At 42.0% G+C, this 60,948-nt stretch overlaps 2 protein-coding genes and 1 pseudogene across 4 annotated transcripts; all 3 read left to right on the top strand.

The window, feature by feature from the left end:
- The first annotated feature begins 1,295 nt into the window (after nt 1-1,295).
- Nucleotides 1,296-25,267, top strand: LOC132382553 (UDP-glucuronosyltransferase 2C1-like). Of its 3 annotated transcripts, XM_059952868.1 has the most exons (4): nt 1,296-1,424; nt 16,850-17,127; nt 20,502-20,699; nt 22,350-25,267. In XM_059952868.1, exon 4 carries the CDS (start codon nt 22,366-22,368, stop codon nt 23,983-23,985), a length of 1,620 nt encoding a protein of 539 aa, XP_059808851.1. In that variant the 5' UTR covers nt 1,296-1,424; nt 16,850-17,127; nt 20,502-20,699; nt 22,350-22,365; the 3' UTR covers nt 23,986-25,267. The 3 variants fall into 3 exon arrangements, with proteins under 3 accessions (XP_059808851.1, XP_059808852.1, XP_059808853.1); XM_059952869.1 differs by lacking the exon at nt 16,850-17,127 and having other exon boundaries at nt 1,297-1,424; XM_059952870.1 differs by lacking the exons at nt 1,296-1,424; nt 16,850-17,127 and adding an exon at nt 19,660-19,950.
- On the top strand, nt 1,300-6,024 carry LOC132382554 (UDP-glucuronosyltransferase 2C1-like). The gene is made up of 2 exons (XM_059952872.1): nt 1,300-1,424; nt 3,085-6,024. The coding sequence occupies exon 2, from the start codon at nt 3,101-3,103 to the stop codon at nt 4,718-4,720; it is 1,620 nt and encodes a 539-aa protein (XP_059808855.1). The 5' UTR covers nt 1,300-1,424; nt 3,085-3,100; the 3' UTR covers nt 4,721-6,024.
- Nucleotides 25,268-53,949: 28,682 nt separating the features above from the next.
- LOC132382556 (UDP-glucuronosyltransferase 1-2-like) lies at nt 53,950-59,266 on the top strand (annotated as a pseudogene).
- Nucleotides 59,267-60,948: the final 1,682 nt, after the last annotated feature.

Here is a 60,948-nt window from a genome sequence, read left to right as displayed (position 1 = left end):
TTGCTGATTCACTCGTGTTGAAATAGACAAGCAATATGGCTTACATCAGAAGTGAATAGAAAATTAATTAAAATTCAATTGGACACTGGTTTGGCTGTTTCAGTTGCGTATTTAATATTTTAATATTATACAAGTAACCTTGTGCATATTGTATATTGTTTCATTACGCATCCTTGTTCATTTAAATAATTCACTAAAGGCCATATGTATAAATACATGTATTTCTTATGTCATCACGCTACCATGTGATACATATACACCTCGCTTATAGTAAACTCGAAGTAAGTCCTGTGTTCTGATCTCCCATGTCTTCCTTTGAATTAATTTAATACTTCAAAGTTACAAAACTGAACTACTCCATTTTCAAGGTTGCAGATGCTACAACAGCTGGGATCCATATCTCAAGTAATGGTGTGTTAGAGTAGGGGAAGTAATACAGAGCTGGGTAACATGGTGTCATGATAACCTTTCCTTCGACGTCAGCAAAACAACAGAACTGGTGATTGGCATCAGAAAGGAGGGCTACACACTTACTCTTGCCTACATCGAAGATGTTGAGGCTGAGGGAGTTGAGAACTTCAAGTTCCTAGGAGTGAGTATCACCAATAACCTGTGCTGGTCCAGTCACACAAATGTCACAGGCAAGAAAGCACACCACCGCCTCTTCCTCCTCAGGTGAGTATCCTGATGAAGGATCTCGGTATGACATGTCGAGGTTTATTCTTCTCCCTCCATCAGGGGTTCCCAACACTTTTTATGCCAAAGACCAATACCATTAAGCAAGGGGACCATGAACGCCAGGTTGGGTAGCTCTGCTACAGAAGCTGTCCAGACTGCCCGGTGCCTCCAGCGTTTGTGTGTGACAATGTCAATAACAAGTGGTCATAGTTCAAATTCCTTCGCAGCAGTAATATAACTGAAATTTAGATAAATATAAGATATTAGAAGCTTCATGAATCAAAAATTCCTGGGAAACCCTGATTTTCATTAAACCAATATCAATAAGTCGCATGAAAGTTATTTTGAAAGCTTGTTCATATGCTTATATTCCTGGAAATGGGGAAATACAGAGCTGAGTTTAAATTTAGGTTGAATTTATGCTTCTTTGTGAATGTTGTTTGTAGAAGCCTACAATGCTGTTTGAAACTAAGTTTTTCATTGTACTTGTGCAAGCATGTACTTGTGCATTTGACAATAAACTGGACTTTGATTTTGTTTTGACTCAGCGGATTCAAGCCTAAGAAAGTTCTTCATACTGATTAAAACATTCGGCAGGACGGAACTGAAAGTGAACACGGGACACTATTATCCAATCCCCTGGACTTGTCCTCTGACTGCAGAAAATTTCAGGTCACTTTTGCTTTGCTGAAATCACAACAGCCTCAAACAAAAACTTTCTATTACTGGCAAGGTGTTCTTTATCGGTAAGTGTAAAATTGTAATTACGTCTCCATTCCAGGTTATTTTTGGATGTATTTTAAAAGCAGCTTGAGGCTGAGTGTGTTTTCATTGCAATTGTCAGAAACATGTTAAAGTTACCAACCCAGGGAATATGTTAGGGAAGGCAGTTCTGATTTCCAGTCCCGCTCAGCAGGAGTCCACAATGTACGCATCATGAAGGGAAGTACGAAGGGAATGGACAAGAGTGTCGCGTAGGGAGCGATCCCTGGGGAAAGCAGAAAGTGAGTGGTAGGAGGAGCCTCCGCGTCCACCACATAATTCTCCGGAACTTTCGCTACTCGCGTGTGTCCCAGCTAAGCCTGCCTGTCTGTCGGCTACGTGGAGCAGTCAATGTTCCAAGCCTACACTCGTGACTGTCCCGCACTTTTCCAACGCTACATCGACGATTGCACAGGTGCTGCTTCCTGCAGCCGTGCTGAACTCATCGATTTTACCCACTTTGCCTCCAACTTCCACCCTGCCCTCAAATTCACCTGGTCCATTTCCGACACTTCCCTTTCCTTTCGCTGTTTCTATCTCCAGAAATCGCTTATCCACCGATGTCTTATAAACCAATGGACTCTCACAGCTCCTTGGACTATACCTTATCTCACACTGCCGCTTGTAAAACCGCCATCTGTGTCCAGCACATAATTCTCCGCCACTTCCAAATGGATCCCACAACCCAAACACATCTTTCCCTCCCCCATTCCCCCCCCCCACTTCTTTCCGCAGCGATGCTGAAGGAAGTTCACCCATTCCTCCCTCCCCACTGATCACCCTCCCGGCACTTAGCCTTGCAAACAGCGCAAGTGCTACACCTGCCCCTACACCTCCTCCCTCGCTGTTATTCAGGGCCCCAAACAGTCCATCCAGGTGAGACAGCACTTCATCTGTAAGGCTGTTGGGGTGGTGTTCTGTGTTCGGTGCTCCCAGTGAGTGTGGTCTCTTGTAAATCGGTGAGACATGACACAGGTTGGGTGAGCGCTTCGCCGAGCATTTTTTCTCCGTCCGCCAGAGCAAGCGAGATCTCCCAGGAGCCAACTATTTTAATTCCACTTCCCATTCCCATTTTGATATGTCCACCCATGGCCTCCTCCGCTGTCGGGATAAGGCCAAGGTTAGGATAGAGGAACAACACCTTATATTCCATTAGGGTGGCCTTCAACCAAAGCATGAACATCGATGGCTCAAACTTCCAGTAATAGCTCCCCCGCGCCCATCATTTCCTATCCCCTTATCCCGCTTTCATGTTATCTCCCTGCTCCACCCTATCTCTTCCTTCTGGTACTGTATATTAAACCTGTAGCTCTCTATCCCCATTGGAACTTGCCAATGTTGCAACGTCAACCAAAATTGTGTACCAGAAAAGTGTTCTAGTTGTGCAGTTGAGTACTTCTTCCAGATCATATTTTATGTTGGATGTCCTTCAAATTCAAGTAGATATGAAAGTATACTCAGTGAACAGTTGATTTGGTTAAAACCTAGGTTCACAAGCTGCATTCTTCGCAAATTGTTCATTGTATTAAACAGGTTAGGAACACATGGGTTAAAGTGATAAGAAGAAATGACTCAACTGTACACAAAATGCTTTTGTTGTCAATTTATGATGCTTACCAATATCTGTTATCAATTCTACACTAGCATCAACGTGATCAAGATGAATAGTCCTGGATGGAAAAGCAGTTTGCAGATTGCGTGTGCTCTTACTATTATTTTCATCACACTGACTTGTCCAGTTACACAAGGAGCTAAAATATTGGTCGTACCTGTGGATGGAAGTCATTGGGTTAACATGAAAATTCTAGTAGAAGAACTGAAACTTCGTGGACACAATATCACAATGCTTTACTACTCTGAATCTTGGTATATGAAGGAAAATCCTGATATCTATCAATCCATTGTTGTTCATCTTGAAGAAAAAAAGAGCAAACATGTGAGGAGTGAAATGATTGAAAAACTTGTGGAGCTGTCATTGGAGAGCTCAGAGAATGGTTGGAACCTATGGGACCATGCTAAGTTCCAAAACGTAATGATGAATTTTTTATATCACTGTCATCAATTCATTCAAGATTTTACTATTGCAATTTTTGAAAACAAAACAGTGTTAGAACAAATTGAAAGTGCGAATTTTAACTTAGTACTTACAGATTCTGCTTTGGGTACGGGACCATTGCTTGCTCATTATCTAAAAGTTCCACAGGTGTATAATGCTCGATGGCAGATAAATGGGGAAGCCCATTTCCTCTCTGCCCCATCACCGCCTTCCTATGTCCCTATTCCAGGCTCACAATTGACAGATAATATGAATCTTCTCCAAAGAACAGGAAACTTCATGCAACATCTTCTTCAGCTAGTGTTTACAGAATTGTTTGTATACCCAATTTATAATGAAATCTGTCATCGTTATCTAGGACCAGAAGCAGATATCCAAACAATTCTCTTGAGTGCTGATGTGTTGCTGGTGAGAGTAGATTTTGTGTTTGAATTCCCGAGACCCACTATGCCAAATATTGTCTACATTGGAGGCTTCCAGTGTAAACCAGCCCAACCACTAGTAACAGAGTTTGAAGCGTTTGTTCAAAGCACAGGAGAACATGGACTTATTGTGATGTCATTAGGATCTCTTGTAGGTTCCTTGCCAAAGCAAATTACAATGGAAATAGCTGAGGCATTTGCTCAAGTACCCCAGAAGGTGATTTGGAGATATGATGGAGAAATCCCTCCCAATGTAGGTAATAATACATTCCTGACAAAATGGATCCCTCAGAACGACCTTCTGGGACACCCCAACACACGAGTCTTCATTTCTCATGGTGGTATCAACGGCATTTACGAGGCCATCTACCATGGGGTGCCAGTGATTGGCATGCCTCTAATTTTTGATCAGTTTGACAATTTACTTCGACTTGAATCCCGAAGTGCAGCAAAGGTGCTTAATGTTGCAACCATACACTCCACAAATCTATTACAGGCACTTCATGAGGTGATAAATGGCACATTTTACCGGGACAACATGAAGAAACTCTCTACCCTCCACCGGGACCAACCAGTGTCCCCAATGGAGCGAGCCGTTTTCTGGATTGAGTATGTTGCCCGACACAAAGGAGCAGGGCATTTGTGTTCTGAATCCTACCGACTGCCCTGGTATGCTTACTATTGTGTGGATGTGATGGTCTTACTGTTGTCCATGTTACTCGTGGTCGCAATGCTGGTGGTTGTAGCACTGAAGAAACTTTGTCACATTGCCCGGAGAAAAATAAAGCAAAAATATGAGTAAGGTTTCTCTATTTTATGTTTCTAAAAGGGTAATTTGAACTCTTTTAACATCATTAAATAAGGTTTCTTGAATTCAATACATGAAGCCTCCTTTGTGATGTGCCGAGTGCTTACTCTTGAAATCCTCCACCCATCACTTACATTAAGTTTGTATCTATACTCCACTGTAATGCCAAGATTCCATTGAAAACAGGACTATGCGATGTAAATTGCCCTACATTTTATCCTATCACACCGTAAATGTTGTATTCACTCCAGGATATGATGCCCCAAAGTGTGTCTGAAGGAGCTTCTGTTTTGTTTGTTTGACAGCTAATCTATTTTTATTGCTGAATTACTTTGTGCTTGTGTGCAATCACTGAAAAATTAGCAATTATATACATCCAGTAGCCATTTTATTAATGATGTCCAATAGCTAATAAAGTGGCCACTGGGTGTATGTTCATGGTCATCTGCTGCAGCAGTCCATCCTCTTCACGGTTCGATATGTTGTACATTCAGAGATGCCCTTCCGCATGCCACTGTTGTAAAATAAGGCTATTTGAGTTTCTGTCTCCCTCATGTTGGCTTGAACCAATGTGGCCATTCTCCACAAACCTGTCTCATTAACAAGTCATTTTCATCAGCTGACTGTTTTTCTTTGATTTTTTTCACACCATTATCTGTAAACTGTAGAGACTGTTGTGTGTGAAAATCCCAGGAGATGAACACTGTGTGAGGTACTCAAACCATCCCATCTGACACCAACAATCATTCCGCGGTTTATTCAGAGATACCGGCCACGTGACAGACGCACTGCCACCTGGCTGATCGGAGGAAACACCACATGCCAATCTACATTTGATCCCTCCCAACTAATCAATGCATAGCTAAATTTTTGGTCACCTTAGTTGGATTATCTCGCCCAGCCCCATGCTATAAAAGGTGAGACATGCGCCTGGCTCGGTCTCCCTTACAGACAACCTCATTGAATGTAAGTGCATTGATTTATGTTTGGGAAGGTCTATCGTTTGTCCTGGTAAGGGAGCCGCATCTATCCAAGGTCAGGGGGATAGTTGTCGTAGTGCTTCTCCCTTGTTCTTTGTATGTGTAACCGTACGCTGTCCCCACACCGCTTCCTGTGTATTGTAGTTGCTTGTGTTGACCCGACTTCCCCTTGTAAATAGATTCCTTATTATTAAAACTGTGTGTGTCCAGGCCTCTACTGTTGAGACTCAAAGAAACAGTTATTTTCCATCACAACACACAGGTAGAGTTATTTAGATTATATTTCTTCCCCATTCTGATGTTTGGTCTGAGCATCTTGACCACGTCAGCATGCCACATTATTATCTAATTGGAGATTTCCATATATTAGCAGGTGTTCAGGTGTAGCATATAAAGTTGCCACTGAGTGTTATGTCTAAAATATAGAAAAAAGATGCCATCTACCCTGGAGTGCAGTGTGAAACTAAAATTAAGTATGTGGTTTTGAGGTTCTCCTCAGAAAGAAGGAGGATGTATAGGTCTGGTTGAGGAAACTGGGATTAAGTGAATCCTGGAAGGAGTATGGGGGTGCTGGAGTATACTCAAGATGGGAATGAGGAATACTAAAAAGAGAGCATGAGATAGATGTGGCAGAGAAGATTAAGGAGAAAACAAATGTTTTATAAGGACATTAAGGGAAAAGAGTAACTGGGAAGAAAATAGGGCTCCTCAATGTCTGAAGTGGACATCTTTGTAGGAGTCACAATAGATGGGTGAGGTCCTCAGTAGTATTTCTCATCTGTTTTTAACCTGGAGGATGTGAAGAAGATTTTCGCTCTTGAAGTATTTACTGAGTAGGTCTTGGGGATCATCTAAGTGACAACAGATATTATCCTATGTAATACCCTGGTGAAGAGCGTGTTTTATTGTATTTCTACTGTTATGCTGTTATACTTTAGTCAGCTTTTCTTCACACACAGTGTGTTACGTTAAGCTTCATATACAAGTGTTTTGGCTGCGGCGGAGATAAGGAGCCATTTGCTCTGCCCAGGAATGTTGTGTCAGCCAGTTGGATTTGTCTTGGGAACGTTCTGTAATATTCTGTCCAGTGGGTTGCCACGGAACTTTCGAGAGAGCTGGGTGGGATCAGTTTTCTGGGGAACAGTGCCCTGCTTTGGGTCTTTGTTGGCAGGCGATGCGTAGCGAACTACAACAGAAGATGCTCACAGTATGCTGCATGAAGTGGGAACCCCATTTTAAGAAGTGCTTTGTGCAGGCAAGTAGACCCAAGGAGGAATTGCCAATACTTCTGAGTTCACCAGTTCATTTGAAATGGTCGTCGAGGGAATTTCGAAGTGTGGCTGGAGTTTTTCTTGCAGAACTTGCGTTCAGTGCATGAGTAATCAAAGTAGAACTCCCGACTACACCAGAAATGAGCTCCAATGTTTATGTGCACATTTAGAGTGGTTTAACTGGACTGGGCCCTTTTATTTTTCTTTTCTTTTTCTGTTAGCTCTTTAGTAAAGTTGAAAGATTGGTAAATAAGTTTCCTCTGTATATTTTATACCAGTGTATCATCTGTTATTTCCTGGTGAATGATAATTTTGCATGAGGCATTATTAACACAGCATTCACCACAATTAATATTCCTTAAACTTTTATTTTTCTTTAAGACTACTTTACACAGTACCTGTGAACTGTACAGCTGCTTCTATATCAATGTGATCCTTGAGCTTGTTTTTTTTAAGAAGAGTTTCTGGTTCAAGTTGTGACGGCAAAAGCCTTAAGTCCCCACACGTAACAATATCCAAGTAGTTTCTCTTTCTTGAATGTGCATTTTTTCACTCTATTGAAGACATTTTCAACAGGATAGGAGGATGGAAAGTAATGAAGAGTAGTTTGGCTCTTCTCCAAAGACCAGGAAACTTTGTATGACAGAATAACCACAAAAGCCAGCATTTTTGTAAAGGAGTTTTGCTTCTTCATCATTCGGAATTTTGATAATATCTTCTCGTAAGCTCTCTTCATGTTCTTCCACCTTGCAAAGAAATGGGTTAATTACCAGATCGTTCAAATCCTTGAATCAATTCAGAAAATCCTTCTTTAGTGACTGCAGGTATAAGCAGTACTCTTGCAAATCACTGTCTGTGAAAGAGAGTGTCATGCGTGCCATGCAGGGAAACTGAGACTGTTTCTCTCCCAATGTTACTGATATATTTCCAATTTTCTGATATAAGTGGACACTGCACTTTTTGCCTGAATTAAATTGAAATTTTCACTCTGCAGTTTCATATTTGGAATGTTTACTTTGTCGTATGGATCAGGTGGGTATGCCAAATCTCCATATGCAATTTCAATATTGCTTTCCAAGCTCTCTGAGCAAAAGTTCAACCACAATGCCAAAAAGATCAAAATTTGGGATACAATGGATGAGGCAACAACTTTTGACAGCCACCGCACTTCAGTGTGAAGAAGCAAGTAGTCAAATTCTTCATCATTATCAGAATACTTTTATCCTCAGTATAAAGCTCGTCGTACACTTGTTCTCAATTGATGATTGTTTTAGTTTTTATGAATTTCTTCAAAACCTTTTCCATTTTTGATAAACTGTACGTATGTCATTAGCAATGCCTCAGTCTCGCACATTTGATGCATCCAGTTGTATCCCAAATTCAGTTTTTTTGTAGCTGTGCATAGCTGATATTCAATGTCTTCACTCATTTCATCACTACAATGAGCTAGAGTTATTACTGAGAGGAATTGATTTTAAAATACTGGTATCCATTTTGTGCAGATTGACGAGCACTTTATCATTTTGAAAATGTTATAAGAAGCAACGAGATCACTATCAAAGTCATTTTTTGCTTCTTGGCAAATGATGGAGTGTGCAATGCTTTTCAGAGGTTTCAAAGGTACTTTTAATGTCAGAGAAATGTATACAATATACATCCTGAAATGCTTTTTCTTCACAAGTATCCACAAAAACAGAGGAGTGACCCAAAAGAATAAATGGCAGTTAAATGTTATAACCTCAAAATCTACCCCCACACCCTCACTCCCGTGCATAAGCAGCAGCAATCAATGATTCCCCCTCACACCACCAGAAAAAAAAACATCGGCACTCACCACCAAGCACTCCAGCATTCAGCAATCCAACAGCAAAGACACAGACTTGCAGTACCCCAAAGACTACTCGTTCACCCACAGGCTCTCCATCTCTCCACCCCCTCCCTAATATGGGAGAAAGAGACGTCTCCATTTCAGGGCGGGAGGGGACACATGACAAACAACTCGCTGGTTTATGATGTTAAAAGTCTGTTGTGTCATAATTTTCTGAGCTCAGTGCCCAAAAATCTCAGGTCTCTGGACACACAGCCACAGATCTTTTCACTCCCACGACGACACACTGATCTCCTGCCGTGACACCAACCTCCAGAGCCAGGATATCTTGGAACTCCATAGGTGAGGGAAGCTCTTAGGCTGTGCCCTTGGCATGTCGGATAATGGCCAGTCATGAAGCCCCGAGAGCAGGTCCCATTCCCACAAAGCACCGAGGTCCGCGCGTAACTCCAGGTCAGAGTCTTCAAAAGAACCATGAAAGGTAAAAAGAAGATATTAAAGATAGAAATAGAGCAGTTTCTGAAGATGCAAGTAAAGGAGTCACCATTAGGTGTCATTGACTCTCCTAAGCTTCTTTCATCTTCTGGAACAGAGTAACACCATAAGCAGCCTTTTCAGGGTGTCTTTTAGGAAGTATTCCTCCATTCTTGATGGTTTTATGGCTTCGTTAGACAGATGGCAAAATTACATTGACAATGATTCAGTTTGGAATCTGAATGCTAGTCGGGATAGAGTTTGTTTTCGACATGCTACCTTTATACTATTCCAGTCAGCGCGATTGACCAATCAGGCAAGATCTCATAATCCCCAAAGATGGTTCTTGACCACACATGAAGCTAAGGTTGCTTTGAACAATTCAAGAGGAATCCTTGGGGTTGGCAGGTTCACTGTTTGGTTCCGGTCAGCGCTGTAACATTGTGCAACCTGTTTTCCACAATCTGCAGAGAAATCTGGGAGAGCACACTTGATTTACTAACTGTTAAATTGTGTGAACTCGTTCTACACTGCGAATCAAGGGGAACCATTGGGCACCCTGGTTGCCAATTTATACAACCACAGTCATGTCTGCTTAGTTGGTAAAGCCAGGTTTTTGCCGAGGTTCACATGCGTCGTGACGACAGGTGCTCACCGCCTGCGAAGCTGTGGGTCTTCCTATGCTCGATCGAGCAGGTCTTGTGTTTCCAGTTAGACTCCTCATTACTGCACCCCACCCCACCCCTCGAGAAACATGAGTGGCCCCCAGTGACTTCTATTTGTCAAATGATCCCTTAGGACACATAACCGCCTCCGTTAGGAATCACTGGTGCAGTGTTTTGCCAGTGCTCGGTTCTCGTTCAGGGTCTATACTGTACGGTGTCTCGATCCTTACCTTGAATACCCCAAGCTCTCTCATCACACTTGTAGATATTGGGAGGTATGATGTTGTGGGCATCACTGACTCGTGGCTTAAAGAGGATCATAGTTGGGAGTTTAAAATCCAAGGGAACACATTGTACTGAAAAGTTTGACAGTCAGGCAGTGTGGGTGGGGTGACTCAGTTGACCCAGGCAAGAGTGGACACACACACAAGCCCCCACTGGCCTCGCTGTAAACACTGTGAGTTAAAATTGACCGATCCTTCATTCGGTCTCCGATGCCTCACACTTTTCTCGTGGGTTCCAATACTTAAACAGTGCTCACTAGTGTGTCTCCTGGTGTGTCTGAGAGGTGTCTCCCCAGACCTCACTTTTATCCCTACTCACGGGGTCTCAGATGTCAATCAGTTTTGAATGGCTTAGCCCATCAAACCAGCCCACTCTGGCTGTCCACTGAGGAATTTTAATGAACAGAATAGTACCAAGTAAACAGCCCTCTCCGGAGCCGTGAGTCTTATAGGAGTCATAATATGGTCTCTCTCCCCTGGTGTTATCAGCAGGAGATGTTCCCACTTGTTTTCCTCTTATCTGTGTCTTTCTCTCATTCTCTCTCATGAGCAGCGTGGTAACAGTAACAGTTTGTGATTCTCCCGGGGAGGGGGACATGGGCAACCTTGCACCCTTCTGCCCATCAGAGCTGTTCATCCTTCATAACAATTGTATATATAACAGCATAATATTTTACCTATTTCATTTTGACATTATATACTTTCTGTTTTTACTATTGCTGTTTATATGTCTGTTATATTATCTACTTGTTAAACTCCTCTTCTGATCTGTATGTTCTTTATTTGAAAATCAATAAAAAAGATTGAAAATGAAAAATGGAAGTTCTCGTGCTGGAGTCCCTGAAAGTTAAAAAACCAGGTTGAGTCGGAGGTAAAGAAGTCAAATTCAATGCCAGTATTCATTTCGAGAGTTCTAGAATAGAAATGCAAGGACGTAACGCTGAAGCTTTAAAGAGCATTTGTTGGACCGGAATTGGAGTAGCAAGCGTGGTTTTTGGCTTCTGATCTAAGAAAAGATGTCCTGGCCTTGGAGAAGGTCCAAAGGAGGTTCACAAGAATGATTCCAGGAATGAAATAGGTAACATATGAGGAGTGTTTAATTGCTTCTGAGCCTGTACTTGCTGGTGATCAGATGGAGGACGGGGATCTTAATGAAACCTATAAAATTTTGAAAGGTCTATATAGGATGGATGTTTCCTATAGTTGGGGAATCTAGGGGCAGAACAGCCTCAGAATAGATGGAAATCTATTTATCTCAGACAGGGAAAAATTTCTTTAGTCAGAGGGTGGTGAAGCTGTGGAATGCACTGCTGCAAATGGCTGTCCAGGACAAGTCATTCGGTGTACTTAAGGTGGAATTTGATACATTTTTGATTAATCAAGTTGTCAAAAGTTACAGGCAGAAGGCAGGAGAAAAGGGTTGAGGGGCTGATAATAAATCAGCCATGATGGACTGGCAGAGCAGACTCGATGGACTAAATAGCCTAATTCTGCTCCGATGTCTTACGGTTTTATAGCAGCAGGTACAGGAGGCCGAAGATGCACACCGTGTATTTTAGGAAAAATTCTCCTCCCAGCCATCAGATTTGTGAACGATCCATGATTCCATTACCTCACCATTCCACCTTCACATTGTCTAACTATTTAACGATTAATATATTTAATTATTATTTATTATTTTAATGCCCTACACTGTACTGCTGCTGCAAAACAAAAATAATCAGAACTATTTCAGTAATAGTGTTCCTTATTCTGATACGAGAAATAGGTAGATTTTCCACTTAGGTGCTGTTCACCAATTGTTTTCTCCTCTTTGGGGTTTACCAATATTACTCTCAATTCAGCACAGATTTCCGGCTGTGGCCTGCCCCATCTCAGTCTGGTAGTTACCAACGCATGACCCTGAGTGGCTGAGAAATCGGATGTTCCCCATTCTCAACTTGTTAGGATGAAATGAATGATTATTGCAGGATATTACAGGGATGGGAAAGGTTCCGGAGGATTGGGGGGTTGTGGATGTTGTTCCTTTATTCAAGAAAGGGAGAGGAGATAGACCAGGAAATTATACACCAGTGAGTCTTACCTCAGTGGTTGGTATGTTGATGGAGAAGTTCCTGACTGGCAGGATTTGTAAACATTTGGAGAGGTATAATATGATTAGGAATGGTCAGCATGGCTTTGTTAAGGGCAGGTCATGCCTTTTGAGCCTGATTGAATTTTTTGAGGATGTGACTAAACACGTTAATGAAGGAAGAGCAGCAGATGCAGTGTATATGGCATTTGCAAGGCTTATTGATAACGTAAGGAGGCATGGGATCCAAGGGGACATTGCTTTGTGGATCCAGAACTGGCTTGTCCACAGAAGGCAAAGAGTGGTTGTAGACGGGTCATATTCTGCATGGAGGTCAGCCACTAATGGTGTGCCTCAGGGATCTGTTCTGGGAGCCTTACTCTTCGTGATTTTTATAAATGACCTGGATGAGGAAGTTGAGGGATGGGTTAGTAAGTTTGCTGATGACACAAAGGTTGGAGGTGAGGTGGATATTGTGGAGGGCTGTCAGAAGTTACAGAGGGACATTGATAGGATGCAAAACTGGGCTGAGAAGTGGCAGATGGAGTTCCACACAGATAAGTGTGAAGTGGTTAATTTTTGTAGGTCAAATTTGATGGCAGAATAAAGTATTGACAGTGTGGAGGATCAGGAGGATCTTGGGGTCCGAGTCCATAGGACGCTCAAAGCAGCTGCACAGGTTTATTCTATGGTTAAGAAGGCATATGGTTCATTGGCCTTCGTCAATCGTGGAATTGAATTTAGGAGCCAAGAGGTAATGTTGCAGCTATATAGGACCCTGGTCAGATCCCACTTGGAGTACTGTGCTTAGCTCTGGTCGCCTCACTATAGGAAGAATGTGGAAGCCATAGAAAGGGTGCAGAGGAGATTACCAAGGATGTTGTCTGGATTGGGGAGCATGCCTTATGAGAATTGGTTGAGTGAACTCGGCCTTTTCTCCTTGGAGTGAAGGAGGATGAGAGGTGACCTGATGGAGGTGTACAAGATGATTGTGTGGATAGTCAGAGGCTTTTTCCCAGGGCTGAAATGGTTGCCACAAGAGGACACAGGTTTAAAGTGCTGGGGAGTTGGTACAGAGGAGATGTCAGGGGTAAGTTTTTCACTCAGAGAGTGGTGAGTGTGTGGAATGGACTGCTGGCAACAGTGGTGGAGGTGGATACAATAGTGTCTTTTAAGAGGCTTTTAGATAGGTACATGGAGCTTAGTAAAATAGAGGGCTGTGGGTAAGCCTAGCAATTTCTAAGGTGGGACATGTTCGGCACAACTTCGGCCGAAGGGCCTGTGTTCTGCTGTAGGTTTTCTATGTTTCTATTTAATAATTTGTGAAGCCGATCATTTAGGATTCTTTTGTGAAAAGATGTTGTCTGCGGGTTACACAGCGAATGGCAAATGTGGGTACAAGTTTTAACAAGAAAGTAATAACCTCATAGTGGTGTCCTGTAATTGATGATGCCCCGACTGTTGTACAAGAATGAACGTTTGTGATTAGAATATCCTTCTCTTTGGAAAAATTGCGCAATGTCCCAAAATATTGACTCCCCCTTTGTATCTGTTTCTAGTCCCCTTGCAAATAACAACTCTTGAACCATGCTTTCATCTGTTATGAAATGAACATAATGAAGAAGCAAAGACTTGTTGTCTGGGAATGCTGACTCATCCAACTACAGAGCAAATTCTTTTCTCCTAAATATGTTGCATGTGCAATGAACCTGGACAGTTTCTTTGCTTCATTTGAAAAAAACTGTTTCACGCGACAGGTACATGGGCTGCTGCCAGTTGCTCGGTTCTGGTATAAATCTACATTTCGGGTACTCCACATTATATTGTCAACACTTTTTTTGTTCTGCTTTTGCCACTTTCATTACGGATTAATGGCCAAGGAGAATCATCTATACTTTAAATCCACCCTCATGTTCTGTGATCAATATAGGGGAAAGTTATGACATCATGATAGCTCACCACAAACCCGATTCTCTACCTGAAGCTACATAAAGTGGAGCAATGATTTTCGATTGGGCTGTGGGCTAGAGAATTGCCACAAAGACCATTTGAAAGGGCAGATTCTGAACCTTACGCCATTGAATGCCATAACCTATTTCACAAGAAATATGCCATTGTGTGATTAGAAAGGGGAATTGTACTATCCCACACTGTGCTATGGTCATGAACGGCAATAGTGAGCAGGCTGTACTTGGAAATAACACAATTTCTTAGGCCAGATTTCTCAGGATTTGCCAAATACAGAAGTGTCACATTGCTTTTCAACAACTATAATGCACTTCGAACAAAGTCTGAGGGAATGAATGGTCAGAAAGAGCTGAGGTGATTATGTAATGATTGCAATCAATTCTGTGGCACTGAGGAGTAAATGCTTAGAATAAGTAATGTTTTTCTTAAATTAAGCCTGTAATCCGTCAGCTGCCCCCATTGATACTGAGGATTACTGCCCCCCACTGACCCTTTATCTTCATTACTCCCTGGGAGTGCAATGGTGTTGGGGACTACTGAATTAAAGAATAGACTTTGTCCATGGAATTGAAAAAAAATTGAATCTGCTGGAGCCCCATTTTACAAGAAAAATAACTAAGTAAGTAGAGTAATGTGACCAGATCGATAAGGGAAATCAAGGTGGGTGGGAGGATGGTGTTATGGTGGGGTGCGAAACAGAGGGAAGTGTTTATCAGAATTTAGAGAAATTGATGTTGATGGTATATGAAGTACTGTTCCACCACTTTGTATGTAATCTGACTGTGGCAGCCAGGGGCAAACATGTCAGTGCGGGAGTGGGAAGTGGGAATTAAACTAGCTTGTCAGTGGGTGATCAAAGTTGTTATGGCGGACGGAGTGAAGGTACTCAGCAAAACGATCCCTTAATCTCTGTTGAGAATCACAGTTGCTGCACTGGGAGCACTGGATGCAATAAATTACTCCAATAGATTCAAACGTTTCCCTCAATCCTTTGGCCATTTTACCCCTTCTCTTTCCCATCCGTGTCATCATGACCTGTCCATCACCAACATCTTCCACCCTCTGGTTCCCCACCTCCTTCTCTTTGTCTGTTGTCCTCTGCTATCAGATTCCTTCTGCTTTAGTTCTTTGCTTCCTGCACTAATCATCTCCAAGCTACTGACATCACTCCCTTTCTCCAAGCTCTCCCAGCTCTCTACCTTCTTCCTCACCTGGACTCAACTGTCACCCGCCAGCTTGTGCTCCTCATTCACCCCACTCTTTGCCTCAAGAAGGCAACATCTATAATCAAAGGTCCCCAACATCCGGGACATGTGATTTACTGACAACTACCATTTGGCAGGAGGTTCAGGAGCCTGAAGTCCCACATCATCAGGTTCAAGAACCACTACTACCCTTCAGCCTGTTTGATCATAATCACAAGTTAATGACAACAACATGACCACTTTGCACTTTAATGACCTTTGTTTTTTTTAATTCTAATTGTGGCCTTCCTTGTAAAAAATTATATCATCTATATTGATAATGAATACTTCTCATGTAAAGGTTGCATCTTTGATGTTTTGTGCCTGTGATGCTGCTGCCAGAAAGTTTCTCATTGCAACCCTATCTACATGTACTTGTTGATATGAAGGTCAACTGGACTCTGACATTTTGTTTCCAATACCTTAATAGACTTGCTAAATAAAAAGTACTCAGTGTTGTAATACTTTTCTATTAACACAAGACTAAAGGATAGTTCAAAGACCTTTTAAAGATTAGATCAGCTTTATTTGATACATATATCAAATCTTTGAAGGACACAGTGACCGACAAACAAGCGATGTGCAAAGCAAGACAGGTTGTGCAAAAAGACAGTACTGAGAACATGAGTTGTAAAGGTTCCTTGAAAGTGAGTCAAAAGTTGTGCAAACAGTTCAGAGTTGTGGTGACTGAAGTTCAGGAACATGATAATAACTGTACTTAGACCAGATGATATGGAACCCAAGGCTCCTGTACTTCCTGCCCAATGGTAGAAGTGAGAATAAGAATCAGAATCAGGTTTATTATCATTGAACCGTGTCATGAAGTTTGTTGTTTTGTGGCAGCAGTACATCACAATACATAATATATCACTAAGTTACATCAAGAAATATGAAAAATAAGACCACAAGATATTGGAGCTGAATTAGGCCATTTGGCCCATCATGGCCCATCTGTTCCACTAATTTATCATGGTTGAGCTATTTTTCCTCTCAGCTCCAATCTCCTGCCTATCCCCCATCCCTTCAGGACTTGACCAATCAAGAATCTATCAACCTTTGCCTTAAATATACATAAAGACAGCTGTCTGAGGCAATGAATTCCACAGATTCCTCACACTCTGGCTAAAGAAATTCATGGAAGCAATTTGGAATACATGTAGCTCTCTCTTACCGAAATGCTAAGTGTGTATCTTCAGGCTTCAGTACCTCCTCCCCAATGATGGTACTGAAAAGAGGCTGTGCCCTGGTTGTTTGCATCACAACTTTGATTATTTAATTATTTTGTATTCCTGCCCAATGCAGCAAGGCTTTTCATAAATGTTATTTATTGAAATGCAGGCAAATGATCTAGAGTGCCTTGAGGAACTTTGCCAAGTGAGGTGTGAGAGAACCAGATGTGATATTGGACAAAGTGTTACGTTTTATGGGTCACGGCGGACAACAAGGCAGAAGGAGGAGTTTGGTGCTCAAAATTCCAGGCCCAAGGGACTAAGTAGCTGAAGGCACCATTGTCAATGGTGGAGTGAAGGAGAAATGCACAAAATTGATGCTGATGTTACAAGAGTGGCAAGATCTGGACTGTTGTGGGCCTGAGGAGTTTACTTGGGTGACGAAAGGTAAGATCATGGAAGGATTTGAAAGCAAAGATGAGAATGATAAAGTTGATCAACAGAGAGACAAAAGGTCACTGAATGCAGAAGAGATAACTTAATAAATTGACTGTTTTGCAATGACTAAAAGCAAACAAGGCAGTCTGTTCAGAGACAGAAGAAAAAAACTTATCAGAGGCTAAATGGGCAGTGGAGTATAAGGATTTGATTGAAAAGTAGCCAAGGTTGAATTTGATGCTATCGGTAAAGGAGGTAAAGTTGCCGCAGAGGAAGGGAATGGTTAAACGGCCACGACATTGCAATGTGGACAGGGTAAAGGATGGAGGGCAACAATCCAGTTAGGTTGCACAAACCCAGGTTGTTTTCTCTGGAGCATCAGAGTCCAAAGGAAAACATGAGAGACATTTATAAAATATTCAGGTGCATAAATAGTGTAGACAGGTATATACATTTCCCAGGGTAGAAGTGTTGAATATTGGAGTACATAAATTTAAGGTAAGAGGAGAAAAATTCAACAGAAATGCACAGCGCAATATTTTTACATTTCTTCCTAGTCTGTTCCCTGTACACTCATGACTATATGGCCAGATTCTACTCTAGCTCTGTATAGCGATCATTTCAATAATATTTGAGTAATCTTGTATATATTTTGTTTGATTAATCATTCTTGTTCATTTAAATAATTCGTATATGTATTATAGCATGAATTCCCTATTTCAGCACACTTCCACGTGCTATGGATGCTCCTCTCTTAAAGTGAACTCAAAGTTAGACCCACATTTTGGTCTCGCCAGTCTTCCTTTGATTTAGTCTCATGTTTTAAAGTTACAACACATAACATCGGTGATGAGGTATTTTAAAAAAACTTATTCAAGACAGCTACTGACCCATTCAAGTACAGCGAGACACTTGAACTAAAAAAATGCGCTTCACGGAACACCGAGTGATATATGCAACCCAATATATGCAGACGTTCAAGTTAAAAAAAAATGCAGCACAGCACATATTCCTCAGATGGAAAGACACAACAGAGTTTAAGAAAGTCATAAAATGGAAGAATTTGCGTGTTTGTTAAGAGAAAGGTAGGATTCATGGAATTATGACAAGTCAGTATTGAGTGATGAATAATCTTTTTTAAAAAATTAGAAATGCTTGGCTGCTTTGGAAATATTGACCAGCTTGATTACACCATGAGTATTTGTCTCATGCATTCTGAGCTATTGGAACAATATTTAAGAACCTTTTAACATTTAAGAAAAACTTGGACAGGTACATGGATGAGAGGTGTATGGAGGGATATGGGCCGGGTGCAGGTCAGTGGGACTGGGCAGAAAAATAGTTTGGCACGGCCAAGAAGGGCTAAAAAGGCCTGTTCCTGTGCTGTAATATTCTTTGGTTCTATATCGTGAAGTCAATGAAATAGTCGATAAGAAGCGAGTATAAATTTTTCAAAGTGCAATGGCTTTAAAGGCCCACAGTTTCCTTTGAAATTTGACTGCCCAAACCAAATCATCAGAATTGAGCTTTGCTGCTATTGTAAAAGTAATGCAGGAATGTTTAGAACCAAAACCGTTGTTGAATGCAGAACACTTTAGGTTGCCTTAGCAGAATCAAAGGGAAAGGGAGCCCATTTCGGTTTGTATTGCTAAACTGAAGAGATTAAGCATTGTCAGTTCAGTAATAAGTTTATTGATGTACAAGGAAATCATTTAGTTTGTGAAATCTTAGAAGGAGGCTTTTAGAAAAAACAGCTAACTGAAGCAAAACTCACATTTAAAAGAGAAGTTGAAATCACTGTTTCAATGGAAACGGAGTCACACTTGAGTTGTAGTCAGAAGAAAATTGAGTATGAATAGAATTCTGGTGTATGTGAGCCTTTTCCACAATGGCCAAACAAGTTGTGTTACTATTGTGGAAAAGGCTCACATACACCAAACAAATGGATATTTAAAGGCGAAAGTAGCAGAAAATCAACAAAGTAGGACACATGCAATGAATATGATGGGTAGACAAAAATAAATGAACTGCACAGGGAAGACAAAAAGCAAAAAAGTTAAGTTGCAGTTTCAAAGGGAGTATTAAACCGATGCACAGTGAAAAATCTGATAATGATGAAAGTGATGTAGAAATGTGTAACCTTGAGTTGTTCAATGGGAAAACAAACAAATACACAAGCAATAAGGCTTACACCAGAAGTGAACAGAAAATTAATTAAAATTCAAATGGACACAGTTTCAGCCATTCCACAAAATAAGTTGTGCACTTAATATTTCAATAGTATACGAATAACCTTGTGCATACTGTATATTGTTTGATTAGCATCCTTGTTTATTTAAATAATTCACTACAGGTCATATGTATAAATACATGTATTTCCTATGTCATCATGCTCTCATGTGATACGTATGCACCTCGCTTATAGTAAATTCGAAGTAAGTCCCGCATTTTGGTCTCCTGTGTCTTCCTTTGAATTAGTTTAATACTCTCAAGTTACAAAATGTAAGAACTCCATTTTCAAGTTTGCAGATGCTACAACAGCTGTGATCCATGCCTCAAGTAATGGTGTGTTAGAGTAGGGGAAGTAATACAGAGCTGGGTAACATGGTGTCATGATAATAACCTTTCCTTCGACGTCAGCAAAACAACAGAACTGGTGATTGGCATCAGAAAGGAGGGCTACACACTTACTCTTGCCTACATCGAAGATGTTGAGGCTGAGGGAGTTGAGAACTTCAAGTTCCTAGGAGTGAGTATCACCAATAACCTGTGCTGGTCCAGTCACACAAATGTCACAGGCAAGAAAGCACACCACCGCCTCTTCCTCCTCAGGTGAGTATCCTGATGAAGGATCTCGGTATGACATGTCGAGGTTTATTCTTCTCCCTCGATCAGGGGTTCCCAACACTTTTTATGCCAAAGACCAATACCATTAAGCAAGGGGACCCTGAACGCCAGGTTGGGTAGCTCTGCTATAGAAGCTGTCCAGACTGCCCGGTGCCTCCAGCGTTTGTGTGTGACAATGCCAATAACAAGTGGTCATAGTTCAAATTCCTTCGCAGCAGTAATATAACTGAAATTTAGATAAATATAAGATATTAGAAGCTTCATGAATCAAAAATTCCTGGGAAACCCTGATTTTCATTAAACCAATATCAATAAGTCGCATGAAAGTTATTTTGAAAGCTTGTTCATATGCTTATATTCCTGGAAATGGGGAAATACAGAGCTGAGTTTAAATTTAGGTTGAATTTATGCTTCTTTGTGAATGCTGTTTGTAGAAGCCTACAATGCTGTTTGAAACTAAGTTTTTCATTGTACTTGTGCAAGCATGTACTTGTGCATTTGACAATAAACTGGACTTTGATTTTGTTTTGACTCAGCGGATTCAAGCCTAAGAAAGTTCTTCATACTGATTAAAACATTCGGCAGGACGGAACTGAAAGTGAACACGGGACACTATTATCCAATCCCCTGGACTTGTCCTCTGACTGCAGAAAATTTCAGGTCACTTTTGCTTTGCTGAAATCACAACAGCCTCAAACAAAAACTTTCTATTACTGGCAAGGTGTTCTTTATCGGTAAGTGTAAAATTGTAATTACGTCTCCATTCCAGGTTATTTTTGGATGTATTTTAAAAGCAGCTTGAGGCTGAGTGTGTTTTCATTGCAATTGTCAGAAACATGTTAAAGTTACCAACCCAGGGAATATGTTAGGGAAGGCAGTTCTGATTTCCAGTGCCCGCTCAGCAGGAGTCCACAATGTACGCATCATGAAGGGAAGTACGAAGGGAATGGACAAGAGTGTCGCGTAGGGAGCGATCCCTGGGGAAAGCAGAAAGTGAGTGGTAGGAGGAGCCTCCGCGTCCACCACATAATTCTCCGGAACTTTCGCTACTCGCGTGTGTCCCAGCTAAGCCTGCCTGTCTGTCGGCTACGTGGAGCAGTCAATGTTCCAAGCCTACACTCGTGACTGTCCCGCACTTTTCCAACGCTACATCGACGATTGCACAGGTGCTGCTTCCTGCAGCCGTGCTGAACTCATCGATTTTACCCACTTTGCCTCCAACTTCCACCCTGCCCTCAAATTCACCTGGTCCATTTCCGACACTTCCCTTTCCTTTCGCTGTTTCTATCTCCAGAAATCGCTTATCCACCGATGTCTTATAAACCAATGGACTCTCACAGCTCCTTGGACTATACCTTATCTCACACTGCCGCTTGTAAAACCGCCATCTGTGTCCAGCACATAATTCTCCGCCACTTCCAAATGGATCCCACAACCAAACACATCTTTCCCTCCCCCATCCCCCCCCCACTTCTTTCCGCAGCGATGGTGAAGGAAGTTCACCCATTCCTCCCTCCCCACTGATCACCCTCCCGGCACTTAGCCTTGCAAACAGCGCAAGTGCTACACCTGCCCCTACACCTCCTCCCTCGCTTTTATTCAGGGCCCCAAACAGTCCTTCCAGGTGAGACAGCACTTCATCTGTAAGGCTGTTGGGGTGGTGTTCTGTGTTCGGTGCTCCCAGTGAGTGTGGCCTCTTGTAAATCGGTGAGACATGACACAGGTTTGGTGAGCGCTTCGCCGAGCATTTTTTTCCGTCTGCCAGAACAAGCGGGATGTCTCAGGAGCCACCCATTTTAATTCCACTTCCCATTCCCATTTTGATATGTCCACCCATGGCCTCCTCCGCTGTCGGGATAAGGCCGAGGTTAGGATAGAGGAACAACACCTTATATTCCATTAGGGTGGCCTTCAACCAAAGCATGAACATCGATGGCTCAAACTTCCAGTAATAGCTCCCCCGCCCCCATCATTTCCTATCCCCTTATCCATCTTTCATGTTATCTCCCTGCTCCACACTATCTCTTCCCTCTGGTACTGTATATTAAACCTGTGGCTCTCTATCCCAATTGGAACTTGCCATTGTTGCAACGTCAACCAAAATTGTGTACCAGAAAAGTGTTCTAGTTGTGCAGTTGAGTTCTTCTTCCAAATCATATTTTATGTTGTATGTCATTCAAATTCAACTAGATATGAAAGTATACTCAGTGAACAGTTGATTTGGTTAAGACCTAGGTTAACAAGCTGCATTCTTCGCAAATTGTATTAAAAAGGTTAGGAACACATGGGTTAAAGTGATAACAAGAAATGACTCAACTGTACACAAAATGCTTTTGTTGTCAATTTATAATGCTTACCAATATCTCCTATCAATTCTACACCAGCGTCGGTGTGATCAAGATGGATAGTCCTGGATGGAAAGGCAGGTTCCAGATTGCGTGTGCTCTTACTATTATTTTCATCACACTGACATGTCCAGTTACACAAGGAGCTAAAATATTGGTCGTACCTGTGGATGGAAGTCATTGGGTTAACATGAAAATTCTAGTAGAAGAACTGAAACTTCGTGGACACAATATCACAATGCTTTACTACTCTGGATCTTGGTATATGAAGGAAAATCCTGATATCTATCAATCCATTGTTGTTCATCTTGAAGAAAAAAAGAGCAAACTTGTGAGGAGTGAAATGATTGAAAAACTTGTGGAGCTGTCATTGGAGAGCTCAGAGAATGGTTGGAACCTATGGGACCATGCTAAGTTCCAAAACGTAATGATGAATTTTTTATATCACTGTCATCAATTCATTCAAGATTTTACTATTGCAATTTTTGAAAACAAAACACTGTTAGAACAAATTGAAAGTGCGAATTTTAACTTAGTACTTACAGATTCTGCCTTGGGTACAGGACCATTGCTTGCTCATTATCTAAAAGTTCCACAGGTGTATGATGTTCGATTGCAGATAAATGGGGAAGCCCATTTCCTCTCTGCCCCATCACCGCCTTCCTATGTCCCTATTGCAGGCTCACAATTGACAGATAATATGAATCTTCTCCAAAGAACAGGAAACTTCATGCAACATCTTCTTCAGCTAGTGTTTACAGAATTGTTTGTATACCCAATTTATAATGAAATCTGTCATCGTTATCTGGGAACAGAAGCAGATATCCAAACAATTCTCTTGAGTGCTGATGTGTTGCTGGTGAGAGTAGATTTTGTATTTGAATTCCCGAGACCCACTATGCCCAATATTGTCTACATTGGAGGCTTCCAGTGTAAACCAGCCGAAACACTAGTAACAGAGTTTGAAGCGTTTGTTCAAAGCACAGGAGAACATGGACTTATTGTGATGTCATTAGGATCTCTTGTAGGTTCTTTGCCAAAGCAAATTACAATGGAAATAGCTGAGGCATTTGCTCAAGTACCCCAGAAGGTGATTTGGAGATATGATGGAGAAATCCCTCCCAATGTAGGTAATAATACATTCCTGACAAAATGGATCCCTCAGAATGACCTTCTGGGACACCCCAACACACGAGTCTTCATTTCTCATGGTGGTATCAACGGCATTTACGAGGCCATCTACCATGGGGTGCCAGTGATTGGCATGCCTCTAATTTTTGATCAGTTTGACAATTTACTTCGACTTGAATCCCGAGGTGCAGCAAAGGTGCTTAATGTTGCAACCATACACTCCACAAATCTATTACAGGCACTTCATGAGGTGATAAATGGCACATTTTACCGGGACAACATGAAGAAACTCTCTGCCCTCCACCGGGACCAACCAGAGTCCCCAATGGAGCGAGCCGTTTTCTGGATTGAGTATGTTGCCCGACACAAAGGAGCAGGCCATTTGCGTTCTGAATCCTACCGACTGCCCTGGTATGCTTACTATTGTGTGGATGTGATGGTCTTACTGTTGTCCATGTTATTCATGGTCGCAATGCTGGTGGTTGTAGCACTGAAGAAACTTTGTCACATTGCCTGGAGAAAAATAAAGCAAAAGTATGAGTAAGGTTTCTCTATTTTATGTTTCTAAAAGGGTAATTTGAATTCTTTTAACATCATTAAATAAGGTCTTCTTGAATTCAATACATGAAGCCTCCTTTGTGATGTGCCGAATGCTTACTCTTGAAATCCTCCACCCATCACTTACATTAAGTTTGTATCTATACTCCACTGTAATGCCAAGATTCCATTGAAAGCAGGACTAGGCAATGTAAATTGCCCTACATTTTAAATGTTGTATTTACTCCAGCATATGATGCCCCAAAGTGTGTCTGAAGGAGCTTCTGTTTTGTTTGTTTGACAGCTAATCTATTTTTATTGCTGAATTACTTTGTGCTTGTGTGCAATCACTAAAAAATTAGCAATTATATACATCCAGTAGCCATTTTATTAATGATTTCCAATAGCTAATAAAGTGGCCACTGGGTGTATGTTCATGGTCATCTGCTGCAGCAGTCCATCCTCTTCACGGTTCGATATGTTATACATTCAGAGATGCCCTTCCGCATGCCACTGTTGTAAAATAAGGCTATTTGAGTTTCTGTCTCTCTCATGTCAGCTTGAACCAGTGTGGCCATTCTCCACAAACCTGTCTCATTAACAAGTCATTTTCATCAGCTGACTGTTTTTCTTTGATGTTTTTCACATCATTATTTATAAACTGTAGAGACTGTTGTGTGTGATAATCCCAGGAGATGAACACCGTGTGAGCTACTCAAACCATCCCATCTGACACCAACAATCATTCCGCGGTTTATTCAGAGATACCGGCCACGTGACAGACGCACTGCCACCTGGCTGATCGGAGGACACACCACATGCCAATCAACATTTGACCCCTCCCAACTAATCAATGCACAGCTAAATTATTGGTCCCCTTAATTGGATTATCTCGCCCCGCCCCATGCTTTAAAAGGTGAGACTTGTGCCTGGCTCGGTCTCCCTTACAGACAACCTCATTGAATGTAAGTGCATTGATTTATGTTTGGGAAGGTCTATCATTTGTCCTGGTAAGGGAGCTGCATCTATCCAAGGTCAGGGGGACAGCTGTCGTAGTGCTTTTCCCTTGTTCTTTGTATGTGTAACCGTACCTTGTCCCCACACCGCTTCCTGTGTATTGTAGTTGCTTGTATTGACCCGACTTCCCCTTGTAAATAAATTCCTTATTATTAAAACTGTGTGTGTCCAGGCCTCTACTGTTGAGACTCAAAGAACCAGTTATTTTCCATCACAACACGCAGGTGGAGTTATTTAGATGATACTTCTTCCCCATTCTGATGATTGGTCTGAACATCTTGACCACGTCAGCATGCCTCATTATTATCTAATTGCAGATTTCCATATGTGAGCAGGTGTTCAGGTGTAGCATATTAAGTTGCCACTGAGTGTTATGTCTGAAATATAGAAAAAAGATGCCATCTACCCTGGAGAGCAGTGTGAAACTAAAATTAAGTATGTGGTATTGAGGTTCTCCTCAGAAAGAAGGAGGATGTGTAGGTCTGGTTGAGGAAACTGGGATTAAGTGAATCCTGGAAGGAGTATGGGGGTGCCAGAGTATACTCAAGATGGGAATGAGGAATACTAAAAAGGGAGCATGAGATAGATGTGGCAGAGAGGATTAAAGAGAAAACAAATGTTTTATAAGGACATTAAGGGAAAAGAGTAACTGGGAAGAAAATTGGGCTCCTCAATGTCTGAAGTGGGCATCTTTGTAGGAATCACAATAGATAGGTGGTGTCCTCAAGGAGTATTTCTGTTCTGTTTTTAACCTGGAGGAGGTGAAGAAGATTTTTGCTCTTGAAATATTTACTGGGTAGGTCTTGGGGATCATCTAAGTGACAACAGATATTATCCTATGTAATGCCCTGGTGAAGAGCGTGTTTTATTGTATTTCTACTGTTATGCTGTTATACTTTAGTTAGCTTTTCTTCACACACAGTGTGTTACGTTAACCTTCATAGGCAAGTGTTTTGGCTGCGGCGGAGATAAGGAGCCATTTGCTCTGCCCAGGAATGTTGTGTCAGCCAGTTGGATTTGTCTTGGGAACGTTCTGTAATATTCTGTCCAGTGGGTTGCCGTGGAATTTTCAAGAGAGCTGCTTCTATATCAATGTGATCCTTGAGCTCGTTTTTTTAAAGATGAGTTTCTGGTTCAAGTTGTGACAGCAAAAGCCTTAGGTCCCCACACGTAACAATATCCAAGTGGTTTCTCGTTCTTGAGTGTGCATTTTTTCACTCTACTGAAGCCTTTTTCATCAAGATAGCAGGATGGAAAGTAATGAAGAGTAGTTTGGCTCTTCTCCAAAGACCAGGAAACTTTGTATGACAGAATAACCACAAAAGCCAGCATTTTCGTAAAGGAGTTTTGCTTCTTCATCATTCGGAATTTTGATAATATTTTCTCGTAAGCTCTCTTCATGTTCTTCCACCTTGCAAAGAAATGGGTTAATTACCAGATATATTTCCAATTTTCTGATATAAGTGGACACTACACTTTTTGCCTGAATTAAACTGAAATTTTCACACTGCAGTTTCATATTTGGAATGTTTACTTTGTCATATGGATCAGGTGGGTATGGCAAATCTCCATATACAATTTCAATATTGCTTTCCAAGCTCTCTGAGCAAAAGTTCAACCACAATGCCAAAAAGATCAAAATTTGGGCTATAATGGATGAGGCAACAGCTTTTGACAGCCAACGCACTTCAGTGTGAAGAAGCAAGTAGTCAAATTCTTCCATCATTATCAGAATACTTTTATCCTCAGTATTTTGCTCGTCGTACACTTGTTCTCAATTGATGATTGTTTTAGTTTTTATGAATTTCATCATAACCTTTTCCGTTTTTGATAAACTGTACATATGTCATTAGCAATGCCTTAGTCTCGCACATTTGATGCATCCAGTTGTATCCCAAATTCAATTTTTTTGTAGCTGTGCATAGCTGATACTCAATGTCTTCACTCATTTCATCACTACAATGAGCTAGAGTTATTACTGAGAGGAATTGATTTTAAACTACTGGTATCCATTTTGTGCAGATTGACGAGCACTTTATCATTTTGAAAATGTTATAAGAAGCAATGAGATCACTATCAAGGTCATTTTTTGTTTCTTGGCAAATGATTGAGTGTGCAATGCTTTTCAAAGGTTTCAAAGGTACATTTAATGTCAGAGAAATGTATACAATATACATCCTGAAATGCTTTTTCTTCACAAGCATCCACAAAAACAGAGGAGTGACCCAAAAGAATAAATGGCAGTTAAATGTTATAACCCCAAAATCTACCCCCACACCCTCACTCCCGTGCATAAGCAGCAGCAGTCAATGATTCCCCCTCACACCACCAGAAAAAAAAGCATCGGCACTCACCACCAAGCACTCCAGCATTCAGCAATCCAACAGCAAAGACACAGACTTACAGTACCCCAAAGACTACTCGTTCACCCACAGGCTCTCCATCTCTCCACCCCCTCCCTAATATGGGAGAAAGAGACGTCTCCATTTCACGGCGGGAGGGGACACATGACAAACAACTCGCTGGTTTATGATGTTAAAAATCTGTTGTGTCATAATTTTCTGAGCTCAGTGCCCAAAAATCTCAGGTCTCTGGACACACAGCCACAGATCTTTTCACTCCCACGACGACACACTGATCTCCTGCCGTGACACCAACCTTCGATCCGCCCATCTCCAGAGCCAGGAAATCTCGGAACTCCATAGGTGAGGGAAGCTCTTAGGCTGTGCCCTTGGCATGTCTGATAATAGCCAGTCATGAAGCCCCGAGAGCAGGTCCCATTCCCACAAAGCACCGAGGTCCGCGCGTAACTCCAGGTCAGAGTCTTCAAAAGAACCATGAAAGGTAAAAAGAAGATATTAAAGATAGAAATAGAGCAGTTTCTGAAGATGCAAGTAAAGGAGTCACCATTAGGTGCCATTGACTCTCCTCAGCTTCTTTCATCTTCTGGAACAGAGTAACACCATAAGCAGCCTTTTCAGGGTGTCTTTTAGGAAGTATTCCTTCAGTCTTGATAGTTTTATGGCTTCGTTAGACAGATGGCAAAATTACACTGACAATGATTCAGTTTGGAATCTGAATGCTAGTCGGGATAGAGTTTGTTTTCGACATGCTACCTTTATACTATTCCAGTCAGTGCGATTGACCAATCAGGTAAGATCTCATAATCCCCAAAGATGGTTCTTGACCACACATGAAGCTAAGGTTGCTTTGAACAATTCAAGAGGAATCCTTGGGGTTGGCAGGTTCACTGTTTGGTTCCGGTCAGCGCTGTAACTTTGTGCAACCTGTTTTCCACAATCTGCAGAGAAATCTGGGAGAGCACACTTGATTTACTAACTGTTAAATTGTGTGAACTCGTTCTACACTGCGAATCAAGGAGAACCATTGGGCACCCTGGTTGCCAATTTATGCAACCACAGTCATGTCTGCTTAGTTGTTAAAGCCAGGTTTTTGCCGAGTTTCACATGTGCTGTGACGACAGGTGCTCACTGCCTGCGAAGCTGTGGGTCTTCCTATGCTCGATCGAACAGGTCTTGTGTTTCCAGTTAGGCTCCTCGTTACTGCACCCCACCCCACCCCTCGAGAAACATGAGTGGCCCCCAGTGACTTCTATTTGTCAAATGATCCCTTAGGACACATAACCGCCTCCGTTAGGAATCGCTGGTTCAGTGTTTTGCCAGTGCTCAGTTCTCGTTCAGGGTCTATACTGTACAGTATCTCGATCCTTACCTTGAATACCCCAAGCTCTCTCATCACACTTGTAGATATTGGGAGGTATGATGTTGTGGGCATCACTGACTCGTGGCTTTAAGAGGATCATAGTTGGGAGTTTAAAATCCAAGGAAACACATTGTACTGAAAAGTTTGACAGGCAGTGTGGGTGGGGTGACTCAGTTGCTAAAAATAAGATCAGAAGATGTCAGTTCCTTGTGAGTAGAGTTACAAAACTGCAAGGGCAAAAAGACTCTGATGGGCCTTTGAATGGTAGCTAGGATGTGGGCTACTATTTACAACAGGAAGAGAGAAAAGGCATGTAAAAAGGGTAATGCTTCGTAGTCATGGAGGATTTCACTATACAGGCAGTTGGGAAAATTAGGTGGGTGCTGTATCCCAAGAGAGTAGAATGCTTATGAGATGGATTTACAATGCAGTTTGTGATTGACTCCAGCAGGGTAAAGGCAAATCTGGACTCTAGGCTTATTCAGGAGCTTAAGGTAAAGGAACCCTATCGTAATGTGATAGAATTCATATTGTATTTTGAGAAGGAGAAGATAAAATTTGATGAAATGAGTATTACAGTGGAGTAACTGGAATTACAGAGGTATGAGAGAGGAGGCGGCCATAGTTTATTGGAAGAGGACACCAATAGGGATGACAGCAGAACAGCAAAGGCTGGAGTTTCTATGGGCAATTCTGAAGAGCAGGAAAGATACATCCCAAAGATGAAGTATTGTAAGGGGGAGATGAGGCCAACATGGCTGACAAGGGAAGTCAAAGAGTGTGCATATAATAGAGCAAACATTAGTGGGAAGTTAAAGGATTGGGAACCCTTAAAAAGCTAACAGAAGGCAACTTAAAAGGCCACAGAAAAGATTAAATATGAAGGTAAGCTAGCCAATAATGTAAAGGAGGATACAAAGATTTTTCCAGATATATAAAGAGTAAAAGAGAGATGCGAGTGAACTTTGGACCACTGAAAAATTACCCTGGTGAGGTAATAATGGGGGACAAAGAAATGGAGGGCAAACTTAAGTATCTTGTGTCAGTCTCCACTGTGGTAGACATTAGCAGAATGTCAGAAATGCAAGAGTGGCAGCGGACAGAACCAAGTGTTGTTGCTATTAATAAGGAGATGGTATTTGGATGCTAAAAAGCTTGAAGGTAGATCAGTCACCTGGTCTAAATGGACTTCACCCCTGCTTTCTGAAAGAGGTAGTTGAAGAGATTATGGAGTCATTATTAATAATCCTTCAAGAAGCACTAAATTCTGGAATTGTTCCTGAGGGATGGAAAATTGCAACTATCAGGTAGGATAGACAAAGAAGAATTGGTGGATACTATGAGCTTAGATTTTCAGAAGGCCTTTTACAAGGTGTCACACATGAGGCTGCTTAACAAGGTAAAACCCGTGTTATTACAGGGAAGATACTAGCATAAATGAAGAATGGCAGTAAGCAAAGAGTGGGAATAAAGTGGGCCCTTTCTGGTCGGCTGTTGGTGACCAGTGGTATTCCACAGGGGTCCATATTGGGGCAACTTCTTTCTACGTTATATGTTAGTGATTTGGATGAAGGAAATGATGGCTTTGTGGTCAGTTTTGCAGATGACATGGAGGGGCTGGTAGTGTTGAGAAAGCAGCGTGCATTCAGAAGGACTTAGACAGGATAGGAGAATGGGCAAAGATGTGGAAGATGGAATCCTGTGCAGGGAAGTGCATGGTCATGGACTTTGGCAGAAGGAACAAAGGCGAGGACTATTTTTCAAATGGTGAGAATACTCAATTAGACGTGCAAAGGGACATGGAAGTTCTCGTTTGAACAAGTCTGGTGACCCTTTATTCAATATTTTCACATGATTTAATTTATTTTTATTTATTTATTTTTCTTTATTCTCTTTGGGGAAAATCCTCATCCATGAAGGTTCGGAGATGACTGGAAGGATGTGTTTTTTTTTCTCTCTCTTTTTTTCTAATTCTTTCCTTTTGTTTCTTTCTTTTTTTTGGTTCCAGTTTAGTCAGTGGGGTTTTTTTTCTTTATCAATAAAATTTCCGATCTTTTTTATGATTGCTATGAGGAGTTGTAGCTTTTTTTTTGACCATTGTGTTACATTCCATGTAACTGGGTGTCTTACCAGCAAAGAGAGGAGTATCCATTAGAGTCTGGTACTATTTTCAAAACAGTGTTTATTAGTAAAATATACAAATCAATATCAACAATGCAAATATACATATAATACACGTTAGCAATACTAAACCTAAAAGTATGGGTATAATAATAATCAATAATAAACAAGCTCTATCGTTGTCTAGGGGATAATGAATTGTCATATGTGAGTATAAAGTTCAGTTCAGTTCATACAGGCTGAGGTATTTGTTGGTCGATGTGTTGTAATTGTTGGAGAGAGAGAGAGAGAGATCAAACAATGACAGCCAGTCAAACCTTCCTTTACGATCTTGATCTGTTGATGTGTTGTTGTGGCCATTCAGGTATGACCCCTCTGTCTTTTAGCTAGGCCGTTCTTCTATGGTGGACTCGTCACCCAGTCAAGGGTGGACACACACACAAGCCCCCAACAGCCTCGCTATAAACACTGTGTTAAAATTGACTGACCCTTCGTTTGGTTTCCGATGTCCCACACTTTTCTCGTGGGTTCCAATACTTCATCAGTGCTCATTAGTGTGTCTCCTGGTGTGTCTGAGAGGTGTCTCCCCAGACCTCACTTTTATCCCTACTCACGGGGTCTCAGATGTCAATCAGTTTTGAATGGCTTAGCCCATCAAACCAGCCCACTCTGGCTGTCCACTGAGGAATTTTAATGAACAGAATAGTACCAAGTAAACAGCCCTCTCCAGAGCCGTGAGTCTTACAGGAGTCATAATATAGTCTCTCTCCCCCGGTGTTATCAGCAGCAGATGTTCCCACCTGTTTTCCTCTTATCTGTGTGTGTTTCTCTCTCTCTCTCTCATGAGCAGCGTGGTAACAGTAACAGTTTGAGATTCTCCCAGGGGAGGGGGAGATGGATAACCTTGCACCCTTCTGCCCATCAGAGCTGTTCATCCTTCGTAACACCCCCATCCTTCTAGGAATTTTCACCAAAGGGGAAAATTAACTTGTACAGCATTTTACAGGATTACAGAGTTTAGCAAAAAAAGTGTTTTTAACTCAAAACAATACAGATATACCTTCAACTTAGCATCTAGATAACCAGTTAGCGATTACATTGTCAATTTCTTTAATATGGTGTATTTTAATATCTTAATATCTTGTATCTTAATGAATTCCTGTAGCATCAGACTCCAATTTAATAACCACCTGTTTTAATTCCCTTTCGTCAGCAAAAAAAACTAAAGGGTTGTGATCTTAGCTTAAAGGTATATTACAAAATGTGAACTAATACATGTGTGATTATACTGTAGTACATTACAAAAGTTTGTGCAAATATTAATCTCTATTTTACTTTTAAACTTAACAGTCAATCTTCCATGATGTTTTCATCTTTCACATGCTTTGTCAAATTCCCTCAAAACCAGATCCTGTTATTCAACGTGGCATTTTTGTTAACCTTTGCCCCTTTTCCACTTAACTCTCATATGGTTAGCTTGCTCACCAGTATGGAATAGACTTATACATACTCCTTTCATAGGAGTTATCACCAATGTTTTCCAAACTCAGCCCATTTTCTGAACTTCCACACAATTCTTTATTTTTAAGCAAATCATTAATTTGATCTTCAGGAACCTTCATTCTATTAGTTTTCAGTTTAATATCTGCAAGTGATCCCTCTTTGTCAAAACAACATTTTTGATTCTGTCCCTCCAAATCACATCCTTGAATAACATCAGCGAATTATTTACCTTTAAATTCCAAAACAAATTCTGATTGATTCACAGGCATCTTGTTAACAAGCCATTGTTCCTTCAGCATGGTTACTGCTTCTAAAACCAATTCACACTTTAAATTTTCTTTATTCAATTTAGGAACAACACCTTTCCCTTCTCCTTCAATAATATTCACATCACCAGCTTTCATCTCCTCACTAACTTTTAACACTCCTTCTAACACAATCAACTGAGAATTCTCACTCTCCACTGGTACCAAGGTTACCCCTTTCTTCACTGATCCACGTCCATCTGACCCAAAAGGACTGCATTCATTTTCAACTAAATCAGATACCTCGGACTTTTCCTGAGTTTCATTACTAGGTTCAGTACCACGTGCATCCACATCTTGAACACACTCAAACGGGACATCTACCTCTTCCAGGCTTTCCATACCAGTCCCTTTTCCAAATTCTATGTTCCCCTGATCCTCTCAGTTACTCTCTGGGCAACTCCCATCCGGAGTAAACTCAACACTGCGGGTCGAAACAACCTCATCTGCTAACCCAGCAGACTCCTTCAAGGTAATGGCATCCTTTTCATCTAGGACTGCCCTCATGTCATTATCAGGAACACATTTAAAATTTTCAACTTCTTCAAACTGCTCTTTCAAGCCAGTCAGATCATCCATGTCCAACCCTGGACCTTCTAACTGCCTTATCTGTTTCTCTCCTTTACTCTGTGCCTCTATAAAGCCCCTCCTGGCTAAGGGTAGGTCTACCTCCTCTCCTTTACTCTCTTTCACCTCCCAATTCTCCGCTTCACCATCCCCTAACCCGTCTTGGTACAGGGTCGGTAAAAACGTCTCAACCAAATCAACACTGGACTCATTTAAACTCTCGCCTTTCTCAGCCACCTTTCTCGACATGCTGCAAGTGATTGCACATGCGGGATAGATCTTAGAATCCAGGGGCGTATCCTCAGCACTCACAGGCTGGCTTATCAATTTCACTGCTGAACAGACGTCACCACCTGCTAAATCATCACCAAGAAGGATGTCCACGCCGTCTCTCGGTAATTCTGACCGCACCCCTACTTCAACTGGTCCAGATACCAGGTCACAATTTATAATGATCCCATGCAAAGGCACAGCTTCTGTCCCTTTTCCTATACCTCTTAAAACTACCTCTCCAGTCTCAGGACCAAAATCAATGACTGATCAGCCCCAGTATCTCTCCAGATTCTCACTGGAACTGGGGTCTCTCCTTCTTTCATGGACACCGTCCCTTCTGAAATAAATTTCACACGCTCCTCTTGTACTCTATCTACCTTTGCCTTCCTCGTCGATTTACTGATTGACTCAATACACCCTGTAGGGACTGCTGTTTTCCCTTTTCCTGTCTCCTTCTTCGGAGCAAAGCCCTTAGATGCAATATGATCAACCTTTCCATAATTATAACAGGTCAAGCCAGGAACCTTCCTGCCAGCCTGCTTGTCCTCTTACTCACCTTTTCCACTAGCTCCTGGCCTACTCTCTACCTTAGCCAGTGGACTTTCTCTATGATTCCTACTGCCTTTCTGATAACTCTTATTTGAGGAAAACCTTGACTTGTGGTTTAGGGCATATTCATCTGCAAACCTAGCAAATTCTAATATAGACTTATTCGGCTTCTCGTTCAGACACATCCTGATATTATCTGAAACACAACCTTTAAATTTCTCAGTCAGAATTAACTCTCTGAAACGATGGAAATCCTCCTCCATCTTTTCTGCAGCACATCAGTGATCCAAGAGCACACCCTTTTCAAAGGCAAACTCTGCATATGTCTGATTCCACAGTTTCTTTAAATCTCTGAACTTTTGTCTATATGCTTCAGGTACCAACTCATAGGCCCGAAGGATAGCCTCTTTTACTTCCTCATTATCCGCAAACTCGTCCATGGACAATGCCACATGTGCCTGTTGAGCCTTCCCTTTTAATGCACTTTGTAACAATGCCACCCACTGATCTCTGGGCCACTTCTGATTCACTGCCACCTTTTCAAAATGCAAGAAGTAACTATCAACATCTGTCTCCTTGAACGGAGGTACTAACCTAAACTCTTTACTAACATTAAACTTCTCCTCTCTTGAGCCTTCCTCTCGGTCTTTTCCCTGTTGCTTTATCCTCTCTACTTCCAGCTCATGTTGCCTCTCTTTCCCTTTCTCCTCTGCTTCCAGCTGTTTTAACCTAAGTTCATGCTCCCTCTGTTTCTCTACCTCAGCTTTTTCCTTCTCCCATGCAGATCTTTCCCGCTCCCTTTTCACTTCTAACTCCTTTAGCTGGAGCTCATACTCCCTTTTCTTCTGTTCTGCGTCCAACCTTAATTTTTCCAACTCTAACTGAACCACCCCAACAACTGGTTTCTTTTCAGGGATAAGTTCCAATACCCCCAGCATGAGCACGTCCTCAGATATATATTACAGGGCTATGGCCCTCTGTATGTCCCACTTTTTCATTGATGACTTCACCTCTGTGATATTTAAACCTTTTGCAATATTCACCAAGTCCGTCTTTTTGGCACTCTCTAGCGCCTTCAAAGTCGGGTTTTCTATAAATTCGTCTACAGCCATCTTTTCTGGTTTACCGTCTGGTTACCCATGCAATTGAAACAAATAATGGACTTATAGCCCGATTCACTGACCCTCACTTTGGTATCAAATCCCGGATGAGCCCCCAATTTGTGACGTACCCCATAATTGGGTGTCTTACCAGCAAAGATAGAAGTATCTGTTGGAGTCTGGTACTATTTTCAAAACAGTGTTTATTAGTAAAATATAGAAATCAATATCAACAATGCAAACATACAGATAATACACGTTAGCAATACTAAACCTAAAAGTGTGGGTATAATAATAATTAATAATAAACAAGCTCTATCATTGTCTAGGGGATAATGAATTGTCATATGTGAGTATAAAGTTCAGTTCAGTTCAGTTCATACAGGCTGAGGTAGTTGTTGGTCGATGTGTTGTAATTGTTGGGGAGAGAGAGAGAGAGATCAAACAGTGACAGCCAGTCAAACCTTCCTTTATGATCTTGATCTGTCGATGTGTTGTTGTGGCCATTCAGGTATGAACCCTCTGTCCTTTAGCTAGGCCATTCTTCTATGGTGGACTCGTCACCCAGGCAAGGGTGGAGACACACACAAGCCCCCATCGGCCTCGCTATAAACCCTGTGAGTTAAAATTGACCGATCCTTTGTTCAGTCCCTGATGCCCCACATTTTTCTCGTGGGTTCCAATACTTAAACAGTGCTCACTCCTGTGTCTCTTGGTGCGTCTCCTGGTGTGTCTGAGGGAGGTCTCCCCAGACCTCACTTTTATCCCTACTCACGAGGTCTCAGATGTCAATCAGTTTTGAATGGCTTAGCCCATCGAACCAGCCCACTCCGGCTGTCCACTGAGGAATTTTAATGAACAGAATAGTACCAAGTAAACAGCCCTCTCCAGAACCGTGAGTCTTACAGGAGTCATTATATGGTCTCTCTCCCCTGGTGTTATCAGCAGGAGATGTTCCCACTTGTTTTCCTCTTATCTGTGTCTTTCTCTCATTCTCTCTCATGAGCAGCGTGGTAACAGTAACAGTTTGTGATTCTCCCGGGGAGGGGAACATGGGCAACCTTGCACCCTTCTGCCCATCAGAGCTGTTCATCCTTCGTAACAATTGTATATATAACAGAATAATATTTTACCTATTTCATTTTGACATTATATACTTTCTGTTTTTACTATTGCTGTTTATATGTCTTTTATATTATCTACTTGTTAAACTCCTCTTATGATCTGTATATTCTTTACTTGAAAATCAATAAAAAAGACTGAAAATGAAAAATGGAAGTTCTCGTGCTGGAGTCCCTGAAAGTTAAAAAACCAGGTTGAGTCAGAGGTCAAGAAGTCAAATTCAATGCCAGTATTCATTTCGAGAGTTCTAGAATAGAAATGCAAGGACGTAACGCTGAAGCTTTAAAGAGCATTGGTTGGACTGGACTTGGAGTAGCAAGAGTGGTTTTGGGCCTCTGATCTAAGAAAAGATGTCCTGGCCTTGGAGAAGGTCCAAAGGAGGTTCACAAGAATGATTCCAGGAATGAAATAGGTAACATATGAGGAGTGTTTAATTGGTTCTGGGCCTGTACTTGCTGGTGATCAGATGGAGGACGGGGATCTTAATGAAACCTATAAAATATTGAAAGGTCTATATAGGGGACCTATATAGTTTCCTATGTGTTTCCTATAAGTGTGAAACCTAAACTATATGTTTCCTATAGTTGGGGAATCTTGGGGCAGAACAGCCTCAGAATAGATTGCAATCTATTTATCTCAGACAGGGAAACATTTCTTTAGTCAGAGGGTGGTGAAGCTGTGGAATGCATTGCGGCTAATGGCTGTCCAGGCCAAGTTATTCGGTGTATTTAAGGTGGATTTTGATACATTATTGATTAATCAAGTTGTCAAAAGTTATGGGCAGAAGGCAGGAGAAAAGGGTTGAGGAGCTGATAATAAAACAGCCATGATGGATTGGCAGAGCAGACTCGATGGGCTAAATAGCCTAATTCTGCTCCGATGTCTTACGGTTTTATAGCAGCAGGTACAGGAGGCCGAAGATGCACACCGTATATTTTAGGAAAGATTCTCCTCCCAGCCATCGGATTTGTGAGTGACCCATGATTCCATTACCTCACCATTCCACCTTCACATTGTCTAACTATTTAACAATTAATATATTTAATTATTATTTATTATTTTAATGCCCTACACTGTACTGCTGCTGCAAAAAAAAAAATCAGAACTATTTCCGTAATAGTGTTCCTTATTCTGATACGAGAAATAGGTAGACTTTCCACTTAGGTGCTGTTCACCAATTGTTTTCTCCTCTTTGGGGTTTACCAATATTACTCTCAATTCAGCACAGATTTCCGGCTGTGGCCTGCCCCATCTCAGTCTGGTAGCTACCAACGCATGACCCTGAGAGGCTGAGAAATCAGATGTTCCCCATTCTCAACTTGTTAGGATGAAATGAATGATTATTGCAGGATATTACAGAGACGGGAGAGGTTCCGGAGGATTGGAGGGTTGCGGATGTTGTTCCTTTATTCAAGAAAGGGAGAGGAGATAGCCCAGGAAATTATGCACCAGTGAGTCTTACCTTAGTGGTTGGTAAGTTGATGGCGAAATTCCTGACAGGCAGGATTTATAAACATTTGGAAAGGTATAATATTAGAAATAGTCAGCACGGCTTTGTTAAGGGCAGGTCATGCCTTTTGAGCCTGATTGAATTTTTTGAGGATGTGACTAAACACATTAATGAAGGAAGAGCAACAGATGCAGTGTATATGGATTTCAGCAAGGCATTTGCAAGGCTTATTGATAACGTAAGGAGGCATGGGATCCAAGGGGACATTGCTTTGTGGATCCAGAACTGGCTTGCCCAAAGAAGGCAAAGAGTGGTTGTAGACGGGTCATATTCTGCATGGAGGTCATTCACCAGTGGAGTGCCTCAGCAATCTATTCTGGCACCCTTACACTTCATGATTTTTATAAATGACCTGGATGAGGAAGTGGAGGGATGGGTTAGTAAGTTTGCTGATGACACAAAGGTTGGAGGTGAGGTGGATATTGTGGAGGGCTGTCAGAATTTACAGAGGGACATTGATAGGATGCAAAACTGGGCTGAGAAGTGGCAGTTGGAGTTCAACCCAGATAAGTGTGAAGTGGTTCATTTTTGTAGGTCAAATAGGATGGCAGAATAAAGTATTAATGGTAAGACTCTTGGCAGTGTGGAGGATCAGGGGGATCTTGGGGTCCAAGTCCAGAGGATGCTCAAAGCAGCTGCGCAGGTTGACTCTGTAGTTAAGAAGGCATATGGTGCAGTGGACTTCATCAATCGTGGAATTGAATTTAGGAGCCGAGAGGTAATGTTGTAGCTATATAGGACCCTGGTCAGACCCCACTCGGAGTACTGTGCTCAGTTCTGGTCGCCTCACTATAGGAAGGATGTGGAAGCCATAGAAAGTGTGCAGAGGACATTAACAAGGGTACTGCCTGGATTGGGGAGCATGCCTTATGAGAATAGGTTTAGTGAACTTGGCCTATTCTCCTTGGAGTGAAGGAGGATGAGAGGTGACCTGATGGAGGTGTACAAGATGATTGTGTGGATAACCAGAGGCTTTTTCCCAGGGTTGAAATGGTTGTAACAAGAGGACAAAGGTTTAAGGTGCTGAGGGTAGGTACAGAGGAGATGTCAGGGGCAAGTTTTTCACTCAGAGAGTGGTGAGTGCGTGGAATGGGCTGCTGGCAACAGTGGTGGAGGCGGATACAATAGGGCAGGCATGGGCAAACTATGGCCCGGGGGCCATATGCGGCCCTTTAAGCTTTTTAATCCGGCCCGCAGAACTTGATGAAATTATATTAATAAACCTTGTTAACGTTTTTCCCCGCAATTCTGGCGTTTTCCCAATAGATGACGCACTCTACATACATTGACCTTTGTTGAGGTGCAGCGTATTACTCCACATTTGCGCTTTACTCTTTGTTCGGCTCGACCTATTTGTGTGAACAGGCGTTCAGCATCATGAACATCAACAAAGCCAGCCACAGATCCAAGTTAACTGACCAACACCTCAGATCCATCCTGAGAATCGCCACAACAAAACTAAATCCAGACTTTGATGCGCTGGCTAAAAAGGGAGACCAACAACACTGTTCCCACTGAAATTAAAAATAAGTTTCTTTGTTGTGTTATGTAAAAAATGCATTTGAAAATATTTTTTTCAATAAGCCTTACATGTTACATGTCATTTCTGTTAAGTGATGGACATGAGTAGTGCGCAGGTGCTCATACGTTCTCAAAATAAAAAATGCGCTCCAGATCAAATAACGCGTTCCGCATACTGGCGCGCTGTCACTGTTCTGTCCTTGTGCTGGTCGTTGTTGAGTTTTGGCACAGGGGGCAATTGAATAAGAATGAGCAGGACAAGTAGACCTGCATCTCCTACTGTTTTTGAAATAAAGACAGTCAGGAGGAGAGTGATGATGAAAATATCTTGAAGGATAACAGAATTTTCAGTGCTTTAAAATAATAACTGTGACTATTAAAAAAGCTGTATTTTATTCATTTAATTTTCAGTGTTTTAAAAGTCATTTCAATAAATAGCTAAATACCATGGGACTTCAAAGACAGATATTTTGTTGTAATGCATTTGTTCATTTTCAATTGAAATTAAAGCACATGTTTTCTACATATCCCATGATATTTTATTTGCTCTTATGAGGTGTATTACCAAAACACTCCGTCTATCTGCTCCTGGCCCAGCCCCCCTGTCAAATTTTAGAACCCTTTGTGGCCCACAAGTCAAAAAGTTTGCCCACCCCTGCAATAGGGTCTTTTAAGAGTCTTTTAGATAGGTACATGGAGCTTAGTAAAATAGAGGGCTATAGGTAAGCCTAGTAATTTCTAAGGTGGGACATGTTTGGCACAACTTTGTGGGCTGAAGGGCCTGTATTGTGCTGTAGGTTTTCTATGTTTCTATTTAATAATTTGTGAAGCCGATCATTTAGGTTTTTTGTGTGACAAGATGCTGTCTGCAGGTTACACAGTGAATGGCAAATGTGTGAGTTACAAGTTTTAACAAGAAAGTAATAACCTCATAGTGGTGTCCTGTAATTGATGGTGCCCTGACTGTTGTACAAGAATGAATGTTTGTGATTAGAATATCCTTCTCTTTGGAAAAGTTGCTCAATGTTCCAAAATATTGCCTCCGCCTTCGTATCTGTTTCTAGTCCCCTTGCAAATAACAACTCTTGAAGCATGCTCTTATACACACACACACATATATATATGTGTATATATATATATGTGTGTGTGTGTATATATATATGTATGTATATATATGTATATTTCATATACCCTATAGACCACAGTCTAGTGGAATTGTGGAAAGAATGAACTGAACTTTAAGAAAACATGATGACCAAAATGGTACAACAACTTCGAACAACATGGCAAGCAGTTCTGCCTTATGTGTTGATGATAATAAGGAATACAGTGGCATCTTCAACAGGTTACACCCCTTATAAACTCAGGACTGGAATAACTATGATAGGGTTAGAGGAGTTGTTAGGGTTAGATTTGTCAGAACCTGAAGTAGATGGGATTGTGTCAGAAAAGTGGGTACAACAGTTGGTAGAGACAGTGAAAGAGGCCAATTATGTGGCAGCTCATCAAACAGGAAAGAAGAAGCAGCAGAGTAAAGCTTACTTTGACTCAAAAGTCAGTCCCATAGAATTAAGGCAAAGAGTGATGATTAGGATACACCAACCCACTTCATTTTCAAATCCAAGGTTTGCAGGGCCGTATGAAATCATAGACAAGGCAAGTTCATCAGTATACAGGGTGCTAACTTCTCCAGATAAAAGTACCACATCAACCAGTTGAAATTGTTGGTGAGAAACAGGAAAATTATCATCATTGACATGTAACAATTGATGTACATGATAGTCCCAATTTTGGAGACTTGACAATCGATGTACACTATAGTTCTGATTTGGAAGATCTGAATTTGGAACAGTTATTCCAAGAAGATGGCAACAGATCTGACCAAGGAGGAGTTTTTCCATTTTCTCAGTTTGAAAAACAGGGGAGATGTGTAAATAAAATAAGGAGGAGAAATACATTGGATTCTGCCTCCCCTGTCTTGAAATGAAATTGGGTGAGAAAAGATGGACGACTTGAGTCCAAAGGTGATTGGGAGCCTGGATTGCATGGGTTGGAAAACCAGATAGAAAACATGGATTTAAAGTAATTCAAGATTGGAACTGGAAATAAGAGCAGATATTACCTGTGTATTTACAGATTTAAAGCAACATGAAGAAAATAATGCATTTTATGGTGATGGAATTGACCATGACTGGGGTCATGGTTGGTTGTGCTTCCGAAACATTACTGCCGATGAACTTGTCAACAACAACGTCATTATATGAAGACTACTCGGTGATCAAAAGAAACTTTTCTCAGCGGATACGGGCATGTGGAAGAAATGGAAGACTTGAATTTGTATTATGCTGGGGTAGATGGTTTGATGTGTGTGGATAAAACATTAAATAATCCAGTGGGTAAAAAGGTACAATTCCTATGTAGTAAAATTTTAGAAGTGACATTGTTTAGTAACCCAGAGGAGATAATTATCAGTCAATCTTTAGGTCCAATTATTGAGCCACCTTCAGGTGATGACGGCCACAGTAAGATTACAGTTCTGTGGGATCACACTCATGTGAATATCGAGTGGGGTAGTGATCTGCACAAGAGATTCATCGATTGGGGTGGCCACATCAAGCGTTTCTCAAAATAGTTTCTATTGTTATAAACTGTACACAGGAGGGTGTAGTACACAGGGAGAGTAGACTGGAAAGGACACTAAGGGACATGGGTAAGAGTTTCTGTCAGGGCTCAGGTCCTTTCAGAGTTTTCAAAACTGATAGGAAATTGACCACTTCACAACCCCAATTAACTGAAACTACACCAGAGCCTAAATGTAGTGAGACTCAACGTAATACAAATGGGGTAGGGCTAGTGTTAGAGGATACAGGGGAATTTGTCACTCTGGTACCAGGGTACCAGCATGTGCAGGTAATTTTTAATTTAACTGAAATAATGGTGCCTGAATGGTGCTCATCTAAAACAAAACAATTATTTACTCACCTTCTTGGGAGACAACTAAGTAGGAGTGAATTTGGATCAGTCAAAACTAGAAAGAGAGGACTATTGGAGTTACTGGGAGCAGGTTATGCATCAGTGATAGCAACGGTCAATACCTTAGATATAGCAGAATTGGAAAACCAGATACAGTCACTTCAGCAAAAAATGCAGGATATTACTGGGGAAAATTATCAGGATCAGATGCAAACTGGTCAAATTGGTCAGAGTGCATCACAGGTAACACTGGATTCACTTAAAATTTTGAAACCACTTCAGGATGCAACAAATTTGATAGTTGACCATATAGATTTCCTATCTAAAGGAGCACATAAAGCAGAGATCTGTGCTGCATAAACTAGTTGGTTGCTCACCATGGTTGGTACACATTTATTACAACTTGATGCACATCAAGTACCAGATTGGATATCAGATGAGCAGTTGATAGAATGGGTTGGAGAAGAGGTTCCCTTATCTCACAGTAGAAGTCTTACACTGATCAATAGGGTACTGGGTACTTGTGATGATGATAAAGGGAGGTTTTATGTGGGTGCAGTATTCCACATACCTCATCGTGGAAATAATTTAACTTATTCCTTGAAACAGGTTCACAATGTAGGTAAATATCATGAGAATACTTGGATATCCTTAAGCAACCCACCAAAACATGCTATTGTTACCAATGGTATCAGAAAAGGAATAGATTTATCGAAATGTCTTCGAGGGGGAAATCACTGGGCTTGTCCAGATGAGATGACTAGACAGAAACTTGTGGATTGTGGATTTAATACTTACAATAAGTGTTCATTGTCTATTTTGCCTATGGGTAATGATTCTTTTCTGCAGTTTGCACTGGTGGGACAGACATATTATATAGCAACATCAGCTATGAGTTATACCAAGGGATGGAAAGAGTGTCCTTTGGAAAGTCACAATGTTGCAATTGAGGATGTGACTTTAAATTTGACTATTGGAGGAAAAACTTTGCCTAAACCAGCAGTGGAGAAGGTGGTGGAGGAAAGTCTTTCAATCCAACGAACTGATACAGATCGATATTTGTAGGAGTATGTTGTAACTGAGTTGCCACTGATTCCCCACTTGACTGCAGACTGGACACGAGTGGTGGAGGAGGCAAAGGAAATAATTCAATAGACAATAGACAATAGACAGTAGGTGCAGGAGCAGGCCATTCGGCCCTTCTAGCCAGCACCACCATTCACTGTGATCATGGCTGATCATACACAATCAGTACCCCATTCCTGCCCTCATCCCATATCCCTTGGCCCCGCTATCTATGAGCTCTATCTAACTCTCTCTTGAATGCATCCAGAGACTTGGCCTCCATTGCCTTCTGGGGTAGAGCATTCCACATATCCTCCACTCCCTGGGTGAAGAAGTTTTTCCACATCTCTGTTCTAAATGGCCTACCGCTTATTCTTAAACTGTGGCCTCTAGTTCTGGACTCACCCATCAACGGGAACATGCTTCCTGCCTCCAGCGTGTCCAATCCCTTAATAATCTTATATGTTTCAATCAGATCCCCTCTCATCCTTCTAAATTCCAGTGTAGACAAGCCCAGTCGCTCCAATCTTTCAACATATGACAGTTCCGCCATTCCAGGAGTTAACCTTGTGAACCTACGCTGCACTCCCTCAATAGCAAGAATGTCCTTCCTCAAATTTGGAGACCAAAACTGCACACAATACTCTAGGTACTCTGTACAGCTGCAGAAGGACCTTTGTACTCCTATACTCAATTCCTCTTGTTATAAAAGCCAGTGTGTTGCCTTTAAGGCATTTGTTTATTATATTTTCGCTTTAGTAATTCGTTTGTTATCATTTTCTAGTTAAAGTTAAGGTTGTTTAAAGTAAATTCGTTGTCTGTGATATATCGCGGCATGCGATGATGTCACACCCGGTTTTGCCACGTTTTGTATGAAAATACCGGTTTGGAGAAACGGGAAGGAGGGGGCTTAAGTGTGTGCAGGGTAAGCGCAAGAGAAGTTTTCTTTCTACGCACTAGAAACATCAGAGAAGCAATGCCGTAAGTTCATAAGATAATCGATACGTTGAATTAAAAATGTTAATTCTGATTCTGTTAAAAGTAATGACGGTTGATAAAGTTCATGTTTTTTGTTATTTAAAGAGTTGTGGATAGTTTGTGTTGAAGTGGATTTAAAGCCAGTCGATGGCGTAGGTAGATTCTGACTGTATGTTGCACTTAAATGTAATATAGTTGTTGTAGTTTTACTTTTGCAAGTATTTATGATGTACATGTGATGTCAAGAAGGAAACAAATACTGTATATATTTTGTATTGTTTATCAACAGTTTTCACATATGTTAATGTGAAAGAGTGAATAGTCAACGATTAATCTTACTGGGACCGCCTCATTGACTAGTTTATGCTTGGTGTTTAGTTCAGAGTTCTTTTACACCTGTGTGAGAACACTACACCCAGCATGCCATTAGCTTTCTTCACTGCCTGCTGTACCTGCATGCTTGCTTTCATTGACTGATGTACAAGAACACCTAGATCTCGTTGTACTTCCCCTTTTCCTAACTTGACTCCATTTAGATAGTAATCTGCCTTCCTGTTCTTGCCACCAAAGTGGATAACCTCACATTTATCCACATTAAACTGCATCTGCCATACGTTTGCCCACTCACCCAACCTGTCCAAGTCACCCTGCATTCTCATAACATCCTCCTGGCATTTCATACTGCCACCCAGCTTTGTGTCATCAGCAAATTTGCTAATGTTACTTTTAATCCCTTCATCTAAATCATTAATGTATATTGTAAACAGCTGCGGTCCCAGCACCGAACCTTGCGGTACCCCACTGGTCACAGCCTGCCATTCCGAAAGGGACCCATTAATCACAACTCTGTTTCCTGTCAGCCAGCCAATTTTCAATCCATGTCAGTACTCTGCCCCCAATACCATGTGCCCTAATTTTGCCCACTAATCTCTTATGTGGGACTTTATCAAAAGCTTTCTGGAAGTCCAGGTACACTACATCCACTGGCTCTCCCTTGTCCATTTTCATAGTTACATCCTCAAAAAACTCCAGAAGATTAGTCAAGCATGATTTTCCCTTCATAAATCCATATTGACTCGGACTGATCCTTCTACTGTTATCCAAATGTGTCGTAATTTCCTCTTTTATAATTGACTCCAGCATCTTTCCCACCACTGACGTTAGGCTAACCGGTCTATAATTCCCTGTTTTCTCTCTCCATCCTTTCTTGAAGAGTGGGACAACATTAGCCACCCTCCAATCAGCAGGAATGGTTTCTGAATCTATAGAACATTGGAAAATGATTACCAATGCACCCATGGTTTCTAGAGCCACCTCTTTAAGTACCCTGGGATGCAGACCATCAGGTCCCGGGGACTTATTAGCCTTCAGACTCAACACCATTTCTTGACTAATATAAATTTCCTTCAGTTCATCCTTTACCCTAGTTCCTTTGGCCACTATTACATCTGGGAGATTGTTTGAGTCTTCCCTAGTGAAGACAGATCCAAAGTACCTGTTCAACTCATCTGCCATTTCCTTGTTTCCCATAATAAATTCACCCGTTTCTGTCTTCAATGGCCCAATTTTGGTCTTAACTACATTTTTTGCTATTCACATACCTAAAGAAGCTTTTACTATCCTCCTTTATATTCTTGGCTAGTTTATCTTTGTACCTCATTTTTTGTTGGGATATTGCCATTTTTGTTATCTTCTGTTGCTCTTTAAAAGCTTCCCAGTCCTTCAGTTTCCCGCTAATCTTTGCTATGTTATACTTCTTCTCTTTTATTTTTATACAGCCCTTTACTTTCCTGGACTTTTCATCCTGGACTGAACATTCAAGAGTTATTAAGACGCATGCTGAGAAGGCAAGTGAAATGTTGAGTGACTTAGACTTTTGGGATAAATTTTGGAATTGGGGATCAAATGTTCAAATACATCTATGGGTGAGGATAATCTCACATACTGCAGTAATATTAATTTTTTGTACACTGATGATTGTATTATTTAATGTGTATCAACTCAGAAGATGGAAGGCTGAAATTAAGCAAAAGGTAGAGGGGAATGATTTTGCTCTACTGAAAAAATGATGGCCAGTATAAAAATTGTATGAATTTAGTAAGTAAAAGTTATAATGTAAGTGTAGCATACCTGCTGGGGATCCATGGCAATCCAGTGGATGGTCAATAGAATAGAGGAGGATGGTGATCCTAAGATAAATCTTTAGATCAAGAGGAGGGATACGTTGGCCAGAAAGAATGACAATCTTCAAATCAGTGAACTCAAATGAATCAACGACAGTGGAAGTGGTCTTTGTTCTTGCCGTGTGCTTGGGGAATGGAGGCTGCCATTTTGTGAAGACACTCTATTCTTCATTTTGTGAGCTTGACATGCTGGGCTTGATTAGTGTTTTAAAGAAGACACAAAGACTCTTCAGGTAATCTGCTGGACTGGAGGTCATTTCCAAATAAGGAGTTATTTGTGACCTGTTCTTTGGTTGGCTATAACACGCAGGATTGTGAATGCCTGAGGTGATTCGAGCTCATTGCTGACTGAGAACAAAGAGCCATGAGTCAGCAACTGTCCCTTGATGAGAAGAGGACAATAGATGGATGCTGATTTGGACCAGAGCTAATGACCAGGTGTTAAAGGCCAGACACATGACCAGCGGCCAATGACACGGGTATGTGACATTTGAATTGATAAGAAATGGATATAAAAGTGAATGCTGGTGGCAGTAACTTCGAAGAATAACCATCGCAGATACAAGCAAGAAGAACCCTGCGTGAAGCACATGGAGAGTGAATCGGGACCACGAGGAACAAGGAATGCCTGGCCAGCGTAAATTCCTCTGCCCGGGTAATACCTTTGCTATTCTTTGACTATCCAGGAGAGTCAGGGATACTTAGCAGATGTGCACACAAGGTATTTAGTGTATGAATTCACGTACTTGTTAGTTTGAACAATAAAGGTAATTGTCAGTAAATACAGATCTCTCTGTGCCTCACTCAGAATCGTTGGAAGAGGTAGAAGCGGTATCTCCCTCTCTTTTTTTCCAACAGTCCTTTGCTTCCTGCACCAATCATCTCCAAGCTACTGACATCACTCCCTTTCTCCAAGCTCTCCCAGCTCTCTACCTTCAGCCTAACCTGGACTCAACTGTCAGCCGCCAGCTTGTGCTCCTCATTCACCCCACTCTTTGCCTCAAGAAGGCAACATCTATCATCAAAGGTCCCAACATCCGGGACATGCGATTTTCTGACAACTACCATTTGGCAGGAGGTTCAGAAGCCTGAAGACCCACATCATCAGGTTCAAGAACCACTACTACCCTTCAGCCTATACATATTTGATACATATATCAAATCTTTGAAGGACACAGTGACCGACAAACAAGTGATGTGCAAAGCAAGACAGGTTGTGCAAAAAGACAGTACTGAGAACATGAGTTGTAAAGGTTCCTTGAAAGTGAGTCAAAAGTTGTGCAAACAGTTCAGAGTTGTGGTGACTGAAGTTCAGGAACATGATAATAACTGTACTTAGACCAGATGATATGGAACCCAAGGCTCCTGTACTTCCTGCCCAATGGTAGAAGTGAGAATAAGAATCAGAATCAGGTTTATTATCATTGAACCGTGTCATGAAGTTTGTTGTTTTGTGGCAGCAGTACATCACAATACATAAAATATCACTAAGTTACATCAAGAAATATGAAAAATAAGACCACAAGATATTGGAGCTGAATTAGGCCATTTGGCCCATCATGGCCCATCTGTTCCACTATTTTATCATGGTTGAGCTATTTTTCCTCTCAGCTCCAATCTCCTGCCTATCCCCCATCCCTTCAGGACTTGACCAATCAAGAATCTATCAACCTTTGCCTTAAATATACATAAAGACAGCTGTCTGTGGCATTGAATTCCACAGATTCACCACACTCTGGCTAAAGAGTGTGTCCCCCTTTGTCCCCCTTCGCTCACACCTCAGTGAGTTCTGTGTACGCCGTGATGCTGAACTCTTCTTCCACCGGCTCCGTCACCAAACTTACTTCTTTGACAAGGACTCTCCTACCCTCACCGATGACCCCTTCTCCCATTTTCAACCCTCTTTCTCTTCATGGACACCCCGCTCTGGTCTTCTACCTGCTCTGGATCTCTTTATTGCTAACTGTTGACTGGACATCAACCGTCTCGACTTCACCACACCCTGTTCCAATTCCAACCTCACTCCTTCCGAACGCTCTGCTCTCCGCTCCCTCCACACCAATCCCAACCTCACTATAAAACCCGCTGATAAGGGGGGAGTTGTTGTTGTCTGGTGTACTGACCTCTACCTGGCTGAGGCACAGTGACAACTCGCTGATACCTCCTCTTATTTACCCCTTGATCATGACCCCACTAAGGAGCACTGGGCCATTGTCTCCTATACTATCACCAACCTTATCAGTTCTGGGGATCTCCCATCCACCGCCACCAACCTCATAGTTCCCACACCCCGCACTTCCCTTTTCTACCTCCTACCCAAGATCCACAAACCTGCCTGTCCAGGTAGACCTATTGTCTCAGCTTGCTCCTGCCCACCTGAACTCATTTCTGCATACCTTGACACTGACTTATCCCCCCTTGTTCAATCTCTTCCCACCTATGTTCGTGACACTTCTCATGCTTTGAATTTTTTCAATGATTTAAGTTCCCTGGCCCCCACCGTCTTATTTTCACCATGGACGTCCAGTCCCTATATACCTCCATCCCCCACCGAGATGGTCTCGAAGCTCTTCACTTTTTTTTGGATTCCAGACCTAACCAATTCCCCTCTACCACCACTCTCCTCCATCTAGCGGAATTAGTTCTTACTCTAAATAATTTCTCCTTTGGCTCCTCCCACTTCCTCCAAACCAAGGGTGTAGCCATGGGCACCCATATGGGTCCCAGTTATGCCTGCCTTTTAGTTGGCTTTGTGGAACAGTCCATGTTCTAAGTCTATACCGGTATCCATCCCCCTCTTTTCCTTCGCTACATCAACGACTGCATTGGCACTGCCTCTTGCACGCATGCTGAGCTTGTTGACTTCATTAACTCTGCCTCCAACTTTCACCCTGCCCTCAAATTTACCTGGTCCATTTCCGACACCTCCCTCCCTTTTCTTGATCTTTCTGTCTCCATCTCTGGAGATGGCTTATCTACTGATATTTACTATAAGCCTACAGACTCTCACAGCTACCTGGACTATTCCTCTTCCCACCCTGTCTCTTGCAAAAAGGCTATCCCCTTCTCACAATTCCTCCGTCTCCGTCGCATCTGCTCTCAGGATGAGGCTTTTCATTCCAGGACGATGGAGATGTTTTCCTTTTTTAAACAAAGGGGCTTCCCTTCGTCCCCCATCAACTCTGTTCTCAAATGCATCTCTCCCATTTCCCGCACATCTGCCCTCACCCCTTCCACCCGCTATCCCACTCGGGATAAGGTTCCCCTTGTCCTTACCTGCCACTCCACCATCCTCCAGGTCCAACATATAATTCTCCGTAACTTCTGCCACCTCCAACGGGATCCCACTGCCAAACACATTTTTCCCTGCCCCACTCTTTTTGCTTTTTGCAGGGATCACTCCCTACGTGACTCCCTTGTCCGCTCGTCCCCCCCATCCCTTCCCACCGATCTCCCTCCTGGCACTTATCCTTGTAAACGGAACAAGTGCTACACCCGCCGTTACACTTCCTCCCTCACCACCATTCAGGGCCCCAGACAGTCCTTCCAGGTGAGGCGACACTTCACCTGTGAGTCGGCTGGTTTGGTATACTGCGTTCGGTGCACCCGGTGTGGCTTTTTATATATTGGTGAGACCCGACGCAGACTGGGAGACTGTTTTGCTGAACACCTACGCTCGGTCTGCCAGAGAAAGCAGGATCTCCCAGTGGCCGCACATTTTAATTCCACATCCCATTCCCATTCTGATATGTCTATCCATGGCCTCCTCTATTGTCAAAATGAATCCAAACTCAGGTTGGAGGAACTACACCTTATATACCGGCTGGGTAGCCTCCAACCTGATGGCATGAACATTGACTTCTCTAACTTCTGTTAATGCCCCTCCTCCCCTTCCTACCCCATCCCTGACATATTTAGTTGTTTGCCTGTTCTCCATCTCCCTCTGGTGCTCCCCTCCCCACTTTCTTTCTCCTGAGGCCTCCCATCCCATGATCCTTTCCCCTCTCCAGCTCTGTATCACTTTCGCCAATCACCTTTCCAGCTCTTAGCTTCATCCCACCCCCTCCGGTCTACTCCTATCATTTCGCATTTCCCCCTCCCCCCACTATTTTCATATCTCTTACTATCCTTCCTTTCGGTTAGTCCTGACAAAGGGTCTCGGCCCAAAACGTCAACAGCGCTTCTCCCTATAGATGCTGCCTGACCTGCTGTGTTCTACCAGCATTTTTGTGTGTTGTTGTTTGAATTTCCAGCATCTGCAGATTTCATCGTGTTTACAGAATAACTAGATAGTTTTCACTTTGCAGATATTGTATATACATATATCATCTGCAGATATAAATATATATACATACATCATCTGCAGATATATGGGCAGCAATATCCATTGGATTCACAAGAAATGAGCCACACAGTCCCTCAAGCCTGTTGTTTCATTCAGTTACCATCAATGTATTGAATGTAATAACCTTTACATACTTGCTCAAAAGTCTATCAATCCTCATCAATCAAGTAACGTTCTAAGCAGCTTTTGTGGAGAGAGTTCCAAATACCCTGAGTTTGTGACATGCAAAATGCTAACACTTGAACCACCCATCTCCCAAAATTTGTATTAATGTTGTATCCCTACTCCATGGTGATGTCAAAATTCAATTGAATTCAGGCCTAGGCAATGAAATTGTCCTCATATTTTACCCTATCGCCCCTTAAAGGTTGTTGTATTCACTCCAAACTGTAATGGCCTAAAAATGTGATCTGTCTGGAGCTTTTGTCTGTGTGACACTTAATCGATTTTTTTAATCACTGCATTGTTTTGTGCTTGAGTACAATAGACCTATAATTCGCATTTATATGCACTTAGTAGCCACTTGATTAATGACTTCCTACTCCTAATAAAGTGGCCACTGAGTGCACGTTCGTTCTAATCTGCTGCTGTAGCCCATCCAGTTCAAGGCTCAATGTGTTGTGTATCTAGAGATGCTCTTCTGCACATCATCATCATCAACATTATCATCATCATTGCAATCACTCATAGTTGAGTATGATTCTTCTCATGCTGGTGGATCTGGTTACTTGCGGGTCTTCAGATGACTGAAGAGGCCGATCTGTGATCCACAAGTCCTATTGCAGTGTAAGCAGGTGTAGATCACTGAGGTGGTGGTGGATGTAGCTGATCAGGCCTTTCCCAGTCTCTGAATGTTGAAGCCATTTAGTCTTAGTGGCATTCTTTGAGCTGTGCAGTCCCCTCATAGACAGTCCTTCTCCACCTTTTCCTAGCCTGTGCTAATTTCTCCTATCCATTCAGGTTGATGTGGCACTCCCTCAGGTGGGTCTTGATATTGCCCTTGAACTGCTTCATCTGCCTTCTAGGAGGGCGCTTTGCATCCTTGAGTTGGCCGAACAGTTGTTGTTTAGGGTGGCTGGAGTCAGGCATATTGATGATGTGGCTGACCTCTCGCAATTGGTTCTGAGTCCTGATTGTGGCTATGGAGTTACTGTTAGCTTCCTCCAAGATGCTGGAGTTAGTACGCCTGCTCTTCCAGCTAACCCTCAGAATTTTTTAGAGGCATCACTGTTGGCAAGTTTTTAGGGATTTTGTGTGCCTGCGGTATGTTGTCCATGACTCTGCTCCATATAGCAAGGAGGGGAGGACTATAGTTTTGGACAACAGAAGCTTAGTATTGGTCTTGATATACCAATCTTCAAAAACCCTATTTCTCAGCTGGCAAAAGCTCCCTGGCATAGTTTATTCTGCAGTTTAATTCAAAGTCAATGTTGGCTCTTGAAGAAAGAAGGCTGCCAGAGTATGGGAAATAATCAGAGGGCTGTTGCCAACTTAGATGGTTGGAGGTTTAGGAGCTTGATTTGGAGCAGGCTGGTGCAGGACTTGAATTTTCATAATGTTTAGATCAAGTCCCAGGAGACTGTATGCTCTGGTAAAAGCTTCCATTATGTACTGCAGATCCTCCTCGGAGTGAATTGGTTTGGTGCAGTCATCTGCAGATTGGATTTCCGTGATGGAAGTAGTCGACACCCTGTTCTTTGCTTGGAACCTGTTAAGGTTAAAGTTCACCCTCCCCCCCATTTGTCAATAGAATGTCTGTCTCCATATAGGAAGTCTTGTCCTGTGAGGTGAAGAATGGTTGTAATGAAAATGGCAAACAGTGTTAAGGCAATGATACGCCCCCTGCTTAATCCCATTCTCAACCGTAAACGGTGCCATTTCAGAGCTACTGATGCTGATGCCTGTTTCACTTATATCATTGTGTAAGAGCTGCAGGATCTTGACGTATTTCTCTGAGCACCCGATTTTGGACAGAACCTGCCAAAGGGCAGGATGATTTACACTGGCAAATGCTTTGTAAGGTCTGTGAAGGCCAAATAAAGTGGGACAATTTGTTCCTGGGCTTTCTCCTGCAATTGAGGTGCTATAAAATCATATCAGATGTTGCTCTGTCTGGAAGGAAGCCACACTGAGACCCAAGCAGGAGGTCTTCAGTCAGAGGTGAAAGCCAGTCACTTAAAATTCAGGTACGTACCCCCTCCTTTTGTGGAGAAAAAGGAGATCCCTCTATAATTTCTGTAGGCTGATTTGTCACCCTTTTTGAAGAGTGTGACAATCACGGTGTCTCTGAGTTCAGCTGGAATCTACTCCTGGTCCCAGATCTTGACAAGCATGTCATGAGTATGATTTAACAGTTCTGTGCCAATTTCCTTGAGGATTCCTGTTAAAAGACTATACAAAACCAGAGGCCTTGTTGTTCCTCAATTTTTTTGTAAGCCATCCCTCCTTGATACTTGCAAAAAACATTGTTGGAGACAAGACCAGGAAAAAAACCAGATTTGTTTAATGAAAATGACAATGAAATAGAAGAGCTAATCAACAGCAAAAGGAAAGTGTTCTGTGTCTGGCAGAAGGACATCAACTGCAAGGCAAAAAGACAATCTCACTCCAAAATCAAGCCATAGTCCAAGGTAGAGTAAAGGAAATAAATCAGTGGTGGATGGAAAGGGCCCTAAAAATACAGCAGAATGCTAACCCTGGTGAAAACAGGGGTTTCTTTTTTGCCACTAGACAGTGTATGGTCCAAAGCATTATGGCCTAAACCCCCCTTGCTCCAAAGATGGGCAAAGGCTGCTAAAGGACAATGATGCCATCAATTCTCGATGAAAGAAACACTTTCAGGATCTACCTGATCATAATACAACTGCTGACATTGAAGATATCAACCAGTTCCCACACCAACCCATGAAGGAAGACTTGAGTAAGCCTCATAGAATTTTCTGCACAGCACTGTCATGCATGGTTATTTGAGTTTTTGTCTCCCTCCTGTCAGCTAGAACCAGTCTGGCCATTCACCACTAATCTCACTCATTAACAAGACATGTCATTTTCATTTTTCACACCATTTTCTAGAGATTTGTGACTGAACATTCCAGGAGGTCAGCCGTTTGTGAGAAATTCAAACCACCCCAAATGGCACCACCAATCATTCCAGGTTAGAGTTATTTTGATCACGTTTCTTCGCCATTCTGATATTTGGGCTGAACAACAACTGAACCTTTTGACCATGTCAGCATGCTTTTATGCATTGAGTTGCTGCCACATTTATAGGTAACTGGAGATTTCCATATACGAGCAGGTGTACAGGTGTACCATCTAAAGTTGCCACTGAGTGTAGGGTCTTTAATACAGAAAAAGAAATTGAACTCTGCTCTGGGGAGCTGTATGAAATTAAACTTAACTATGCAGTATTGAGGTTCTGCTCAGAATGAAGGAGCCATGGGTCAGGTTCAGGCAATTGGGATCAAATGAATCCTGGAAGGAGTGTGGGGTTTGCAGGAGTCTACTCAAGATGGGAATAAGGAAGGGAAAAATAGGGAGCATGAGATAGATGTGGCAGAGAAGATGAAGGAAAATCCAAGAGATTTATAATGGTATTAAGGGTTTAAAATGGTAACTGGAAAGAAATTAGGGCTCCTTAAAGACCAAAGTGGACATCTTTGTAGTGAATCACAGAGGATGTGTGAGGTTCTCAAGGAGTATTTCTCTTCAGTTTTTAACTTTATGAAGGGAAAAAGTTGTCTTTATTTAATGGGCAGGTCTTGGGAATCATCTAAATGACAACAGTTCTTATCCTATGCAACGCTCGAGTTAAGAACCTGTTTTGTACTATATCCACTGCTATGCGTTTACGCTTTCAGCAGCTTTTCTGCAAACGCAGTGTGTTATGTTAACCTTCACAGACTAGAGTTTTGGATGTGGCGGAGATAAGGAGCCATTTGCTCAGCCTATGAATGTTGTGTCAGTTAGTTGGGCTAGCTTTGGTAACGTGCTGTAACATTCATTCCAGTTGGATGTCATGGAACAATCGGGAGTGCTCCGCAGTGTCCGGTTTCTGGAAAACAAAGGGTCTCTCTTGCAGGAGGTGCGGGGCGGATCACAAAGGAAGAGGGTATGAGCGAGGGATACCCGCTGGTTTCCGGGTTCTGGATGAAGGAATCCCCTCAGTGATGGATATCACCGGTGCTTACATGCGCCCCTACAAAGACGCAGCAAATCGCTTTATTACCCTCTGAAATGATTTTGCATGGACTACGGCTGTTGAAGGAGGCTTGTCGCTAACAACTTTCCGAGAACAATTAGTGATCGGCATCGCCTACTTGACACGAATGCACGCCCTGTGATTCAGGTAGCCCTAACCGATATAAACCACGACGAGGCAGTTCAGATATCTTTACACTCGGTTTCGAGTGATCCTGTAAAATCCGGTCCGGTTGAAAATTCTTGAATTTCGCTGCGTCCTGCCTGATCGCTATGTCCAGGACGAGACTTTCTCGGACGCTCAAAATCGGCTTAAAAAGTAAGTGACATTTAGTTGACAAAAAGTACAGAAACTTTAAAGTACAGGTAATGTTACAGACGCAATCATAATCTGTTCCGAAGCTGTGTGCCTAGTTCTCGCAATGTGAACATATGTAGAAGCAGCATCGGGGGGAAGGCTGGTTCACCGATGAATATTTGACTCCCTCTTATCCTCTCCTTCGCTTAATACCGCGGGGGAGGGGTGGATTAAGTTGTTATAAATGTTAAAAACTGAGAATAATGTTTGAGATAAATGTTAATTTTCCCGGTGAGCGGCGATGTTCCGTTTACAGAATCTAACGTTGTAAAAGATGCAGACACGGATAGAATTTAGTTTCCTTCTCCGGGATTCAGAGAGTGTTGGGCGAGTTAAAACACTAGTAAGTTAAAACTCACAATTACCTCAAGTCACTTTTATTGTCATTTCGACCATAACTGCTGGTACAGTACATAGTAAAATTGAGACAACGCTTTTTAGGACCATGGATTTCATGACGCATTACAGAAACTAGACTGAATTACAACGTTTGTACGTAAAAAAAAACAGGGAAAAAAAGCACTCAACTACACTAGAATAAATTACCTACCCAGGACTGGTGTAAAGATGTTTTTACTGGTTAGAAATGTGACAAAGAAAGTGTACCAATGTGGGGGCGAGGGTGCTGGGGTAGGACCCAAATACGTTTACTAAAATACGTTAAATAGGGTTAACTAAATAGAGTTTATTACTAGGTACAAGGAGAGCCGTGACTGAAGGACAGCACAGAGAGAAACCAAGGAGAGCAAAGTGGAAAAGGGATTAGGCGTAATGGACAAGGACTCAGGCCCTGGACTAGGCTTGGATTCGGGGTGTGGAATAGGACTCGGAGCTCGGGGAGCAGAGCCAGGACGTGGTACTTGAACCCCGGTGCTTGGACTTGGTACTCGAACACAGGACACAGAACACTGAACCGGGACTCTTCTTATTCACGGGACGGACTAAGACACGGGACATAAAACTCTGAGCCGGGAATCCTCCTTAGTCACAGGACGGAGTCGGGTCTGTTCTTGACACAGGGTCAGGACCCTTCTAGGGTACGGGGCCAAACACTGAACATGGATACAGAGACCACACAACGACAGACAGTACTATAACTGGACACAGTTTGCTCCAAGCAGCCGTGTGCTCTTGACGCACTCTGGCGGGTTAACCCTTCCGGACCCGCTCTGCTAGCACGTGCTTCGGGAGGAGACTTGGCTTGCTCCGGCTAGAGAACTTTCTCTCGCAGTAGCTTCGGTGACTTCGTTAACGCTCTCACACCGAATGGATGAAGCCGGAGACTTATACACTGCCGGTCAGTCGAGAGGAAATTGCCTTGCATCAACAAGCCCGAGGGACACGGGAAAACAGGGAATTAAAGGGAAACAACGAGTCAACGGTTCGGATCGTAATGCAAACAAGGTAAATCTAAGGGAGAGGGAGAGGGAGAGGGAGAGGGAGAGGGAGAGGGAGAGGGAGAGGGAGAGGGAGAGAGAGAGACCCCAATCCGGATATGACAGAGCTGTCAGATGACAAAAAACAGGTAGCTGGGATGAACATAAATCCAAAACATTTGGCCAGGGTCAATCTCTCCAAATGTACAGCTAAACTACAGTTTACTACATCACGTGTAATTAACTGTGTAATCTAACAGTAAACACTCAGTGGCAACTTTATTAAGTACCTGTTGTGGTGTGAGGTGATCTGAGTTACTGGGCTTTTGGTCAAGTTGCTTGACCCACAGAGTCCACACTGGCTCCCAAAAGAAAACCACATTGGTCCCATTTTCTCCTTTCCTTATCTCCCCAATGTTCTGTCATACATTTTGTATTCCAACCCATCCATCCCACTTGTCCATCGCCAGGGAAATTTACATTGGACAATCGAACTACCACAGATCTCTGAGGAAACTGGAACAGCAAATGTAACGGGGGAGGGTATGTTTTCTGTGTAGTATAAGCATTCCCCCTTTGACCATAGTGTGGAGCTCTGGGTGTGTCAATTGCTTCCCACCTCCCAACAAAGTGCGGGTGGATAATGAGTGGCATTGCAGTTAGAACAACACTATTGCAGCCCAGGGCATTGGAAGTAGGAGATCACTCTCAGTGTCCTCTCTAAGGAATTTGTACCTACCCAACCACCACCCCCACCCCCATAGAACGATTGCGATTCCTCCATATCCTCTGGTTTCCCCCTACATTCCAAAGACATGCTGTTTAATAGATTAATTGGTTATTGTAAATTGTCCTGTGATTAACCTCGGTTTAAATCGAAGTTTGTAGGAGGTGCTGCTCAGGACCTATTCTATATTGAATTGTATCTCCCAAAAAAAATAAACTGACCATATTGTAAAATGCCACTAATATATGTAAAAGGCAATTAAGACTCGGAGGCAGGGAGATTTATCCACATCAAATTCATGCGTGTTAAGACTTTGGATTACCTTACAGAAGCAATCATGAAGAAGTATGTAAAACATTTAAACATTTGAAATTAAGTGTATGATGAAATGTAAACTAATTTCTTCTGGAGCCATTCTCCACCATCGTAAAGCACAAAGTTGATCTTCCATTGTAGGTTTATGTTGGGATAGACTCAACAGGCAGATTCCTCAGCACTAGCTGAATGTGCCCAAGCAAGCTTCTCCTTCATAGATGGAATAAGAGATTGTGGGAGAAACTTAAGGACTTCTCTGTCCATGGACTTGGGAAGAGAAGTTGGGGTATTGGTCAGAAGAGGCCCATAGAATCCATGCTGGCTCCCGAAAGAACCATAAGTTCAAAATGGAAGTGCAACATTTACTGATCAGTTTTGGCCTAATATTTGATAAGCTATTGTTGAATGTAACATACGAGGTGTGATTGATAAGTTCGTGGCCTAAGATAGAAGGAGTCAATTTTAGAAATCCTAGCACATTTAATTGAATAACAAATTGATGTTTTGTTAACAATATTTCTTTTCCATTCTCGAGCAGGTTTTGGATATTCATCTTAATATGGAAGTTTCTGGATGGAAAAGCCGAGCACTTGTCCCATTTGTCTTTGGTATTATCATCAGTTTGCTTTGTACCATCACTCAGTCAGCTAATCTATTAGTTGTACCTGTCGACGGAAGTCATTGGATCAACATGAGAATTCTCTTGGAGGAACTGAAACCTCTTGGATACAACTTCACGGTGATTTATATTGAGAAAAGTTGGTACATCAAAGAAAGGCCCAACCTATATCAATCTATTGTAATTCCAATGAAAAACATTGAAATAAAGGATATAGTTGAAATATTTCTTCATAAAACACTGCAGCTTGGGCAGGATGGGTGGAGCTTCAGTGACAATATTGAGTTCCAATCTGTAATTCTACAACTTGTGCAGAGCTGTCAGAAGATTTTCCATTTGATTACCAGTGAAATATTTCAAAACAAAACATTACTAAGCCAACTTGAAAAGGCAACCTTTGACCTGGTGCTTTCAGACCCTTTTTTTTTTTGTTACTGGATCAATGCTTGCTTATTATTTAAAACTTCCTTTGGTGTATAATGTTCGATGGTTAGAATCTGGTGAGGCTCAATTCTTGTTTGTCCCATCCCCCCTTTCTTATGTCCCAATCTTAGGCTCAAACCTAACAGACAAAATGTCCTTTCTTCAAAGAACACAAAACTTCATCCAACATCTAATCTTTCAATCCATTGTAGAACTTACCATTTATCCCAACTATAATGAGCTCTGTCATCGATATTTGGGTCCAGACACAGATATCAAGACAATTCTGCTGAGGGCTGATGTGTGGCTGATGAGAGTAGATTTTGTACTTGAATTCCCAAGACCCACCATGCCAAATATTGTCTACATTGGAGGCTTCCAGTGTAAACCAGCCCAACCACTAGCGGCAGAGTAACTGGACGGATATCCTAGCAGAAAAGACAGTGGAACAGCAATGGCAGGTATTCTTGGGAATAATGCAAAAGGTGCAAAATCAGTTCATCCCCCAGAGAAGGAAGGATTCAAAGGGGGGAAAGGGGCCACAGTGGTTGTCAAAGGAAATCAGAGATTGCATAGCATTAAAAAAAAAAGGAAGTATGACAGAACTAAGGTGAGTTGGAGGACAGATGATTGGAAAATTTTTAAGGAACAACAGAACTTAACTAAAAAGGCAATACGGGGAGAAAAAATGTGGTACGAACGCAAGCTAGCCAGGAATATAAAGGAGGATAGCAAAAGCTTTTTTAGGTATGTGAAGAGAAAAAAGATAGTTAAGAACAATGTTGGGCCCTTGAAGAATGAATTGGGTGAAATTGTTATGGAAAACAGAGAAATGGTAGAAGAATTTAATAAGTACTTTAGCTCTGTCTTCACTAGGGAAGACACAAGCAATCTCCCAGATGTATGGATGGGCTAAGGACATAGGGTAACAGAGCAAATGAAAGAGATTGACATTAGGAGGGAAACGGTGATGAGTAGACTGATGGGACTGAAGGCTGACAAACCCCAGGTCTAGATGGTCTGCGTCCTAGGGTACTAAAGGAGGTGGCTCTGGAAATTGCGGATACATTGGGATTCAGGGTCAGTTCCTGAGGATTGGAGAATGGCTAATGTTATCCCACTTTTTAAGAAAGGAGGGAGGGAGAAGACAGAGAACTATCATCCTGTCAGCCTAACATCAGTAGTGGGGAAGATGCTAGAGTCCATTATTAAAGATGAAATAGTGGCATATCTAGATAGCAGTGATAGGATTGGGCCGAGCCAGCATGGATTTACCAAGGGCAAATCATGCTTGACTAATCTATTGGAGTTTTTCAAGGATGTAACCAGGAAGTTAGACAAGGGAGATCCAGTGGATATAGTGTACCTCAATTTTCAGAAGGCATTTGATAAGGTCCCACGTAGGAGATTGGTGGGTAAAATCAGAGCTCATGGCATTGGGGGGAAGATATTGACACGGATAGAAAACTGGTTGGCAGATAGAAAGGAAAGCGTAACGGTGAATGGGTGTTTCTCGGAATGGCAGGCGGTGACTAGTGGGGTGCCACAGGGCTCGGTATTGGGACCACAGCTGCTTACCATTTACATCAACGATTTAAATGAAGGAATTGAGAATAACATCAGCAAGTTTGCTGATGATACTAAGCTGGGTGGCAGTGTGACGTGTGATGAGGATGTTAGGAGAATTCAGGGTGACTTGGATAGGCTGAGTGAGTGGGCAGATACATGGCAGATGACATTTAATGTGAATAAGTGTGAGGTTATGCACTTTGGGAGTAAGAAAAGGAAGTCAGATTATTATCTGAATGGTGTAGAGTTAGGTAAGGGAGAAATACAAAGAGATCTAGGAGTCCTTGTTCATCAGTCACTGAAGGTGAATGAGCAAGTGCAGCAGGCAGTGAAGAAGGCTTTTGGAATGTTGGCCTTTATTACAAAGGGAATTGAGTACAAGAGCAGGGAAATCCTTTTGCATTTGTACAGGGCCCTGGTGAGACCACACCTGGAGTATTTTGTACAGTTTTGGTCTCCAGGGTTAAGGAAGGACATCCTGGCTATAGAGGAAGTGCAGCGTAGATTCACAAGGTTAATTACTGCGAT

The sequence above is a fragment of the Hypanus sabinus genome, chromosome 28, assembly GCF_030144855.1.
Source record: "Hypanus sabinus isolate sHypSab1 chromosome 28, sHypSab1.hap1, whole genome shotgun sequence".
Lineage (NCBI taxonomy): Eukaryota > Metazoa > Chordata > Chondrichthyes > Myliobatiformes > Dasyatidae > Hypanus > Hypanus sabinus.
This window is presented reverse-complemented; position numbering and strand designations above follow the sequence as displayed.

What these genes read in the sequence shown, in the direction of transcription:
- LOC132382554 (XM_059952872.1), top strand. Translation starts at nt 3,101, where the DNA reads ATGAATAGTCCTGGATGGAAAAGCAGTTTGCAGATTGCGTGTGCTCTT.
- LOC132382553 (XM_059952868.1), top strand. Translation starts at nt 22,366, where the DNA reads ATGGATAGTCCTGGATGGAAAGGCAGGTTCCAGATTGCGTGTGCTCTT.